Source organism: Hydra vulgaris, chromosome 13 (genome assembly GCF_038396675.1).
Source record: "Hydra vulgaris chromosome 13, alternate assembly HydraT2T_AEP".
Taxonomy (NCBI): domain Eukaryota; kingdom Metazoa; phylum Cnidaria; class Hydrozoa; order Anthoathecata; family Hydridae; genus Hydra; species Hydra vulgaris.
The window spans coordinates 33,904,513-33,976,601 of record NC_088932.1 but is presented as its reverse complement, the minus strand read 5'-3'; positions in this window follow the sequence as shown (position 1 = coordinate 33,976,601).

Below are 72,089 nucleotides of genomic sequence, written 5' to 3'. Positions count from 1 at the left end.
TCATGCAATAGTTCAATGACATCAGACGGTAGACTTTTCTTTTTTGGTATGCATCTTCTCTCTAAATGTGCAAGTTAAAAGAACCAAATGCACATAAAATACGGTAAAAAAGGTCTAAATTGTTTTTTTTCCGATCGCATTTTCTTGTAAAATTCTCAAGAAAGATCTTAAAAACCATATAAGAGCCCTCTTCAGAAAAAATAAATGGAAAAGTAAATAATTCAATAACTTCATAGCCATAAATCAAAATCTTATGTTAAAGTGATTGGGTCATAGAATACCGAGGGTACAGGTTTTTTTATGGCGAAGCAGTTTTCCAAAAGAATGTTTAAAATTCTGATGAGCTAATGTCATAATCACATAACATTGTGATTATCATTTTTTAAACTATTAAAAATACAAATTGTTCATTTCGGTCAGAAATGCAACGTTCATTGAACAGCATTGGTAAGAGTTGGTAAGTGTGGAAATATTAATTTCTCCATTTATCATTGCTATATTTTTAATATGTTTTACGACAACTTCCTTCATTGTACCGTCCTCAAATAAAACAGATACATTGGATAATGTTATATTTTTAATAGAAGCCATAGTTGACACATGTTCTGCAAGAACTACTTCTGTTGATTCTTTTCTATATTAAATCTGAGAGGCTTACAGTAACTAGTTGACGTTGGCTTCGGATTTATCCAAACAACCTTATCGTTCTTATCTTTGAAACAACATTGTTCCAGAGGAACAAAACAAGTTATGAAAAGCGATTCGTCCGTATTAAGTTTACTCGTATCATCTGACTGTTGTTTATAAACAGATTGCAATGTTGCACCATCAAAGCCAGTTTTCTATACTAGAAATAGTCTAGTACAATCTTAAGCACAGGCGAATTTGACACAACACTATAAGTTGAACATAATCTTGATGCAGTATGAAAAAGAAGATCCTAAAATGGTACCTCTGAAGAGCAGTCACTGACCTGAATGTTTTCAGGTTATTATTCATTTTCAGCCTCTTTTACTATATGATATGATGGGTATAGAGAGTTAAATTGAATAGCATTATTTCTTAAATTTCTTTGAATAAACTACCATCTAAGAATAACGCTAAGGGTTGTTCTGACTTAAATGATCTTGTCAATAATTCTTTATTGCATATTTTTTTAACAACTTTTGCTTTTATAAATCTTTTACTTTTTTTCAATCTTTTACTAGCTGCATATAAAAGTTTGTGCGAATTGTATTTATCCAAAACCTCGCAAACTATGCGATCTTTTGTTTGCACAAACGCATTTTCAAACAAAACTGAAGGGCGTCCATCTTAAATTCTAACAATAATTTAACATTAACTTAATTATCTTAATAACAATAGAAATAAATTATATAAATTATAATAAATTGTATTCATAGTTAAAGTAAACATACCACAGGTTTTCGTTTCAAGTTTTTGTTTTTTCCAGTCAAATATAATTTAGTCTGAGCAAAGTTTTTTTTTTTTTTAAGTACAGCACTCGCTCTATTTGATTTTTTCCACTTTTTTTTGGCTTGATAAATGAATTTTGAAATGATTGACAAACTATTATTAGATTCTTCAAAATTGTTTTCGAAAACAAAACTTGACATTTTCTCATTTTACAGCAAATTATTTTCCATTATATAAGACATCTTTTATTCATTTTCAAATGACCGTCTAGCAAATTAATAATTTTTAGTTATATCGTTATAAAGTAAATGAAAATATTTTGCAAGAAGCTAGTTAAAGCGTTTTATGTTTATTTTACAAGTCGTAACTAAGTAATTCAATGCCCTTCCTTTATTTCTCATTGGTTGTTGTCGCATTTTTTATCGAATACGTATAATTTTGTTGTATTCGGAAATTTGAAATGAATAATAAATAAATAATTTTGGTAATGTTTCAAACTTGTACAAGATACATGTTGATAATTTTGTATTTTATTTAGTTTTTAATAATTTAAAATGATAGCATAAAAACTTATAAATAATGTTTTCAATGCGATCTTAATGTTTATTGAGCAAATACTATAAATCTAGAAATCATGAGTCTAGAAATCAAAAAAATAAAAAGTATTTTTTTAAAACTTTAAGTCTATAAATACGATGAAGTCAAACCGCATTTTTTTTGTTTAATTCCTCTTGAATTTATTATTATCGATAAAAAAGGCATTAACGAAAAACGTGGACGGAGTCATTTTAATGTAAAAGTGTACTTGTATAGGCAGCTATAGGCAGGCAGTTTTTGAACCGCGAGATCAATACCAAAATGGTGTTAAATGATATATAACTCTAGGCGAGTGATACAGGTTGATCCATTGATTTTATGTAATATGTTTTGAAGTTTTTTTTTTTTTTCACTCAAAAGGAACAATATTTTTTTTGTTAAAATGATTTATATATAGTGTGAACAAATTTTTTATTTTATTTAAATATTAGCATAATAATATATAAGTTATTAAACGGCAAATAAATAAACTTAAAGTGCTTTAAAATAAGAAATCAAAGTTTTAAAAAAATGTGAAAAAATAAAATTTTCGCACTTTTGGTTTTTTTTGATAAAAAGTTTTTAAGGCGATATTTAAATAACAAATTTTACATATTATCGTAAAAATATTTTTTAATATAATACATTTTCTGGCTTAATAATATGTTGAACGTTTCTTGCCATTTTTAAATATCAAAGTTTCAAAATTTTTTTGTATGGTTTATTGTTTGATATCAAGCAAACTTCTGTTGCGCTTGGTATTTGCCATAACAAATTTTAAGACACAATAACAGATATTGACGATAGGCTTAAAAATTGTTTTAAAAGTGACATTTTTCAAATATATTAAAAAATCGACTTATATATAACTTATTTATATCTATATAATCTATATTTAGATGTAATTTACGATATATATATATATATATCTATATATATATGTATATATAAATATATATGTATATATAAATATATATGTATATATATATATATATATATATATATATATATATACATATATATATATATATATATATATATATATATATATATATATATATATATATATATATATATATATATATTTATATATCTTAATATACATACATACAGTGCTCAAAGTAAGGGGAATGCTATCCTGTCACCTTTTTATAAGTCTCTATATATATAAGCAACAAACAACTCTGTATATGTTATATACAGAGTTGTTTATTGCTTGGCCTTAGTTAAATCAGTCATATTGATTAACATCTTTAAGTTAACCATTGCACATTATGAGTGTTTTTTAAAATTATTTTTCTTTGTTAAATATATAAAACTTTTTCTTGCTCAAAAACTTATGCTTTTTATTTATTTTATATTTAGATATATAGTTGACTCGAAATCGAAAAGAAAGGAAAGACTGTATTTTTGTGTAGTTGGAAAGATTTATTTTTATTTTGCAAAACTAAAATATATGATTAAAAAAAGATTTTTTTAAGTTTGTCTATATTGTAAATGTATATTAAGGCGATAACCTACTTTAAATCTTGTATGACCATCGTGCCACACAATGAGTTTAAATTAAAAATAAAAAAAATCCTAATTTTACTTAAAAAGAATAAAAAACTTCCCCTAAAAACCAAAAAAAAGTTTTAAATCTTAAAATTTGTTTAAAAATTAGTACCAGTAAAACTTTTTTAATTTTATTACAACGAATTATTTTTTATTGATTTTTTTTTGAGTTTTTCCATAAGCCGTAATTTCTTGCACTGCTTTCACTGCGCGTTCTGCACAAATATTTGATCTTGCTACGTTTATAACAGTTTTTTGATTACACCAGTGTCTTAGAAAAATTTTTTTGCTTTAGCATTCTGGTTAACTACAGCTAATAAAACTTCATAGTTTGTTCTATATAGTGGTTGGAAAACCAGATATTCATCCATTCAACAGAAATAAAATTGTATGCTGGTTGCAGTTGCTGTCAATTCTCTGGCAGTAAAATAAATGTTAGTAATGTTATAATTCCTCTTGTATTCCATCTAGCATTACTAATATTTGGAAGAGCTTTAAAACTAATCTTCATTTTATCTCGCCTTACTGGTATGCTGATGGCTGACGTTGACTGTTTGAAATTTTCAACCAAGACATCATAATTTTGTATTAGCTCATCATTAAAAAAGTCATATATATTTGTTGAAAATGTTTTGCGCCAAAATATTTCATAAATGACATGCTTTAATAACAAATCTAACTCATAATACTGGCAACCAATATATTGCGGAACTTCCTAATTCCTGGCAACAAACTCTTTTTATAAATATGCCACAACGCCACCATTTGCTATAGTAATTGTGTTTTTTATGTCACAAATAATCACTTTTAGTACTTTCCGTGTATCAAATTAATACTGAAACAAATGTTTTGGTGTTGCCATCCTCTAAAAGCATGATTGCCAACTTTATTTCCTGATTATTGTTTTTTAAAACTACAACTTGCATTTCATTTTGTTTAATCTTCTTGCCATCAAATTGTAGTGCCCATAAAGATTTTTTTATAATTTTCTTTAGTTCTTCTTTGATTCTATCAACTTCTTTCATAACTGCTTTGTAAAAACGTGCCCGTGTTGAAGTTGCAATATTAATACCTTCTTCTGAAAGTTGTTAATATCCTTTTTCGCTATAATGTGTAGTTAGCTTAACATTATTTACTATAGAAACAGCTGAGGCAGTTGAAGCTTTTCTTTTTCTTTTAGGTCTACTGAAATTACCAGTAGTTTTTGCAAAATCGCCGTCAGTAATTTTACTGTCAACAGTTGGATGATTTTGAACAATTTTTAAAGTAACATACTAAAGTAACCTACTTATCCATTACTTTCAACTTGCACTTGCTAAAACTTTTTTTCTTCTGTATTCAGCCATACACCTTTTTATTTATAATATCAAATAATATTTCATTTTAATAGCTGATACTGAATATCTGTGCCTTCTGATATCTGTGGTATTTATTCACCAAATTTTTAACATTTCTTGAAACTGATTTTTCTGTTATCGCTGGAAAAATTAGTTTGATCCATAATGAAACTGTTTCACAGGCAATATCTATGCATCTTCTAAAAATAGATTTTTCAAGAGAGGCTAAATAAGTGAACCTCCCTAAAACAACTAGTGCATTTGGAATTCTAATTAACTTGCCAAATGGTTTATCAATTTTATTGATTTCTGTTCTTTGAACTAAACTGATTTGCCAAGTTTTTATGTTTTTGTTTTTGATATTACTGCATTTTATACATCCTTAACTTAAATGATTTCAATAATGAAGTATTCTTTATAATTTTAAACATTACATTATAAAAAAAGTAACTACACATTAAAAAATAACTTTAGCAAGCTTTTGAATAATGAAAGAAAAACTGAAAAATACTGAATTAAGTGACACGAAAAGTACACTAGCTAGTTCTAAAAAAGTGGTCTTTGGAGACATTTTTAAAACCAATCATCAATTTCACAATCCCTAAAAAAAGTTTCATCTCCAAATGTTAAGGTCATTAAAAAAATTGAAAAATATGTAATTAGCCTAATGTATATACGTTATATAATTATATTACTATGTGCTTGCTTATACTTTATGAAAATTATAAATAATTTTTTTTTTTTACTATTTATTTACAAATTTATTATTTATTCGTGTATTTGATTTGAAATAAAATGTAAATCAAGGAAAAGTTGATTTTTATAATGTAAATCAAAGGCAATTTGTCTTTAGGTAATATTTTTGATAATATATAAACTATTTTATATCTAAAATATTTGTGAAAAACAAAAATTTTAAATTTTCATATGAACGGAATATTATCTGGAACATTCCTTTTTTTTTTCGTTTACGGAAAATATCTGGCAGCTGCAATAAAAAAACCTCCCGTGGTTTAACGGAAAAAACCATTATTTTTTCCGTAACTTAACGGGAGGTTTGGTCATTTAGCTGCCGGAAATTTTCCGTAAAAAACGCGATACTTTTTTAACAGTGTAGGGGAGAAGGAGGTGAAACGGAACATAGAGTGAGATGGGACACGACAATTTCTCAGTAGAAAGTTTAACAACGAAAAGTTTTTTTTATACCTGCGATAAGTTTAGAATAAGTTTAGAAGTACATTTTTTTTTAACTATTTGTGAATATGTAAAAATCTAACAAGTTCCTGGAATTTAAAGATATCTTCAATATAAAATATTTACCTGGATATACTTTTATGTTTATAATTTCTAAATAACCATTATTGTTTAATTGTATTACTAAAAAAACATGATTAACATATGGCTAAAAAAGCTATAAAGTTATATATATTTTCTCAAACCTACTATTAATAGGGTGACTTGGGACAGTAAAATTGGGGTGAAATGGGACAATGTTAAATTTCACCACTTTTTAAGCTTACTATATCTTAACTTTTATTATAAATTTTTTTGTAAAAAAGCAAGGAAACAAAAAAATTCAGTTTATGTTTGTGAAAAAATTTCATAGTTTATTTTATGATACTGTGTTTTTCTCATTGAAAAAAATTAATTTAATTTATTAGGATGTCTTTGTCTTGAAATTATACTCTGATTATTAAAGAAAACATTTTCAGGAAGTATCGTTTTGTTAAAAAATACTTTTTTAACACGTTTTAAATTCAGTTTAAGTTAGATTTTTGAGGTCCTCACTATAACAATATTTAAATTTAATCGCAATATAAGTTTTTTTGTGGTACTATTTTATTATCATTAAAATGAACCAAAATTTACAGCGTAATTTGAATTTTAGTTAATGTATTTAAAAAATAAAAAATTTTTTAATAATGAGGTGAGAAATGTATTTAATATTTTATCACATGTCAAGAAAGTACAATCAAGTGACTAACTGGTTAAAGCCTGATGTTAATACGAAAAAATAAAAGCTGCTATAATGGCTGTCAAATCTAGGAGCTTATCATTACGAGCAGCTGCACGTAAGGGTAAAAAATTTCAAAATCAAGTTTAGACCCAAAAATAAAGGTTAGCAAAGAAACTTTTAATAAACTTTTTTACAATTACCTTATATTATAATATACATTATTAAATAATATGCTTATATTACAAATACCTCGTATTTTAATAAACAACATAAATATATTTTTATTATGGCGCAAGAAGATGAACTTTTAATATATCTTCGTCAAGCATGTAAAATGCATTATAGACTTAATGTTAGAAAAAAAAAGCAACTTGCATATTATTATATGCAAGTTCCTTTGTTTTTACTAACAGTAAGCAACCTGTAATATGGGTTATTAGTAATTAAATCATTAGTTTAAAAAAAAGCATCATTAACTTTATTATTATCTACAAATTAATTAAAAATTTATCTAAAATTAACATTTAAAGTTTTACTCCTTATCACCAATATCATTGCTAACGACATAAAGACTGCATTAACATCACTTAAGTTCTTTTAAAAATCTGTCACAACACAGCAGGTACCAGAAAAAGAAATTCAAGTAAAGCTTGACAATACCTAATAAAAGAAATTAAAAAATAATTACGATTTTAATTACAAAAGTATTATTTGCATTTTATTGTTAGTAGAATTAGGATAACAATATCAAAAAATATAAGGAATAAAAAATAGCTATGACAGCCGAGTTCTATCAACACAAAACACAGTAACAACAGCGCATAGTATAAGATTACTTATTCTGGAGACACATAGTTAGCACACATTACTATGTGTCTCCAGAATAATTAAAAAAGAAAAGATTATAAAAAGACTAGACAAAACAACGTAATAACACTGGCAAATAACACCACAGCATACGAAGATATTTTAACAACTAAAATACTTGAACTAAAAAGATTTTATTAATAACAATATTTTAACAATTGAGGGACAATTATAGTTAAACAATTTAAAATAACTTTCATAAAATACCAAGCAACTTGTAAAATAATTCTTATACATGGTCTTTATCAATAGCGGGATTAAAAAACATGCATGAGCTCAGTAATTACATAAGTTTTATTAATTCTCCATGCACTAATTCTCATTTAAGTCTCATCTATGAGAGATAGGAAGTGATTTTTTTTAAATTCATAAAAATTTAAATAATCTGTTCCTTTATATCACATAAATTCATCAAACATAAAATTATAATGATAAATCTGAATTGAAAAAATTTAACCAATTAGTAAATATAAAGGAAAACATCATATATAAATTGAAAATCAATGTAGCTGATAGAAATAAGCTGTTGTGATACGAGAGTTGTAGTTGTTAAATAATGTTATTTCATGATAGGTTTTTGGAAATTATTGATTTTGGTACATCATAGTTCTTAAAATTCAAATTGAGTTATATATATATATATATACATATAACTCAATTTGAATATATATATATATATATATATATATATATATATATATATATATATATATATATATATATATATATATATATATATATATATATGTATATATATATATGTATATATATATTTATATATATTTGTATATATATATATATTTATATATATATATATATATTATATATATATATATATATATATATATATATATATATATATATATATATATATATTTATATAAGGCGAAATAATATGTCTTGAATGGCTTTTAGTTAATAAATAAAAGCAGTGAGCTCCAATAATGAAACTACATATTCATCATTTTCAACAATAGACACCAACATAAAGTTTGCCAAGGTAACAACATTAGTAACATTACGCAAAATATTATTAAAAGATATTATTATGTGTTTCCAGAATATTTATAATGAAGGCTCGACTTAAAACAGAAACACCAGTTGAATGGCAAGGTTGACAAATCTTGCTCTACACGTTTGCCAAGTGACACCACTTTGAAAACATCGAAACAACGTTATATAAACATAAATGCTAACTATAAAACATGATAAATTTATTTAATTTTATCTTGCATATAAAAAGCACCTTATATAACAATTATATAGACATCAGATAAAATACATTTCAAACTATTAGAAAAACATATTTATAAAACAATTATATAACTTGTATCACCAGATACGCATGTTTTTAAAAAACTTTTTAACTTTGAACATAATATAAACATATATGCAAACTATAAACATATAACTTGAATTGCGCAAACAAAAAATTTGAAAAAGACATGACAAAATTTAAAAATATTTATATATATTCATATATAAAGATACATATCTCGCAATAAAATATCAAATTATAATCACATTTATTTTAAATCAAAAACTTATTGAATAATGAACAAATAAACAAATAAAAGTACTGCAATTGACTGACACACCAAAAAGAAATGGTCTAGTTAAATGTTTATCAGGTTGTAAAAGAAAAAAGATAAGAAAAATCAAAAAAGTTACTCCTTAAAACATTAACGTAAATTTGACTCTATAGAACCTTTTAAATTGGTATCTTACTTTGCTAAAACATAAAAATATTTTGTGTAGTGGTATGTAATATTATATATGTTTCAAATATTATTTTGATAATTTATTTAATAAATAAACGAATATTTTATAAACAAAATTTAAGAACATTGAAAACTTACTTTGCAAAAAACTTGTATTATTTAATCAGTAATTATCTGCAGCATGTGAGCAGCCGTGGTGCAGTGGTAGCACGCTTGCCTCAGAAAACCATCTCTCGGCAAGTATTGCGCCGTCCGTTAGGAAGAAATTTTATTAGAGGCAAGAAGTTTCTAATAACCCTGCTGTTGGGGTCCAAACGGACTCCACGAGTAGTTTGTTTTTGCATTATATATTTATGTAGTTAGTGTTTTTTTTATGCACCTTTTAAATACACAAGATGTATGTAGATGTTTAAATATCATGTAGATGTAAGGCCAAAAAAATATTATTTGAACATTGCTTCCTTTTTTTAGTTTTTTTTTTAAATATACATCAATGATGTTGGGGTCCATATGGAGCCCGTCATAGCTTTTCTTATTAACTTAATTGTTTTCATAACTTATGCTTTTAAAAACTGTTTTTTTATCAGCAACTCATTCTTTTTCTTTGATGTTTTTAGATAAATTAGATAAATTTAAATTTTATAACAAATATTAGAACTTATGGCTGAAAATAAAAAAAGAGTTTGTATTAGATACACTGCTAAACAGGCTCAGGAACTATTGTTTGCATCGCTTGATAGAGATCCATCAAGTAAAGAAAAATTAACATCTGATGATGATGAAGAGGAAGTAGTTGTTGAAATAACAACAGAACGTTTAGAATACAATGAGTCATCATATGATGCAGATTTTTAATTAGATACTCCTGCAATTTCAAAAGTAGAGAGTCAACACCAGTATCAGGAGCTAGAAGATGTAGAAATCGTAGTTGAGATAGAGGCACTAGCAGCATTTATGGTACAAATAGTCACGAGAGAATAAGTTATGCCAAATCAAGTATTAGAAAGAGGAAATATACATACTGATAGAGCTGAAAAAAAAGTCAACGTAAAACCTATGAAATAGTTGAAACTGAAGTGGAAGTTAGCAATATAAGAAATGTTTATAAGTGCCCAAAAAGTAATGAAATATGGCAAAAACATAGAACAGACATTTCTAAAAAATTTGAAACACAAAATGTCATTAAATTAAAACCAGGATTAACACCATATGCAATATGTATGACAGATTCGATAAATGTATGACAGATTCGATAAATGCTGCTTTTCAACTTTTTTTTACCCCAAAGATTTTCAGGTAGTTCTAACTAAATCAAACAAAGAAGGTGAAATTGTTTTTAAAGAAAAGTGGGACCGATATCTGAGGATGAACTAAATGGGTTTCTTGGACTTTTATTTTTAGCAGATTTTTACCGATCAGCAGGTGAAGCCAGAGAGGAGCTAGGGACATTAGTGATAGCCGGCAAATTTTTCGTTCGGTATTGAGTCGTGAGGGTTTTCATACCATTTCAAGAGTTTTAAGATTTGACGATAGAGCAACTCGATTATCAATACGCAGCAATGGCAAATTTGCACCTTTTCGTAAGGTTTTTGACGTTTAAGTACAAACACTTTCAAATAGTTTTAGACCATATAAAAATGTTACTGTTGATGAACAGCTTGTTCCTTTTCGTGGACGTTGTTCCTTTAGACAATATATAAAATCCAAACCAGCTAAATATGTATTAAAGCTATGGTTATTGTGTGATTCTTGTACCAGCTATACCTTTAATGCACATATTTATACTGGTTTTGTTCATGGGGAGGGCCCAGAAAGTAATTAAGGGCAACGAGTAGTACATGGTTTAGTTGATGTCATAAAAGAATCTGGAAGAAATGTTACAATGGGCAGCTCTTTCACATCAGTAACACTTGCACAAGAACTTTTGGAGAAAAGTCAAGTTGGAATGATGCGTAAAAATAAATTCTTACATAACTATTACCTGCTCGAACACGAGAAGTCTAGTCTTCATTGTTTGGAAACCAAGAACAAATAACTTTAGTCTCATATGTCCCAAAAAAAACAAAGTCAGTCATTCTGCTGAGTAGCAATCATCGTGATGCAGAATTAAAGATCCGCCCTGACAAAAAACCACAAATAATTCTGGACTATAGTTCAACGAAGGGGGGAGTAGATACTCTTGACCAAATGGTCTCTACTTATTCTACAAAGAGAATGACCCGCATATAATTATAAATATAGCAATACTCTATATTAGTTTATGAAGTCTATTATTTATTTATCTTTTTTAATTCAGGGGACCTATGGTCATCTTTTACAACATCCTAGGCAAATCTGTTGCTAATGTTTTTTTATTTTAAATTCATTTAAATCCTGCATCGAATAAAGAGAAGACAAATCGCAGAAGATTGTTTTTAAAAGAACTCGGTAGATCTCTGGTAGCAAACCAACTTTAAAAAGTCTTTAGAATTACACGATTCTATTGCGAGTCACTTGCAAATATTTCATCACAAAATATTAAAGTAATTTCTTCAATATCGTTCAACAATACAAAAAATAAAACAAAAAGTAGCAATGACGAACAGCAAAATTCCTTGTGAACAAATGCATTTATGGTTTATATCGTCGCAATCTGGAGCACCTGGAGAACTAAAGCTCACAGCCAATTTGTAATAAAAAGCAGATATTTGAAAGTCTTCTGAAATTTTTTTGACTAGTTTAGTGTCAAAATGTAGAACTAGTCTTTTACCTTTTAGTAAATTAGTTATTTGCTTACTTTGAAGGATCTTTTTCCCCTGTTGACTGAATTACCTGAAACCGTTTTCTATTAGCAGAAGACCTAGAGATGTTTATTTTTTTTAAATAATATTAGACTTGGAAAAAATGGCAGACGTAATTGCGGTCTGAGGTCGTATTCCAATATTATATTTTGCTGCCACAATTGATGCTGCTTCAATAAGCTCATTAGGAGTAAGCACTATGATTATTTTAGTCATTTTCTTAAATCTAAAATTGTTTAACAAATAAATTTTTTATTCAAATTTGTTAATAATATAATATTAAAATAATATATATATATATATATATATATATATATATATATATATATATATATATATATATATATATATATATATATATATTCAAATTGAGTTATATATATATATATATATATATAACTCAATTTGAATTTTAAGAACTATGATGTACCAAAATCAATAATTTCCAAAAACCTATCATGAAATAACATTATTTAACAACTACAACTCTCGTATCACAACAGCTTATTTCTATCAGCTACATTGATTTTCAATTTATATATGATGTTTTCCTTTATATTTACTAATTGGTTAAATTTTTTCAATTCAGATTTATCATTATAATTTTATGTTTGATGAATTTATGTGATATAAAGGAACAGATTATTTAAATTTTTATGAATTTAAAAAAAATCACTTCCTATCTCTCATAGATGAGACTTAAATGAGAATTAGTGCATGGAGAATTAATAAAACTTATGTAATTACTGAGCTCATGCATGTTTTTTAATCCCGCTATTGATAAAGACCATGTATAAGAATTATTTTACAAGTTGCTTGGTATTTTATGAAAGTTATTTTAAATTGTTTAACTATAATTGTCCCTCAATTGTTAAAATATTGTTATTAATAAAATCTTTTTAGTTCAAGTATTTTAGTTGTTAAAATATCTTCGTATGCTGTGGTGTTATTTGCCAGTGTTATTACGTTGTTTTGTCTAGTCTTTTTATAATCTTTTCTTTTTTAATTATTCTGGAGACACATAGTAATGTGTGCTAACTATGTGTCTCCAGAATAAGTAATCTTATACTATGCGCTGTTGTTACTGTGTTTTGTGTTGATAGAACTCGGCTGTCATAGCTATTTTTTATTCCTTATATTTTTTGATATTGTTATCCTAATTCTACTAACAATAAAATGCAAATAATACTTTTGTAATTAAAATCGTAATTATTTTTTAATTTCTTTTATTAGGTATTGTCAAGCTTTACTTGAATTTCTTTTTCTGGTACCTGCTGTGTTGTGACAGATTTTTAAAAGAACTTAAGTGATGTTAATGCAGTCTTTATGTCGTTAGCAATGATATTGGTGATAAGGAGTAAAACTTTAAATGTTAATTTTAGATAAATTTTTAATTAATTTGTAGATAATAATAAAGTTAATGATGCTTTTTTTTAAACTAATGATTTAATTACTAATAACCCATATTACAGGTTGCTTACTGTTAGTAAAAACAAAGGAACTTGCATATAATAATATGCAAGTTGCTTTTTTTTTCTAACATTAAGTCTATAATGCATTTTACATGCTTGACGAAGATATATTAAAAGTTCATCTTCTTGCGCCATAATAAAAATATATTTATGTTGTTTATTAAAATACGAGGTATTTGTAATATAAGCATATTATTTAATAATGTATATTATAATATAAGGTAATTGTAAAAAAGTTTATTAAAAGTTTCTTTGCTAACCTTTATTTTTGGGTCTAAACTTGATTTTGAAATTTTTTACCCTTACGTGCAGCTGCTCGTAATGATAAGCTCCTAGATTTGACAGCCATTATAGCAGCTTTTATTTTTTCGTATTAACATCAGGCTTTAACCAGTTAGTCACTTGATTGTACTTTCTTGACATGTGATAAAATATTAAATACATTTCTCACCTCATTATTAAAAAATTTTTTATTTTTTAAATACATTAACTAAAATTCAAATTACGCTGTAAATTTTGGTTCATTTTAATGATAATAAAATAGTACCACAAAAAAACTTATATTGCGATTAAATTTAAATATTGTTATAGTGAGGACCTCAAAAATCTAACTTAAACTGAATTTAAAACGTGTTAAAAAAGTATTTTTTAACAAAACGATACTTCCTGAAAATGTTTTCTTTAATAATCAGAGTATAATTTCAAGACAAAGACATCCTAATAAATTAAATTAATTTTTTTCAATGAGAAAAACGCAGTATCATAAAGTAAACAATGAAATCTTTTCGTTGTATTCCAATATTATTTTTTGCTGCCACAATTGATGCTTGATGCTGCTCAATAAGCTCATAAGAAGTAAGCTTTATGATTATTTTAGTCATTTTCTTTAATCTAAAAGTGTTTAACAAATAAATTTTTTATTCAAATTTTTCATTCAAATTTTTTATTCAAAATTGTTGTTGTTTGAGTTATTATGCCTCTATTAATAACAAAGTTGCTCTCCAAATAAAATAAATACTTGATTATTTATAAAAATTATTTTTAATATCGTTTTTTCTTCATAAGTTTTTCGTCAAATTCATCATCTGTTGGAGAGCCAAATTTGCAATCTTAATTTTCAGTATCTGTTGATACTCTACTATTCTTCCTTGAACTGTATGAATCTCTTTTTGTTTTTGTTTTTCTATGGTTATAATTCTGAGTCTCCTCTTTCAGTTCTAGCTCTGTAAGCTGCGTCATCTTTTTCTTAAATAGACATTTTTCTTTCCTTTATTTGGTCTTTAAAGAATTCTAGATCATTTTCAACTACTTCTTGATCATTATAAGATGCATTTATATTCTTCTCAAAATCCATTTTTGAAATATTAAAAAGACCACCTAACTCGAATTTAAGTTCTTCTACTAGAACGTTATGTTTCGCTTTATCTTTAAACTCAAGTGATTTCATTTTTAGCATTTTAGCGTATTTTTTAATGAACTTCTTCAATTTGTCCCTAAGTAAATAATAAAAAAAATTATTTTTTAATAACAATTACAGTTAAGCTAACAAAAAACGAATACTAATTTAAAAAGTATTCATTATTTAAAAGGGTACAAGTTACTTTACTTGAGCACCTTTTCTGAATATATCTCAAAAACCTGCTTTGATTAACAAACTCCTTTAAAACACGCGAGTTTAAATTCAAGATGTTTCTGTGGACAAGCAATGTGAAACTTTAACGGCTTGAATCAGGTCGAAAAAACATTGCAATCAAAAATGTGTTGAGATTACCTAAATAGGTAATATCTCAACACATTTTCCACAGAGGGCTCGTGGTTTGATAGAAATTTGTTTATAGGATAATTAAGAAGGTAAACAGTTCTTCTTGGACTAATAGAGCAGTTGTATTTTCTCTTTGTACCTTGCTTTATTTTTGTTTTTGAACATTCCATGTTAAAAACAAATAAAAATTGATATTGTGAACACTTCTGCACTAATTAAAATTATTTAACAGTAAATCTATTAGAAAAATTTATAAACATTCTTAAGCTTATCTATTAAATCTTTCTGTACGATTTTAACAACGCTTTTTTCATGACAATTACAAAATGACAATGACAAAAGATTGCATAAATCAGGTAAAACCAGATAAAGTAAACGAGAACTGTCAGCATTAACAACCTCAGTTTAAAAAAAAGAAGGCATTTTCCTTTATATATCGGAAAAAAGTTTTGAAAAACAGACAAGTTTTGGTAATGAGTATATAGAAAAAACAAATTTGTTTGATAACGTGATGGTATTGTTAACTAACATAATTGCAGAATCTATAGCAGCATCTTAAAAAAATACAACTGAAATGCTTGCTCCAACTGACTGGTAAATAAATAACGTTTCTGAAAGATTGCATGTTACAAACTACAGCTATGAGCATGAAAATAGCAGTATTAAAAAATTATTCGTATCTTTACAATTACTCTCCTTCTGTGTAATAAAGAAAGACCGGTTTTTGAATCATTTTTTTGAAAAATTTTAACTAGTGCAGAAGTGTTCACAATATCAATTTTTATTTGTTTTTAACATGGAATGTGTGAATATACAAGAATGAGATAAGTAAATTGAGCGTATTAGAACTCAATACATATAAAAACATTGTTATTTTTGATAAAATTATTGGAATTGAGGGAATGCATTAGAATAGCAGAGTTTGTAATGGTTTTAAAGTTAGTTTATAAAATCTAATGAGATTTGCGAAATTTTTACAGGGAATGTAAGTATTATTTCAATTATAATATATATTCTTTATTTATTTGTGTATGCTCAATGGTGAAAGTATATTCTTAAGCTTTCAAATTGGGCAAAGGACGTCATGGTACACCAACAGAACGCAACATTAATTTAAAACATCATAGAGAGTGAAAAATTAAAAAATACAAAATATTCTCAGATGTTCAGCAAAGATGATTTCAAATGCCATAAATTTTAAAGCAAACGTAAAAAAATAAAGAAAAACGAGGTGAAAAGCATAAAACTACCGCATAAAAAGACCGAGAAATTGTAAGATATGTTAAAAGAAAACCATTTTCATTGACAAAGCAAGTCAAAGATGATCTTGAATTGCAAGTGAGTGACACAACTATTTGTAGACCTTTAAGAGCGAACAGTTTATATCATATAGTCCACGAAAGCTTTTTTGACCAAAATAACATACTGCTTATGGGGTAGCTTCTTATATAATGGTGTCGGCCCTATTTATAAGATTAATGGTATCATAGATCAACATATGTATGTCAACATCCCCAATAATGTCATGCTGTCCTATGCTGTAGAAGATATGCCTCTAAAATTGGTCTTCCAAAAGACAATGACCCAAAACACACTAGTCGCAAGGCAAAGGAGTAGTTTGAAGTTATAAAAGCAGTTTCTGCTGCTAATCCAACTAATGCTCCGCAGTTATGGATAGTTATTCAAAAAGCATGGTACGCAAAAATAAAATAATATCAACGCCTTGTTGACTCAATGCATTGGCATTGCGAAGCCGTTATCCAAAACAAAGGTTTTGTAACAAAATACTAAGGGTAAAAATAATTGTTATTTAATACTTATTTTTACCTTTTTAATGTTAAAAAATTAATATTTTTAATGTTTAACTCCAGAAAAATTATCAGTTTTCTCCATTTTCAGAGAACTCTGCTATTTTATTGACTGCAACCTTTTTTTAATATTGTTTTTTTGTTTCTGAAATGTAAACTAAAATTAATGTAATTTTTTTTTATTCTGTTAGATTTAAATGTCAAAATAAATATAATAAAATTAATAAGGAATTAGTGAAAAAATTTTGGTAAATAGTATTCAAAAAGTTCCAGGTACTGCTATTATTATGCTCAGAGCTGTATGTAGCTCAAACGGCACGTAAGTTAACCTCAGAAAAGGTATTTTAGCTATGCCTAATCCTTAGTTAGAAAACGCTCTTCTTGATATAACAGTTCAACAGGTCAAGTTTTTTTACGAAGATGATGAACATAGCCGTATAATGCCTGGTAAAAAGGTCTATGTAATCATAAAGCAAAATGTTCACATGCAAAAACGTTTGGTCTTATGTAACTTAAAAGAATTGTTTGCCTTCAAAACCGCAAACCCAGAAACAAAAATAGAGTTTTCAAGGTTTTGCACATTGTTACCAAAACTTTGTTTTGGTAGCAATGTGCAAAACCTTGAAAATATATTTATATTTCAATATATGCATATATGAATAAAACTATTAATTTGTTTAATAGTTTTATTCATATATGCATATATTGAAAATATCAATATTTAGTGTTACATTACTCTTATTTAATTATTGTCTTTAGTTATGTATAATATAGTATGTTTTATTATTGTTATTATTATTTTATCTATTATCATTTTATTATCATTAATTAATGTCTTGATTAAAAATGGCGTCTACTTATTTTGGAGTTTTATAATTTGTAGTTGTTCGGATTACCTTTATCTAACGGCTATAGCAGATATTATTATAAAATCGGAATTTAATGAAATAAGGCTACAGGGTGCTTCACATTATTTGAACGGGCGTTACATTGAATCTAACATAAACATACAAAGGGATTCAATCTTCTGATTCAACTGGTCTATGTTCACATTTGCAAGATTGTTAAATTCTTACAAGACTATCAATTTTTTTAATTTTTTTAAATTTTAATTATTATTGCCATTACTAACAAAAGAGTAAGTGCATTGATTATTGTATTACATAAAACAATATCCTGGTACACCTGATCTATTCAAAACAGCAAGCTTTCTTATATAAGTCTTATATAAGAAAACTTGCTGTTTTGACTAACCCTTGTTAACAATATAAAAGTTAAACAAAAGATAAATTTGTTGCTGATCTTTACTATTCACACAATTTCTATTGCATATTGTTAATAAGCATATATATATATATATATATATATATATATATATATATATATATATATATATATATATATATATATATATATATATATATATATATATATATATATATATAGGATTGAAGAAACGGAAATTTTTATTATGGCGGCCCACATAACCTTATGTTTCATAAAATTATTATATATATATATATATATATATATATATATATATATATATATATATATATATATATATATATATATATATATATATATATATATATATATATATATATATATATATATATATATATATATAGCAGGGGCGCGGATAGATTTAACGCCGCCCGGGACAGCAACTATGATTGGGGCCCTTATTTTTCTTACTCTACCTATATTATTAGCCAAGGGAGTTTTGAGTTTAGGTCCCTACTTTAATATTTATTGTTATTTTATGCACAAGTACGAATTTTTAAACTTCTTAACCTAAATAATAATGGAAAATAATCTCTAAAGCACTGCTGCAAGTTGGAGGCTAGAAATAGTAGACACAATCGTTATTTGTTATTGACTAGTATAGCAACTTTTTCATCGTTTGATTATTCGATGCAAAAACATCATTAATTGCATTGTTATTAATTTTTGAAAGAAGATCCTTTTCACAAGACATCAGCATGAATGGGTATAACTTATCTGGCTCATCAAATATCTTAATGTTTTTAAAATTAATTTCAATTTCGATAATGACATTTCAAAACAACTTGTGATGAGGATAATGTTAACACAAATTTGTAAAGCAAAAACAAATTTAAATACGCAACGCTATGCAAATTTAGCTTTAGAGAACAAATAACAAAAAAAAAGCTTTTTGCAAGATTTTCATTAATTTCTGTGGCTGCCGTTATTTTCTACTGCTAGGATTGTAAAGAGAGTTTATTAGGTGATTGTCTTTTGGCTAAAGATTAGAATAATTACCCATCCAAGCTAAAAATCTAATAAGCGAAAAATAAAAAATATTTGATTTACTGATTTTAGAGACTGTTGATGTCCACAGGTGTGATGATGAAGTGCATTAGTATGTTCCGTTTGGTCGTCATGTTTGATCTTGTTATGTTTTCGCTCACTTTAAAATTGAGTGAATAGAAAGCTAAACACACTCACATATTGCGCTTATGGGCTAGCACATCAGACTCAGAACTAATATCTACAAATTGGATTTCAATCGATCGAATGTACACATTAGTGAACGTAGGCCACAAGCCATCACTCTTAGTTAAAAGAGGTACGTCCCCGTAGTGGTGTAAAATGATGAGCTATGAAGTGGGATTTTAGATCCGATCACATAGTCAACGTACGTTGATGCTACGTGCATAGTGGAGCTTCCAAATAAACGTGTGCGTAATTGTCAGTGCTACCATTAAGTTATTGAGTTCCGCAACCACATCAAGCGAGACAGCCAAAAGTCTGTTTTGTTGTTTTGGTGTACCTCGGAATAAGTGGGAGCTCATCAGCCACAAAAAGTATATTTATAATTGTTTAAGCGACACAAAAATCGCACATAGGTGGCCGAAGGAGCCGTCCAATTACGTAGACCAGGGAGATGTGATAATAAAACAGAATAAAGATGGCACTGTTGAATTACAATGAAAATCATAAGAAAATATGAAATAAGTGGTAACTCTGTTGTGAAGTAGATAAACGAAGTATAGAAACTCTGGCGGCAGTGAGAGAAACAACTAACGGTCTAGTGACTTCGTGTTTAAATCATAGGCAACTAAGGACAAACATTTTATTTTCTAATCTTAGAGACTGTTGATGCCTACAAGTGAGATAGTATAGTAGATGAGTATATTTCGTTGGGTCGTCTGGTATTAGATAACCACATTCGTAATCGAATGGAATTCCATTAGGTTGCGCCTGCACACTAAAAAGCTAGTGCTGTATATATATATATATATATATATATATATATATATATATATATATATATATATATATATATATATATATATATATATATATAATATATATACATATATATATATATATATATATATATATATATATATATATAAAATATATATATATATATATATATATATATATATATATATATGCATATATATATATATGTATATATATATATATATATATATATATATATATATATATATATATATATATATATATATATATATATTAGGTATATGACAATTTTCAAAGACTCTATCCCCATGTTATTTTTTGTGGAGTTTTAATGCAAAGATCAAGAAAATCCAATGGCAAGTGTCAACATTAAAAAAATATCACCCTCCGTATTCAAATTTATAAAAACATATACAATTATACATTGTACAAAATGGTTTTTTTTAATCAGAAATACAAATATACAGGTTTTAGTGTTCATTTGTCAAAAGAAATTTAATGTTAATTTCTTCAATGCTTTTGCACAATGGAAGTAAATCCTGCAGAACTTTAATTGCACGTTCAGCACAAATGTTTGATCTTTGAGTTGGGATTGGAGTCGGCTCAACCGACCAAAAAGTCCTTAAAGTCTTTATTGCCTTTGAGTGATCTTTGCAAACGGCTGCCAAATTATTGTAGTTATCCTGATTATAAACCTGACCAGAAAACCAGATGTCACTCCACGTGCCACTAATAAAGTCACATGATGACTGACTTTCGGCTGACTGTCAAAATTCTGGAAGTAAAATATAAGCTAGCAAAGCATAGATTGCTCGGCTATTCCATCTTGCATTGCTTATATTTGGCAAAGTTCTGAAATTTACTTTAGGGAAGCATCCTGTTTTCTTAAACTGTCTGTAACAAGTGATCAGGTGATGAAAGAAAGCCTTATCATCTCTCCAAACAATTCTGCTAATGAACCAATAATTGAGATTAGTCGAGGTTGTTGCTGTTTCAAAATAATCATTCATCACATGTTTTAGTAATGTATCAAGAACATGATGCTGGCATCCAATATAGAGAGGTTTGTCTAATCCAAGCTAAACAAAATGCTTCTGTAGTAGTGTGACTGCCCCAACAGATTTTCCTGTATTTGCAGAGGTTGTATCAGAAATTATTAACTTAATTGCAGGCCATAGCTTATATTCATCAAGCACAGTTTTTATTCCATTGAATATTGTTTCACCTTTTCCATTGATCAGTGCAAGAACTGCTAGTTTAACTTCTCTATTTTTATTTTTTAGAACTACAACCTGGTATTCTGTATTCTTTACGTGCTTCCCATCAAAGTGCAAGCTTCAGTTTTCGTTTCTTAGAGTTTCAATAACATGTTCTTTTAATTTTTCTCCTGCTTTCATTGTAGCTTTGTAAACACCACTTTGACTTGGAATTGGAATAAAAATTCCATCTTTTGCAAGAGTTTTGCAGACTGTGTGTGCCTTTCTTGAACTCAGTTTTGCTTTTGTCACCAAATTTATTGCATAATCAGTTTTTTGTCTTTTAAATGTTGTTGGAGCCTCTGAATCTTGAGAACCACTGTCAGAATCTTGTTTTTCTTCTTCAGTGCTAAAATGTTCTTCCTCTTTACTGCTTAAATCATCCTTAGTATCTTGACAGACTTTTTGCTTAATCAACTTTAGTTTTCTAGGATGAACTCCTTGTCTATCTTCAATAGTGGTGCAGTAGCCAGCTCTACCATTTGTTGACATCTGAAGATTATAGAAGGCTTTATTTTCCTGGCACAACCATTCTCCATTTTTATCAGTTACGTAAAGTCCAACCATTCTCCATTTTCATCAGTTACAAGTTGGTAAAGTCTTGCGTTCCTGGTTTTCTGCTGTCTTTTTCATACTTGTTTAGTACATTCTCGATTTTTCTTTCCACTGTAGATTTGCCTTTTTGAATTAGAAGATTCAGTTTTTTCCATAAGATTTTTACTTCTTTGACCACTATCACAACTCTCTCCTGTCTACTTTTCACATTTGCAGCCAAACACTTAAATCTGTCCAGGATATGCTGTTCTGTTGGCATTTTGTTCATTTGATCAAGACTGTCAACAATCTTTGCATACTTTCTTGAATTCTTGGCTGTTTCAAACCTCACCAAATTTGATTCCCATAGTTTCTTATTCAAATCTGAAGGAAGACTATTTTTAGACATCTTGACTATAGTCTTGTCAAATTATAATTTGAGTGTAAATTTAATCATCTACAAATAAACAAATCTTATGAGTTTAGGTTATCAAAAGAAGTTTATAAAATATCATAAGTCAGGTGATGATAACAAATATAATATATAATATGAAAGATTATGTAATAAGAATGCATACATTTAGCAAAATCACACTAGCAATAAACTGAAGCTGTGATACCTTAAACTGTACTGTATCTAACAATAGATACACTATGAGTTATAAAAAAACGTGCCACTGAACTTTTGCAAGAAATTTTCTCATTATGAACCAATTTTAAAAATGGTGTCTTCTTCAAGTAGAGAACAAGAACAATACTTGACTAATATAAAATATTACTTTTTAAATTCTTTTTTATTGTCTCAACCTAGAATTTTTAAACTAATTTTAACTTCTATGTAAGAAATCAGACAACTTTTCTGTTGTTGAAGTTTAGAGTGTTCGTGTACAGTCAGTTTTTAGAATTGGATCGCCATCAGACGAATGTTTTTCTGCAATTCAATTCTTAACAAAACCTGAAATTTTTTTAGGCATCAGACCAAATTTGACAAAGTTATGGTAGAAAGTTCAGTGGCATCTTTTTTTTATGACTCATAGTGTAAATGGGAGAAACAGTTTTCAGCTTAGAGGGGTAAACTTTATTAAGATTTAACACTTTTAAATGGTATTTCCAGTTTTAAAATGTAATTTCTCCACTCATAGTGGCATGGGAAACCAAAAAATGCCAAATAATTTTTTTAGTCAAACCTCTGATATTATATATATATATATATATATATATATATATATATATATATATATATATATATATATATATATATATATATATATATATATATATATATATATATATATATATGTATATATATATATATATATATATATGTATATATATATATATATATATATATATATATATATATATAAGGGTGTCCCAGAAGTGCACGGAAATTTTTTTTTAAAATAGTTGATGTCTCACCCTCTGAAAAGTGTCTCTTGGGTACAATAATTAAATTGGTGAAGTTACAGCTCATTTGAACATGTTTGAGAGGTCCACCAAGGGCTTTTAAAATTATACTATCGAGTTAATTCAAAATCCATATCAATAATCTTAAACAATATGCACAAAATGAGTGAAATAAAGCTAGAAATGCAAACTAGTTTAATTATCTCACTGCTGACATTAATTAGAGTTTAAAATAATATTAACAATTACCTATAGAGTGATAATCTTTATTAGTGAATGCAAAAAATATATATTTTTGACGAGTCAACTCACTATTTTAAACAAAAGTTTAGAAACAATTTTTACTTTTACTTATTATTATTTGCTGCAGTGCTGTTGTCACATCACCAATGGTCATTTTGTTTTCTTTTATTTTTAGTAAACACAATTTGCTCATGTTGTATTGTATATAAATTGGTGAAAAAAACAAAAAATACAGCAACAATTTGTAGGTTTGTTTATTATTGTACTAATAATATAACAATTATGTAATAATTTTTTAATTGTTTTCTCTAAATATTTCTAAAAATTATTAAAATATTTAAATACAATATTAAACTACTTATACTTAATAACACTTATACTGTCATTGGTACTTGTATTATTTTTTTAAGGTATGGCTAAATCTAGGGTAACCAGAAGCAATAAAAACATATGGCTTATCGGCTTTCCAAAAGAAACCATCTCAGGTGCTCGCCTTCCTTCAGGCCAAGATGTCATGAAAAATTTTGTATTCTATCACCGTGTACAGAAGCTTAACATTAATAAAGCTGCACAACAAGTGCACGAGCAACTGCTCCCATTTTGGGTAAAATCATGTTTTGCCTGTACGACAAAAACATCACATAATACAGAAAATTAAAGATCTGTATGCTGACCATGTTCGTTTGACGAAGCATCGTAAGAGAAAGAACTCTACTGATCAAATGAACCAAAAAGAATACACAAATAAGTTGAGTCAACTTTTTGACATCAGCCATGCCAACTATGAACAGTTGATAAAAACTGATGAAGACAGACAGTTTTTGAAATTACAACAACAATCAAGAACGGGATCGATTGGGTCTGTGGACAAAAAACTTATGGTTAAAGAAAAACGAGTTGCTAAACGTCAAAAATAATTTATCAGGGTCGTCGATAGCAAAAGATGCTGTATCAAATATTGTTTACCGTGGACGGAGTGGGTTATTATCAAGAGCAGAGTCAGCTGCAGACCAACAACTGGACAGTGCAACACATTCAACAACATCATCCGTTTGCCATGATTCTAATGAAGATGATAAATCTGATGAAGAATTTCATTCAATGTTTGTCTTGGACCACTCCACTGGACCAGAAATTTTATTTTTGAAAAGATTTCGTGAAAAATGGACAGAAATGAATCAAACACCAGAAGCCAGATCAACCCCTTTGATAATTGTTTCAGATGCAATTAAAGTATTCATCAAATGTCAACTTGAGGTCAGACATTCACGAGATGACTATTTAGAGTTTCTACTTCTTGCTGCACAAATGGTTGGGCTGCAGGTTGATGTAGCCATTCGCAAACCTGGTGCACTGCACAAGCACGATGGATGGCAAAAGCCATCTAGGCATTAAAAATTAAACTATTATTCACCGTAAATAAAACCATTTTTAACTTAACAGTTCGAGAATTACAAGGTATTCAACGTTTACATCGGTTTACTCTTCTTGTGTATCTTCAGTCATGGTTTTCATGCAGGCTCACTGCTGATGCACCTGTGAATGATATTTTGTTGATACTCTTGCACTTTTTTTATCTCTCCTGTCTGACAAAGAAAAGACTGATCTTGTCCGCAAAATACAAGCAGATCGAGGCCCTCATCTGATGAAAACACTACCACAAAGTTTTGATAATTTGCGTGCGTCTAAAACATTTTTTGAAACATCCAATATTGATACCAGTTTTTTTGATATACCTGTTGAAAACTGGTCAAATACTCCTTCTTTCCAAGTTGCAGCAGTGTTTGTAAGGAATCTGGTTTGCATCAATGACTCTGCAAAACGGGGATAGCGTTGATACAACATTTCAATGAAACCATCACCAAAGACGAAGAGCAGAAACAATTTTTGCTTCAAGTAGTTGAACAGCATAGGAAAAACTTTGCAGAATATAATCGTGAACTGCTAGCTAAAACCTGAATTATTTGCATAATCTACATAAATGCTTATTAATTAAGATTCAAGCGAACTGAAATTCAACAAAATCTTGTTTTTCAATCATTTTTGACCGAATTTTCGGAATTAAAAAATAAAAAGGCATTGCAGATTTATATATTTTTTTAGAATTACATATTTTGTTTCATTTGTATAAACAAATCATAAAACATTTATAATCATATCATATAACACTGTATCAAAAGTTGGTAGCAAACGATCGAACACCAAAATCGGAAACTTTAGACCCCTTGGGGGACCTCAAAACATAGTCCAAATGGGCTAAAATTTGGCAGGTAAACTACTGTTACCATACAGACATATTTAATGGGGTGAGACATCAATATTTTAAAACTTCATATTTTTGGGACACCCTAATATATATATACATATATATATATATATATATATATATATATATATATATATATATATATATATATATATGCATATGTATACATATATGTATAAATATATATGTATATGTACAAATATATATAAAATATATATATATATATATATACATATATATACATATTTGTACATACATATACATATATATAAACATAAATATATATATATATATATATAAATATATGTATTTATATATGCATACATATAAATACTTATACATTTTTATATATATATGTATATACCTATATATATATATATATATATATATATATATATATATATATATATATATATATATATATATATATATATATATATATATATATATATATATATATATATATATATATATATGTATATATATATATTTTTTCTTCTTTAAAATATTCACCTCCCTAAGGCCCGAAGGGGGCCACTACAGTCGAGGGGGCTACTCTTTTTTTTGTGTTTTTTATTTTTTTTTTATTAATCGTGGTGCAACCCTCTCTCAACTCATTAACTCCGAAACACGAACCTTGCCGAGGCCACTGCGCGGGGAAACTAAGTTGTATATATATATATATATATATATATATATATATATATATATATATATATATATATATATATATATATATATATATATATAAATATATAATTGTATATATATATATGGTCATATATTATATTATATTATATAGTTGCATATATATATACAGTTGTATATATATATATATATATATATATATATATATATATACATATATATATATATATATATATATATATATATACATATATATATATAGTATATTTATATAGTTGTATATATATATATATATATATATATATAAATAAGTTGTATGTATATATATATATATATATAAATTGTATGTATATATATATATATATATATATATAAATTGTATGTATATATATATATATACAAATTGTATGTGTATATATATATATATATATATATATATATATATATATATATAAATGTTTAAAATTTAAAGCAAAACAAGCCGATGTCGCAAGAAATTTTGCTGCTAGGAAATTTTGCGGCTGCGGCATAGTTTCCTAGGAAAATCTGCTGCTGAGCTGCATTATTTCCTAGGAAATATTGCCGCTCGCAGGAAAATTTGCTGCTGAAAAAAACCATTTAATTAATGTCAATCTTTCCTAACATTATTTCTTCGAAATTCCAACTTTTTTGCCTAAACGAACAAGCCAAATTGAAGGAGCACACTATAAAGTTCAAAATAAAACTAACTTAAAATTTGTAAAGGATTAATCATAGTTCTTTTCCATCTTTTTAAATCAATTTACTTTTTATGTACGCTACATAGTAAAAACTTTTGCTTTTATAAAAGTAAACTTTAAAAGTAATCCTTAACCAATTAAAGTAATTATAAAAAAAAAAAAAATTTTATTTGATAATTTTACTTTTATTAACATTAAATATAAAATAGATGGTTTTGCTAATATTTTTATAAATTTAATTTATGTTAATATTTTTAGCTTTTAATGAACTTTTTCAAAGTATTTGATTCATTGCCATAATATATTATTAAGCTGAATTGAATAATTATAACAAAATAAAACTCTGATAATATTTTAAAAAAAATATCGAGTTGATAATATATTTAAAAAAATACGGAAATATTTTATAGAAAAAATATTTATGGCATATTTCGTATGCATATTTTGCAATTCCGCTCTTGCACTGAATTTTCTACTTTATATTGGGCACATGTAATATGGAACCATTTTGCTGCAAGCAACCTTAAAATAATAAGTGCAAGGCATTAAGCAAGTGCAATGCAGTTGAACGTTTATAGTTGAGAGATTGTTGCGTGTAATACTCAATTTACTTTGCTTATTGAGTAATGGGAAAAGTTTAAACTGTCCAGCATTAAACATTTTTTCAAAATGTTGTCTCATAAACTTTTGATTATATGATATAGTTTCGGGTTGTTTACCTAAAGCCAAATACACAGCATTAACTATAGCAAATAATCCACAATCCAAACTTCCGTTCCGTTGTTGGACACTTTTAATATTTACAACAACACTCGGCGGAAATTCATAATTTTAATCGGCAAAATTCTTGTAACATCTGGCTAACTGATTAATTAGATGTGAATGTAGTTTGTTTTACATACTGTCATAAAGTGAAATTCATCCATTTTTTGAACGGGACGTGACAAAATGAAAATTAATAAAATGGATCGAAACAAAAATTTTATCTGCACTTACTGCCTTAAATGTATCAGTATGTGACAACAAGGTATCCTCCAAATCAATAATATCTGGAAACTGTTTCTTTATTATCAGCTGAGCTAAATTTATACGTTCGTCAGTCAATTCTTTGCCGTCTAATATAACTTTTTTCATTTTCAGTGTAAAAATAGAAAGTTCTTCAGATATACGTTTAGACTTTTCTTCAGAATTATTTAGAACTTTTTCAACAATATTATTTAGACCCATATTTTCAGAAATAAGATAATAAATCTTCAAACGAGTCATATTATATACTTGTTTTAATTTCTTATTGCAATCATTTGCATAACAGAAACGAAAAGCATTCTTTTTCAAAATTTGATAACATTTATATCATAACCAAATAAATAAAAATTAGTTTATAAAAGTAAAAAAAAAGTTTTTTCAAGTTTTTGCATAAAACATTTTAGTTTTGCAAAATATTAACAAAGAAAAAAATATTTTAATATATGCATTGCAGATGAGGATGTTTAGCCAATGTTTTTTTAACTTTCATTTTGTTTATCAACTTTAAATGAACAAGTCCTAGGGTTTTAAAATTCCAACTAAGCCTTTATTCACTCTTTACATCCAACTTTGATATATCAACTTTTCAAAATTTAGAATTATGAAAGTTATAAAAAAATTAGAGTTTTAAAAAAAAGTAATAAAAATAAACAATTAAACAAAAACAATTAAACAAAGAAAATCTAACACAGTACCTCATTTACAAACATTCTTCCTTGGTCACTTATCTGAACTTCACAACAACCATGTCTTGTAAAGCATGTATAGAAGAACTCTGCTGCACTTGTAGCTGTTTTATCAGATAAGGAAGCAGCTTCAGGCCACTTGGAGAATAAACAGATGGTTGTTATGATATATTTATTTCCCCTTTCTGTTAAAGAAAGAGGTCCAATTAAATCAGCTCCAACAATACTCCATACTTCATCTTTAGCTTTAATAGGATGTAGTTCAGCGGAGTATTTTTCAAATCCTCTATAAATTATATTATGAAGGAAATAATATAAATTATGCATATTTAAAGACTTTATACTGCTTGAAAATAACACAATTATGTTTAATTTTTGTTATAAAACCACCAGTATTATAAATTAAAATTATCTTAACTTAAAAAAATAAACTTTAGTTAGAATCGTTAGATTCGGAACTTCTGCACAAATTGTAAAAATTCTTATCTTATTTTGAGAACTGATTGTTACCGACTCGTCACCAAAAGTCTTGTCTTCCACTCATGGTCATTAAGGTTAAAAGTTCCTGCATTATAAGCAATATAAAAAGTTAGTTAAAAAATCTATTGAAAAACGGCTGACTACTTCTAGTTTGGTTGAATTAGCCTGTTGTTTTGATCCAGCAGTGTGCGATGTTGTATTGACAAAAGAAGAACGTGAAACTTTGTTAAAAAACAGCTACAATGAAATAAAAACTTTAAAATTTGGTTCAAACATTTTACAGAAAGACCATTTAGCAGAATCCATGAATAGAGTACTTTATCTCCATCAGCTGTTTACATGAATCAGAACAGTGAAAGTGCAAAAGCATCACTAGATTTAAAAAAAACTTTGACTTTCTTTGAAAGATGAGACAGCAAAATCATCACCAAGTTCGGAAGGATTGCCAGGTAATAGTAATGGCTTGCAAACGGAAATCAATCTTTATGTTAGCATTGTTGACAAATTACCAGCTTTGCAGTTTTAGGAGCAGAATGCTAAAAAATTTCCTATTTTAAAATCCATAGCAGGTGTAAACTATTTTTTACTTCATCGTTATTTTAAGACTTGTTTTAAAAGAAAAGAGCAAAATAAGTTATGATGGTCAAGTTAAAAGTAATGAGGATTCTATTTATGGATAATAAATAAATATTTTTTTTTTGTAAAAAATTTTTAGTATCATAACCATTAATCAATATTATATGAGGATCTGGTCATTATAATTCATATTTTTCTTAAAATTCAAGTCTATTATTATAAATAACTTATATTACTCTAGATTTATCTTGCATCGAGCACTGGAAGTTTACACGTACGATGCCTTTTTTCGTCCAATTTTCCATTCAGTATAATATACTGAATGAAAAGAGATCATCCTCGTCTCCTTATCGAATGAATTCAGTTTTTTTAACCATGATAATTACCCTATCATTGATTTATGAGCTGTGTCTTGTATTTTTTAAATTGAGAGGTTTTTTATGGACATCTTAATACGAGTTTACTTTTTAAAAGACGATGCTTGCTTTTTGCATTACTACACATTATATTAAGTTTTGATTACGTTAATAAATTATAAAAAGGAGTTTTTTTTTAATGTTTGTTAAAGAATTATCAGTTATTTTAAAATTGTATTAACAGAAGATAAAAAATAACTAACGTTTCTTATTATGATATGATATGAAGTGAGCTAACCAGCCATGAAAATTTGTCACAAAAATATCGGCTAACTAGCTTTAACTGGTTAGCCAGCAATAAAACAATTTTAGCCAGCATTGAATGTAAAATTTCATGGCTCAAAGTTCTATATGAAATGTTGAAAAAAATTAGAAAACATTTCTTAAACTCTTAGATAAGTTACTTATTGAAAAGTAACTTAGTAGTAAAATTTTTAAAAATTTAGGGGCATATAGTACTAATTTCTTATAAACTAATTTCTAATATAAAAAAAAATCTATATAGTATATATGTAAAAAAAAAATCTTATAAAATGAAAACATAAAATTAAAACGAACTTCAAATAACAAACATTTGCAAAATTATAAAACAAGTTTGTTTGTATTAAACTGTGAAGTCAGAAGAAGCTAAAACTTATGACGACTTTTTTTTTCTTCCATTTTTTTATTTTTTTTTTGTGGCGTTCCATGGCATTCCACGTATTGCCCATAGGCTGCAGGCTATGTTAGCTTTTGCCTAAATCCTCCATTAAACTCATATACTTAATAGTAATTGACAAAATTTCGATGTGCAATCAACAAAATACATAGTGCAACAAAAATAAAAAGGAACATGATTTATAACAACAAGATATTATCAATAATACCAACCTTTAACTTTTAATACAAACAAACTTGTTTTATGATTTTGCAAATGTTTAGTATTTGAAGTTCGAACTTTATTTATCATTATTCGGGAAGTAACTACCCTTTATAAATACTTCATAATTTTGCTGGAATAACTTTATTATTGTTTTGCTTAAAATAGCGTTTTAATTTATGTTTTCATGTAACTGGTAAATATATGGGAAGCCCATCAAATACCCGCCAGATCTTGACCGTGGTTTTGCTTCGGGGCCTATATGGGTAAGCCCGCCGGGTATCCCATATGGATCCCGCTATAATAATAGTTTAAATAATGTCGATTATAAATTTAAGTGTTTATAAACAAGTAAATTTATAATCGACATTATTTAAACAATTATTAATTGTACTTGTAATAAATAGGCACATGTGATTCATAAAATAAATTAATAACATTCTTTTAGTTACTGATAAATAAATTGAAAAAAACCATTACATAAATAAGATTATATATTTATATTGTATATATATATATATATATATATATATATATATATATATATATATATATATATATATATATATATATATATATATATATATATATATATATATATATATATGTGAAGGGAGCCTATCTATGGCTCTGCTTATATATATATATATATATATATATATATATATATACATATATATATATATATATATATGTATATATATATATGTATATATATATATATATATATATATATATATATATATACATATATATATATAAATATATATGCATTTACATATATACGCATTTATGTATATATACGTGGCTATACTAGACCGTTTTCGACAAAGCCAACTGAATTCAAAAATTAAGGACATTTTTTGTTTTTAACGGCAAATACTGTTTTTTTCGCGAAATAATGCATACATATTTTTGTCCAAGAATAGCCACTGATATATATATATATATATATATATATATATATATATATATATATATATATATATATATATATATATATATATATATGTATACTAATAAATTTAAATGTATTCTATAGATAAAATGCTCAATGTCTTAAAAAAATAGAGCAATAATAAATTAGCAGATAATCACTAATCAAACTTTTTTCATATTACACTGTGTTTCATCAATTACGACTCATCGGATACCTTATATAAAGTGCCGTGACTACTAGATCTGAGCCCCTCTCCCTCTTCCAAAAAAAAACTCTATTAAAAGGGCCTTAAAACTCTTAAATTTTTTTGCCAATAGGTTTTTCTTAACAAAAAAGTTCCTAACATTCACACAACGGCCCGTAAATTTGCAATATAGGCATTCCAATTAGCGGGTGTAAAGGGAGCCTCTCCATGGCTCTGCTTATATTTATACAAATAGAGTGCAAATATAATGCATTTGTATTTTACAAATAGAGTGCTTAATGTTCTTAAAGAACAGAGCAATAATAAATTAGTATACTTATACATATATATATATATATATATATATATATATATATATATATATATATATATATATATATAATATATATATATATATATATATATGTATGTATATATATATATATATATATATATATATATATATATATATATATATATATATATATATATATGTATGTATATATATATATATATATATATATATATATATATATATATATATACAAACTTATATATATGTATATATATATAAGTATATATATATAAGTATATATACATATATATATATATATATATATATATATATATATATAGATATATATATATATATATATACATATATATATATATATATATATATATATATATATATATATATATATATATTATATATATATATATATATATATATATATATATATATATATATAAAACGAGAACTTGCAAATTTGCAAATTCGTCAAACATAACCTATGTATCAGAAGTTTTATCTGCTTTTCTTTTAAATATAGTTTTAACTAATATTGTTTTTAAAACATCAAAATAATTATTCCCTTGATTACTTAAAACAAAAAAATCTAGACCTTGATAATTTTTAAATTGTAAACAGTGTCCCAATGAAATGGTTACTGACCCAAATGAGGAATACTAAACTTTTGTTAATTTTCTTGGATATGTTTATTTTAACAACCCTGCGGTTTTTGACCAAGCTTTTATAATTGACCTAAAGAATTTTTGTGTTTAAATGAGGAACATCTATCAAGTACTCCAAATTTAACTGCATGATTTCCTATATGAATGGACATCGTAAGTTTATTGATCCATAACAAAAAGTTCATCAAATGACTGCATAAAATAAGTAACTGATAAGCAAAATCAACATATATTTCAACAGCATTAGACATAACAAAATGAAATGTACAACTAAAAGATCTAAAAAGTTTGAATAGATTTTAAACTCGATCAACCCCTTCAAAACAACTAGCCTAGTTTATAGTGTAAAAAAGTCTAAGTTCAGTGTCTTTCCACTTTTTAATGTCTAATAAATACCTTGGTTTTCTGGAAAATTCTCTTGGAATGTAACGACATAACTGGAACAATCAGTCAGATAAAGTTACTGTAACAATCTTAAACGTAAAAATAAAAAAATAACTGGAACAATCAGTCAGTTAAATTTACTGTAATCTGAGACAACTTACATTATTTGGGCTATTTAACCATGAGTTGATGAGTCATTGCATTACCCCTAAGCATATTAGATGCATAAAGTCTAAAGCAAACTTTGTCACCATTCAAATTTTAATTTAATTAAACACACAAATAAATACTTATTTAATTCAATTTAACACACTACTAAGATGTTATGAACACTTTTGATGAAAAAAATCCAAATCAGTTCTTAAAATTGATAAAATATATGGGAGCATTATTTTGCCACACCACTCTTCTTTCTGAACACAATGCTCACATCAGTTATAACTATTGAATCCTTTGATATATAATATAATATCGCATATAATAACAACAAGATTGATTTCGTACTCAATATTTTTATAGATAATACCGTCTTTTGCAAGAACTTTGAACTTTACCAAAAAGTTATTTAGATAATCGAAAATGGAACTAGGCTTTTGGGCATTACTTTTAAAACAAATCTCTAAAAACTCATTTTGAATCCCCCAAAGTTGTGAGCCCTTAGCCTTGGCTCTCACAGCAAAATTTATAAACATTTTTATCAGATATAAACATCCAGCATTTATTTGCAAACGCTTGATATTTATATCTGACAGTGGGTAAACTTTGTTTACAACAGTCATTTTGAAAGCATAAAATATAGAAAAAACAATGGAAAAGAGTGGATCTTTAATAACGATATAAAAGTTTTAAATTCCTCAAATATAACCTATTCATCACCAGATTCGCCTGTTTGCTCTTTTTGAATGTTTCTGACTAAACTAATTTTTTGAGCAACTTTTTATGAAGTTGCTCAATAATTTATTACCATCATTAGCAGAAACAAAATTCTAAATTTTGATCATTTTAAAAATCCGAACAGCGTCTTAATGTAACAGTTAATATATACTTAATAGTTACTAAAACATATGTTAAACATATATGTTAGACTTTTTAAATTTACCAAAAAAAAATTTTAAATTTTTTTATAATGGTAATAAATAAATGAAATTCTAAAACAATATTTTTTTAATAAAACTTTACAGGAAAAAATACATCGTAAAAACAATTTCTTATTAATTATAATGTTAATATAATGCATTCAAAAACTATATCAATAAAAGTTAAATTTTTAAATTCATTACACGCACAATAAAAATTACAAATGGCAACCATTGAATAAGTTTTGTAATGATTTTTTTAATTATCACTTTTTAAAAACTTTATAGGAAACCCTTTTAGTCCCCTGACACTTCGGCCCTGATATTTACCAGATGAAACCCTATCAAGCAAATTTGCATAATTTTTTTACTATATGGGACTTGTGCGTATCAATGAAATGAGTCCTTTATTTCAACAAAATTCTTTTTTAATGATTTTTCAAGTTAAGAATTAAATGAACTTGAATTTGTCTTTCTAGGTTAAGACATTCGATGGTTACTCAGTAGTATTAAACAAACTTTTTATTTTGGAATTGTTTTTGTAATAACTAATTATATCTTAACTTTTATAAATAAAAATATTTTTATTTACATACACATTACAAATATACATATTAATTACAAAAATTTTTATTTACATAAATTAAACATGATTATTATTATTTAGATTGTAAAGTGTTGCTTTGTGATTTTTATTGAGAGTAATCTTGGAAACAATGGCTAATAAAATGGTTAATATGCTGTAGCATGGTAAATAATAATGTTAACTTTGTGGCATTTCACATGCTAAAACAATAGAGGATTGCAAAAAAGCTTTTGAGACACTAAGGGAATTACAAGAGAGGCACAATGACCCGAAAAAAGTAGAACAATAAAAAATTACTTCGTGATGTTTCAAAAGGTTTTTCATAAATAACAATAACAAAAACTTTATGCCATATAAATGTAAAAAATGCTGATATTGAAACAATACATTTGGACCTCGGAGGTAAACTACACTATGTTGACATAAGGTTGTTTTACAAAAGTTACCTTAATACGATCAACTTTTTGAGAACTTTCAAAAAGTATACTACACTATGTATTATTGCCGTCAGAATCAAAGTTAGATCTAAGAATACAACACTACGTTTGAATAATTTAAGAATTCAAAAGTACCATGTTTTCATAACGCTTTAGCTCAAATATTCTTGTATCAGCCTTTAAGGTGCATACAATGCTATATTGACTTAGTACACTTCACCCTAACGGCCAACTCAAAAACTATACTGCATAGTGTCATTTTCAAAAGAAAACAATCATTTTATTACACCTTAAAACGCCTAATAGTTTAATGATATATAACTCAGTAATTTTAAAACATTGCCTATTTTATTGGTGAGATCTTATAAGAAATATTCAACATTTGCTAATATCTTGCGTTTTATTGATCTCAAAATAAAATATAGGAAAGACAATAAAAAGTAATGCTTGTTTGACTGAATCTATGATGCGTAAATCATAATACAGACGCATATAACAAATTTTATAAAAATAAATATTAACTATAAATACATTTAATGAAATAAGTTTAAATATTAAATGAGCAATATAAACACAATACCTCATAGTTTAAAAAGATTCATAAAAAATTTGAGAAAACATCCAAAAATAAAAATGTTTTACTTTTCATTAAATCTTTTTTTTTATTATATAAATATATATATATATATATATATATATATATATATATATATATATATATATATATATATATATATATATATAAATATATATATATATATATATATCATACTTAAAAAAAACATGAATATCATACTAGAAAAAACAGGCATATATATATATATATATTTATATATATATATATATATATATATATATATATACATATACTTAAAAAACACTACTTACAAAATTTACAATAGTCATAGACTTTAAACAAGTAGCTTTTGGCTTTGACACCTTTATTTGTAATAAGTATTTAGTTTATATCGCAATAAATATATATTTATAACTTAATATAAATATACAAGGTTGGTGTGATAAATATATAATAATAATCATTTATTTACCAATAACCTAACTTTAACTTATAAATAAGATAAACATTAACGCTTTTACAACTAAGTGTTATGCCACTCCAAAGCCGGCCAACAAAAATAGTTTTGTAATAACGGCAAGCCAGTTTAGAAATATTGTATATCGACCTATAATTCTAGACCCATGACACTTATATCGATCGAAGTCATATACAGTGTTCCTTTTTATTAAAAACTTATAGCTTTATCTCAAAAATAACTGACCGGACCCATAAAAATACGGGTCTTTGTCAGTCTAATCTAGACCGACATTTTCTATATTTTTCTTCATACATTCTAGCTTTCTGGACCCGTAGAATACGGGTCTTTACCAAACCGACTATTTTTATACTTATCTGGTCTACACTGATCATTTTTATGACCATTCCTTATTTATTTCAATAATTCTTAGTAAAGTAATTTATTTTGAAAAATTGTTTTTAGAGACAAACAACTAACATTCACACCTTTTCCCGCATTAGTAGAGCTTTTAAGAAATTTAAACGTAGTTTAAGTCTTATATATATATATATATATATATATATATATATATATATATATATATATATATATATATATATATATATATATATATATATATATATATATATATATATATATATATATATATATATATATATATATATATAAATATATATATTATATATATATATATATATATATATATATATATATATATATATATATATATATATATATATATATATATATATATATATATATATATATATATATATATATATATATATGTATATATATATAGCAAAAAAGACTTCGGTTGTTAAGATAAAGTTTTTAATTTTTTTCATAATATACATAATATGTATAACATAATATATTATACATATGTTCCATATACCGTCCGCAAACTCAACATAACCTATAGTAGTTTAACAACATGGTAGGTTTTGTTTTATAACCTTTTTCTTGTTGTTTTTATTAAACTTTTATTGTTTCTTTACTGTTTTCTGTTGTGTAATATTCAGCAGTGCTTGTTTTTTACTTGTTGTTTGGATCGAGGTTGGATCCAAAACAGCCTGACATTAACGCATTGAATTTTCGAAAAGTATCGATGAATGGGATAGCTGCATAGCATGAGTGTTTCTCAAATATTTACTTGTTGAATTCTCGTTACGGTTTACTTACATGTATATGGCACTTACACATTCGCATTCGCTTTTTTTGATGTTGTTGTTGTTGTTGTTGTTGTTGTTGTGTAAATAAATTCAATACGTACAAGACTCCACATAAAATAAATCGACTTGAAAACAAAATAAATCAACTAGAAAACAAAACAGCGTAAAGGAATCAAAAGAAATGATAACAGTGAAAATTAAAAATTTAAAATAGCTGTATTTTAAAAACCGTGCATTTACAAGCATTTACATTTAAGCATTAACAACCGTGCATTTACAAGAAATTCGAACAATCATTTTATTACACCTTAAAACGCCTAATAGTTTAATGTTATATAACTCAGTAATTTTAAAACATTGCCTATTTTATTGGTGAGATCTTATAAGAAATATTCAACATTTGCTAATATCTTGCGTTTTATTGATCTCAAAATAAAATATAGGAAAGACAATAAAAAGTAATGCTTGTTTGACTGAATCTATGATGCGTAAATCATAATACAGACGCATATAACAAATTTTATAAAAATAAATATTAACTATAAATACATTTAATGAAATAAGTTTAAATATTAAATGAGCAATATAAACACAATACCTCATAGTTTAAAAAGATTCATAAAAAATTTGAGAAAACATCCAAAAATAAAATTGTTTTATTTTTGTTTAAAACTTTTTTTTTTTTATATAAATATATATATATATATATATATATATATGTATATATATATATATATATATACATATATATATATATACATATATATATATATACATATATATATATACATATACATATATAAATATACATATATATATATATATATATATATGTATATATATATATATATATATATATATATATATATATATAATATATATATATAAATATATATATATATATATATCATACTTAAAAAAAACATGAATATCATACTAGAAAAGACAGGCATATATATATATATATATATATATATATATATATATATATATATATATATATATATATATATATATATACATATACTTAAAAAACACTACTTACAAAATTTACAATAGTCATAGACTTTAAACAAGTAGCTTTTGGCTTTGACACCTTTATTTGTAATAAGTATTTAGTTTATATCGCAATAAATATATATTTATAACTTAATATAAATATACAAGGTTGTTGTGATAAATATATAATAATAATCATTTATTTACCAATAACCTAACTTTAACTTATAAATAAGATAAACATTAACGCTTTTACAACTAAGTGTTATGCCACTCCAAAGCCGGCCAACAAAAATAGTTTTGTAATAACGGCAAGCCAGTTTAGAAATATTGTATATCGACCTATTGTTCTAGACCCATGACACTTATATCGATCGAAGTCATATACAGTGTTCCTTTTTATTAAAAACTTATAGCTTTATCTCAAAAATAACTGACCGGACCCATAAAAATACGGGTCTTTGTCAGTCTAATCTAGACCGACATTTTCTATATTTTTCTTCATACATTCTAGCTTTCTGGACCCGTAGAATACGGGTCTTTACCAAACCGACTATTTTTATACTTATCTGGTCTACACTGATCATTTTTATGACCATTCCTTATTTATTTTAATAATTCTTAGTAAAGTAATTTATTTTGAAAAATTGTTTTTAGAGACAAACAACTAACATTCACACCTTTTCCCGCATTAGTAGAGCTTTTAAGAAATTTAAACGTAGTTTAAGTCTTATATATATATATATATATATATATATATATATATATATATATATATATATATATATATATATATATATATATATATATATATATATATATATTTATATATATATATATATATATATATATATATATATATATATATATATATATATATATATATATATATATATATATACATATATATATATATATATATATATATATATATATATATGTATATTTATATATGTATATGTATATATATATATGTATATATATATAGCAAAAAAGACTTCGGTTGTTAAGATAAAGTTTTTAATTTTTTTCATAATATACATAATATGTATAACATAATATATTATACATATGTTCCATATACCGTCCGCAAACTCAACATAACCTATAGTAGTTTAAGTCTTATAAACGTTTGTACGTAAAGTCGTACCAGTGGAGGAATAAGAAAAGGACGTCAATTTAGCAATCAGAAGTTATCAAGAAAGGGGCAAATCTAAAAAATTTTTTAAAAAAATTTAAAAGAAGTTTTAAATTTTCAAAATGAGAAAAAATGTTTTGTATAATTTTAATATAGTAAATTCTTTTAAATACAATAACATAAATACAACTATTCAAAACAAAACAGTTTAGGCAAAAAAAAATTAAAAATTGAATAATTATTGATTAAGTTTTCTTTTATTAAACACGATCCCTATAAAACGTCAACTAAGCGGATTTTTTACATTTGCATATAACATATTTGTTTATGTTATATTAGATGCTATGCAATAAAGCTGCGCTTATTTGAGAACCTGCTTGAAGAGTGTTGATAAATTGCAATCGGTATAACAGTTACTTAAATGTTTTGTTTTTCACTAACATGCGTAAATTCGATAGATCAGTGGTTTAAAGCGCTCATTGGTGTCGTTTTGCAAGGGTTTAAATCCGCCCCTTAACACAATGTATTTTCAACTTTTTAAATCTGGTTGCATATTTATAGCAAAATATTTATAGCTTAACACAATATATCTTCAACTTTATTAATCTGGCTGCATATTTATAGCAAAAAAGTGAATATATTCATCGCAAAAAAGACTTTTAACTGTTAAAATAAAAATTAAGTTTTTTTTAGTTACGGACTTTCTTTTTTGCCTCTACAGCAGCACTTTCTCGAGTAGCAGGACTGTGTTATTAATTTTTTTTTATTACGTTTTAGACCATAACTTTTTTGCAGACCAACTGCAGCTTATTAGGAAAAATTACCAGGGCACATAAATAATCTAAGTATCTCAACAATCCTAATTATCATTAAATATGCGCAATAAATTCTTTCCATCAATAGCTGATGTGGAGTATGCATTAAAAAATCATAGCAATAAATCAGAAACGGTTTTACAATTACAGAATGAAGTTACATCCACCTATTTACCATGTGTAACAGAATGTTGCATTTTTACCCACCCTGTCATGCCGCTAGTCTCCGAAAATTCTAATGTTGATTTTGAAAAAAACATTGAACAATATTAATCAATTTTTGATTCAAAATATCGCTTATTTAAATCATTAGATTTTAAAACTAGTAGGGATAGCGAATAAAGTGACTTGCAAAATAGTTTGATGCAATCGGCAGTTAAATTTGCCTTTACAAACGGAGCTTGATCGACTTTGTTTAAAATTTTAAGTAAATTGCTTCCTGAATTGCCGAAGAATGCACGCACTTTACAAAATATATTGTACAAGTTAAAACAATAGTTAGAGGACAGTATTGCTATTTTGGTATTAAACAAGGAATTTCTATTTTTTCGGAGCAAAAGCATTTTATTTCAATTAACTAGTAAACATTAATGATTTACTTTTATTTAAAAACTTAAAGAGATTATTTTGGCCCATACTAGTATTAGTTGAAATTTTTGAAAATAATATTCAATGTAAAATAACCTTTTATAATTGGTCTTTTATGTGGAAAATGTAAACTAAAAATTTCCAATAAATTTCTTCAGGTTGGTTGATGAAAGTGGGTTGGTGAAAGCATTGTTTTATTTGGTTGAGGCATTAACATATAAGGTAAAGTCTAACCAGTAAAACCAAAGTCTTTAAACCAAAGTCTTTAAACCAAAGTTGGTTGATAAAAGCATTTAATTGGTTCAGGCATTAAAATATATGGTAAAGTCTTAAATTTACTAAATCAGCTTTAATTGTTAAACACCAGCAAGATCGTTTATAAAATGATGTAAAGAATACAAAGCCTATTTTGCTTATTTTGGCTCCAATAAGTGCTACTGTTAAAAAGGTCTATTAGTAGGAAGACTAATTTTTGACATCAATAAGCATAAGGCATTAGGGTCTTTTTTTAATATGATATAAAAAGAACATTATATAAAGGAATCTATTCTTGTTGTTGGTATTAAAACGCAGCTTCCTTCTGATTATATGCATTTTGTTTGCTTTGAAGTTGTTAGAAGGTTACTGTTTTTATGGTTAGAAGGTCCATTAAGTATTAGATTTTGACACGGAGATTTGAAAAAACTTTCTGATAAATTAATTAAGGCTACGATGTTGGTTCCGAGAAAATTTCACGTTTGTTAAGATCTAATACTGTTTTTGAAAGATATAAAGCAACAGAGCTTATTCCATATACTGGTGTTGTTTATTTTAGCTAAAATTTTACCTGAAGCTTAGCATAAAACTTTTTTACTATTTGTTGCCATGAGGATATTGTGTGATCTAACATACACGGACTTTTCCATTTATATGCTGTTGCAAAACAATATGGAGCATTAGATAACATATTTTACTTTCCTCATGAAAGATGGCAACAGTTTATCTGAACAAGCTTTGGTGCAAATAACAAATTGAAAAATTACACTTTATTGAAACAGTAACATACAATGAAACTGTTGACAGGGTTACCGGATATTTATCACAATATAAAAAACTGTTCCTTTCAAAACTTTTCAAAAATCTTAGCAGACGATAATTGTTTTGGTTTAAAAACTGGTGAAATAGTATTAGTACAAAATATTGTAAAGGCGAAAAGAAAACTTCATGAAATCTTTATTGTATTCAACACATTTAAAAAAAGAGATTTATCCATGGGATTCTACATTGAAAGACATTTAATCTGTTAATGATTTGGGAGGAAAGTAACTGTTTTGTTGTGTTGATGACATTGAGCAAAATATGTACTTTTGCCACAGAAGAAATCGTATGCTGCTTTATACATTTACATACTTAAATCTTAAATTTTTTGATTTATATATACCAGTATCGTGTTTTTTACATTGCTTTACAAATTTTTATTTTTTTTTTCGGTCAAATTTTCACTGAAGAAACAAAATCAATACCATGCGCAAGCCAACACGGCTCCAAAAGTTATCAGCCAAAAAAAAGTTTCGAGATAAAAATAAAAAACCGTATTAATTTTATTATAGATGTTTCGTGAGACTATTTTAGCAATTGTTTAACCTCAATTTTATATAATAATAAAAAAAAAGGTTAATAAACCTTGGGATTTACATGTACCTCCAAACTTTTTTCAGAAGTTTAATGTCGAATGAAAAAATTTTATTAAATTGTAAGTTTTATTTTAAAAGCCTATATTATGATAAATATTTAACTTTTGAGTTTTTTTTTAGGCTATAAGAAAGGGTTGTCACTTTTTTGATACAGAAGAGCATCTTCACAATGGACCAGAGTGACCGCCAGGTTTAATTATTCCACAGGTAAGCTTTTCTTTTTCATTAGTTGAATATACATTAGTAAACACCATTTATGACACCCAGGATTTATGGGGTTTTTGAAATTTTTGAAATTTAAAAAAATAAAATTTGCAAATAACAGCTACAACTTATCAAACAGAAAAAAAAGCACAAAAATAATATATATATATATATATATATATATATATATATATATATATATATATATATATATATATATATATATATATATATATATATATATAATATAATATAATTTAATATAATATATAGATAATATAGACATAGAGTGAAATAATGTATACCCAATAAGCACTTGACTAAGTTTATTAAACGTTGTATTCACGTATTTTTTTAGTGTTTCCGTCCACAGATATTATAAATGTTTTTTAAACGGTTTAAAAACGTTCATAAACCACGTTGTATTTGACACGTTTTTTAAGCGTATTTAAAACGTTACATAATATTGATATTCAAACGTTTAAACGCAGTTAAAAGATTCGGCGCACGGTTCAAATAATATAGATTTATCTATAATATTTTAAGCGCATGTATAATATTGCGCCTATTCTTTGGAAACTAGTTATAACTCCTGATTGAGCAATTACAGAAGATGTCAGAAGTTTCCCCAATTGCCACACGAAAGCCAAGTACAAGGTAACTGAATAATTAGTTTCATTAAATAATTTCTTTCATTGAAAGTGTCAAACTCTAGGAATTTCCAACTTAAAATAGAAAAGACTATTTGTAGCTCTGAAATAAGGGTTACCATTTAAGGTTACCAAATGTTAAATCAAGGATTCTTTGGTATCGCGATATAAAAGAATCCTTAATTTAATATATTCATGTATTTTTTACGTCAGTGTTAACTTTGGTCCTGGAAAGTTCTGAATTTAATTTAGTTACTCAGACAAATCCTGGAAAAGTCATCAAAGTTTTCATTCTAGTTTTATTTGTTACTGTCTGTTTCAAAAATCTTCCTCCTTTTTTTATTATCAATTATTTTATTCATGAAAATATGGTAGTTATATATATTGTTTTCAATAAAATAATATTGTTTTCAATTAAAATTCTGACTTCTAATAAATTCTGAGTTCTAAAACTTGCAAATAATCTACAAGGTCTAATCAACATGCTTTTTAAAACATTACCTAAGTAATGTTTTAAAAACAAGTTACACCTTATAGTTTATGGCTTATGAATTAAATCTTTAGGACAAAATTGTCAGTTTATTAACTATATGTCAACCATATTAACCATATGTCAACCATATTATTTTAGCACCTTTGATGAGTTTTATAAAAATTAATAAAACCTTACAATAACCTAATAACCAAAAAAGAGTTATTAGTGTTAAATAGTGTTTTTTTGTTGTTTATTTATAATTATGATAACAATGTTTTCTTGTTTTAATTATTACAAATTAAGTAAAAAAATTGAGAATACTGGAATTGGTCAAATATGAATATAATAAATTAGGACAAATTTATTATATTCATATTTGACTTGATTCAGCAGTAGGTTTCAGTAGAAGTTATATTATTTTAGTTCATCTTCAGCATGGAGAGCACGTAGATCAGCTATTTTAAGTATGTCTAAAGTACCTCAACAGCCTAAATTTGTTTTGATTGATTTGGATCTCAGTTCTATTAAGAATGATAATATTCAAAATGCAGAATATAATTCATCGGATGACTTGATTTGTGATTTTTTTTTTTTGGATTAAAAAAAAAAATCACAAATCAAGTTATTTTACATTCCATTACAGAAACTACGTTAAACTTATCATTTAATATAGATGGCCTCTCCTTGTTTAAATCCAGTTCCACTCAACTGTGGCGAATTGCAGTATCTGTTTTGGAATTTTACCCTTTTCTTGTTGGACTTTATTGTGGGGAGAGTGAACCACCCTGCGATGTTTACTTAAGAGAATTTGTTAACGAGTTAATAGAAATACAAGGCAGTTTTATTGTAGCGAACGATGTTAATTACAAAGTTAATATTATTCATTTATTTATGATGCTTCTGCTCGAGCTTTACTAAAAGGTATTGTTAGTCACTCAGGATTCCATTCTTGTGAGCGATGTACCATAGTGGGAAAAGAATATGCAGTCGAACAGTTTTTTCAGTGAGAGAAGGTGTTGCTTTAAGGACAACTAATTTGAAAAAGACTTGAATGGGAGATCATATCAACACAATAAGTCAGTTTTAAGAAAGGTTACATCTGTAAATTTTATTAATATGTTCCCACATGACTACATGCACTTAGTATGTCTTGGATGCATGCATATGCTGCTGTATTTCCTTAAAGGAACTATCAAAGGAACTAGTAAAGGGAAGTTGTCCGCTAACATGATTAACCAAATTTCTAAAAAGCTTGCTGCTTTAAATGGTAAATTACCAAGCGAGTTTGTCAGACAGCCAAGATCACTGAATGAACTTGATCGGTGGGAAGCTACCAAACTCAGATCTTTTTTGCTCTATACTGGTATAGTTGCATTGAAAGGGAGACTTGTAAAAATGCTTGTAAACTCTGTTTACAAGTATTTTTTAAGTCTTTGTCTTGCAATAAGGTTATTATGTGAAAGTGATAATGTTATGAGAAACTCGAACCTAGAAAGTGCTCAACAACTTATTGAATATTTTGTTATTAACTCTCGTGAGATTTATGGAGATTTGTAATATGGAGATATATAATGTACATGGACTTTTACATATTTGTGATGATGTAAATTTTTATGGAGTCTTATTTGATAAAATCTCTGTCTTTAAGTTTGAAAACTATCTTCAGAAATTGAAAAGATTAGTGCGCAGCAAACGTAATCCTTTGGCTCAAGTATGCAAAAGATTAGATGAAATGACTGACTACAACCAAGTTAAAAAAGTAACTAGCAGAATGACCACAACCAAAAAGATTTTTGTTTTGTAACTGAGGATAGCATTGTGTTGCTTCAAAAGCTTATCGATAAAGACCATTATCAGTGTTTTTCTTATAGTTTACAATTCTTAGTTGACTTTTTTGCTGTTTTTCTTCCATCAAGAGATATTGGAATCTACATTATCAGGAATACAATAAAACCTGTTGTTTGCATTAAGCAGAAAAAAAGCATTTTGCGGAAATGTGTTTTTATGAAAGTTAAAGATGGATTTGTGTTTCTGCTTTGGTGCATTCTGTTTTTGGCAGCTGAGTGGAGAATGTTGATATGAGCACAAGAACAACATTTTGTACATTTATTTTTATTTATAATTTTTGTTAATAGACTATGATTTCTATAAAAAGATTTAGCTCGGTTAGATAAATATATGAAAATGGGTTAACATATATGCATATATTAAATTTTAACACTATGTTAAATATAACATTTATAAATAAATATTATATATGAAATTTCAGTCATTTAAATGCAAAAAAGAAATTTTGTATAAGGGATTTTTGGTATATTTCCTTTTGGGTTTTAAAAATATGTTAGAGTTATAGGAGTTAAATATCCCAAATATTAAATTGAATTTAAATGATGTTTCATACTTTATTGTTATAAAAAATATTAAGTAATTTATTTTTATTATTTTTAATTGACTAGACTTTGTATTTAGCCCAATTAAATTTACATATTTATATATATATATATATATATATATATATATATATATATATATATATATATATATATATATATATATATATATATATATATATATATATATTCTTTCGTTCTTTACTACAGGCCTATTCATCGCGCAACCGGATTTTTTGTGTGGAGGCCTACTTTTTTTAAGCAAAAACGATAACAACTTCGTAATTTTAAAACTAAAAAGTATTTTTAATTCTCTGTATAGCCTAATAATGTTTTCTTGTTGAAAAAAAACAGAAAAAAAAAACAATCTTAAGTAATAAGCAACGTATATAAATGGCAAAGAAATTTTTTTCTAATTTAAAATTTAACACATTTACATCATTCCACCTTTACATCATTCCACCTTTAGTTTTGGCTTTAACATCTAAATACAAAATTGATATTTGCTTATATTGAGTAGAAATGTTATTAAGCCAAACAAAGAATAATATATAAATTTTGATTAAAATTGTTAACAAAATCTGAAAAAAATAAACAAAAACTACTATATGAAACTTTTACAAATCTTGTATAAAATAGTATACTATATATATTATAAATAGTAGACAACTAAGTAGACTTTGTAATACTTTTAGTGCAGGTTTTTGCTAGATCTTGAAGTAAAAGTGGTTTGTAATTTTTTTTAAATGTTGCTCAATATTAAATAATAATGTTCTTCCATAACCAAAAAATAATAGTCTGATATAATCATAAATATACTACTTAATGATTTTATGGAAACATTATCTTTAACGATTTGAAAAATTACAAAAGAAAAAAATGCACTTCGGCACGAATTACCAATAGAAATTTTTAATCCACCACAATTCAAAAACTTCGAAAACTGACCATATTTCTGATAATAGAACGTTGTTTGATCTAAAAATTCATAATCAGTTCGTTCTTCATCATTTCGTGGAACATAACCAGCAATGTGAATAAGTGACATTTTGACATTAGTATTAGAAGATTCTAGATCTTGCAAGTTATCAAGAATTTTGCAGCAGTTTTCAGACAATTTGTAATGGCATAACGCACATTTATGACCAGACTTCACATTAAAATTGTCAATATCTACATTTAATTTAAAAAGTAAAGATGCATGTTTGATACGTAATTTTTCAATAACTTGTTGAACACAAAGAAAATATGTACCACCAGAACCTCGACAAAGTTTACTATACCTTTTTCCAGGTGATCTGAAGTAAATTGACCAAGAAGTACATAGTTTTGCGTAGTGTTAAGTAAATATCTTCATAAACTAACTAATCAATAACAAGTTTGATGTATACAAGTTCCAGTATCTTTAGAAAGTTGTTTAATACGTTTACATTTAGAACCTGCCGTTTTAAGTGCCATATCACCAAATTGTAGTTTTAAAATTAAATGGTTGTCATCAGGATTATTGATAACAGCCTGCAATGGATCATTATGGCTTTTATCAGCTCCAATGGCTTTGATATTTAAAATTTTCTACCAAATAATAACTTTATTGATAAATATAGCAATGTCGTTAACATCACTATGAATCAGGATTTTGCAAAAGAGAAAAACCGTCTTAAAACCGTCAATACACATTGTCCTTCAACAGGTTTAGGAGAAATATAAATTTCATTCAGGTCAGATAATTTTAGAAAGCTTTCGGATTCTGCATTGTAAAGCTGCTTTAAGTGAGTCTATTTGGCAATCCTGGTTACTCCGTTATAGTCAAATATTAATTCCTGGGTTTTTTCAGTTAACCAAAGATTACGAATATTTTTTATGAGGTGTACAAAATCATAAAGTAAATACTTTCCATCTACGTTTGATCATGGTTTTCCCGGAACTAATGTGTACATTTAAAAAAAGCCTAATTGACAAGATTCCCATTACATATAATAGCTTTTACATTAGCACTGACTGAGTCACTTATTTAATTGCTTAAACTAATCTGTTCAAACAAAAAATCAGCTCGTAATTTTGATATTGGTATAATTTAATTAACACCTTTGGACCCCCGCCTAAATAAACAGCCACAATCTCTAACAATGTTTTGGACATTCCACTGGGTTATTTTCCGATCTACCAAAAACAGTTCCACCATGGTAGAGCAAACTTTTTTTAAACATCATGTAGTATTATACATAATTTCTGCTTATCCGGAAGAGTGTTAAAAATTGAATAAATAAATTTGATTTCAATAATATTAGAAATATTTGAAGTAATTCGAGTAAGTGTTGAAATAGACGGAAGTTAATTATCATTTCTTAAGTTTCTATATAATGCTCTTAATTTTGAATAATATACAAAAGAGCTTATAAGTATTTCAATTGTATTAAGTTTTCTAACTGTTTTGGTCCCATAACTGAAATATGTTGCATTATTACTTTTTTTTTGTGTCCATTTTTAAGGAGCTTAAAAAACAAAGTATCTCACCAAACTTAGACTAGGTGTCAACAGTTGTGATTTGATTTACTTTTAAGCTAAAAATGTGACACTTAATCCCACAATGAAATGTTTGAAATGCTTCATAAATTTTAATTACAAAAAAGCTATTCCATTAAAAAATTGTAAAGGTTGTATAACAGCATAGCCATTAACCATAAACTATATAACTGAATATTAGTGATCATTATCCCGTTTAAGAAATGTGTCTAGCTCATCAACTAATGTTCTTCTAATGCGACCTAAAGATCTTTTAATAGTTCTTTCAGTTGGATAAGCAGTTGGAATTTGATATAAAGGTATTGCCAACCAAACACAAGGAGTAAATTTTGGTGGACGTTTTACTCCACCCACTATAACTGTATCAAAATTTGGAGGCCAGTGTAACTCACAGATAACAGTATACTTGGTAACAACCAAATTAGAGTTTGGAATAGCTTTTATCCATTTTTCACGCTTAACGTTAATACTTTTTTTTTTTTTTTACTTTGATAGTTGGTGTGACAAGCATATACACACAACATTTATTTGGCATGATAATTTAATCTAAATTTATAAATATATTATTCGCTTTAAATTAAATCTGAACTCAACGTTTAAGTTTTATAAGTTTATTAACATTGTATTATATTCCATTATTTAAAAATATATCATAAACGAAATGACATTTATCAGGTCTCAACATAGAGAAATAATTTTTTTTTTGCCGTAAAAAAGTAGGTCTCTACAAAAAAACAGGTTGTGCGATGAGTAGACATGTAGTAAAGAACGCTATGATATACACGCAATTATACTTCAATATATACAAGATATACAAGATACTTCATTGTCGCACGTAAGTAAAGCAAAAGTTTTACCTAGAAACTATTAATTAAAAACAGAAAAATAACAAAACAAAAATGAACCAAAATGTAGAATTTCACCATCCTATTCCTCTGTATTCAGCTCCCCAGCTACTCCACCTTGTTCTTATTGATGTCGAATATTTTCCTGTGGCAATTGTTGGAAATAACCTTGGGGTAGTTGGTTATTTCTAAACTATGCTGGTTCCAGACAAAAGTTTTATTCTTGGTTTGGTTTCTAATTGCAGCAGTAATCTTTTGAATTTTAGGTGACTTTTTACCATACTGGGTATGACAAACAGCAAAAGTTTTATGTAAACAGTCCGCTATTTACATGAAACTTAATAATTTTGCAGATTTTCAACTGAGTTTTAATCGAATTTTTTTTACAATTTTATTGTTTAAATTAATCATATTTAAGCAACTGTTTTTATTTTACTTTTTCTTACTCTTAAGAAGTTCTAAGTGCCAATGGTGTCTACAAATGTATATACAACTAATGAAAAAGAAAATCAAAGCTGGGGAATAGCTTAAACTGGTCCACTATGGCTTACGCCTGAGACCATTTTGTCTAATAATTGAAAACTTTTGCTATAACCTCAATTTCATAATATTTTAAAGACTTTTTTTATATTTTATGGTTTGCTAAAACTAGAGTGTTAATGTACATTTTAATGTGCAATATTTAACATATCAATGCTTGCACCAACTTTGGCATCCATTTGATACTAACCCTTTGGAACATAAAGAAGTAAACATTAGACTCCACGATAGATAATTGTGGTATAATTTTGGATCAAACTAAAAAATTATTTTGAAGTTAAAAGTTTGGAACATCTAAATTATAATATTCATATGAATTTAAAGTTTTAACAGTTGCCAATGATTTATTATAAGCGTTTGTTTAGATTTATCTAATATAAATTTTTAAGGTAATATTTCTAAAAATTTACATTATTATTTATATCTAGATACAATATATAACAAAATTAATTACAAGCATTGGAGAAACATTGTTTAATATTTAACAGTGCAGTCTGTATCTCATTCAGTAAACGTAAATGATAAGTTTTTTGCGTCAGTGTTCATATTGTCAATAAATTTTTTTTCTTATTTAAAAGTTTGATATTTAAATCAATTTTTCGATGGTCACACTTTTCCAGAAACTTCTTCCATCTGCTTAAGGCAGTTCTTAATGGCGAGAATTTTTTTAACTTTAATTTAATAGTCTATTTTCGTAGCTTTTTAAATCTCACTTAGTATTAACAAAAAAAAACTTTTACTTATTATAAATATTAGTTTGTTGGCACTGACGCTTTGACAGGTGTGGATACGTCATAAACTTAATTGAATTAGATTTAAATCTAGATTTAGTCAAAGATTTTCACTTTAAAGTTTGGTTTTGACTTACAGATTAATACTGTAGCCTCTATTGCTTTGAATAGCAAGGACTGTCTAATCAGGTATCCTAGTCTGGTATAAGCTTTGATCGATCTATATTACTAAAATGATTACTGTAGTCAGAGCCGTAGCAATGGGTGTGCGAGAAGTGCGTCACACAGGGTGGGAATTATTACATACAGGTGAAAGGACCTCAGAATGCATGGGTATGTCAAAATGTCAGGTTGTAAATAAACCAACATAGAACTCGTTTTTTTAACATTTTAATTTCTTTTTTTAACATTTTAATATCTTTATTTAACGTTTTAATATCTGAAAGCGTTGAATAATCTGAATATAGAATATAATGTTAAGTCATAAATAAAAAAATAGGTCATGTTCTCCTAAAAAATTATTCTACATTACGAAGACGTTGAAAAAACCCTATAAGCTATAGGCATGTTTTTTCAAAATAATTTTGAATATTTAAAGCCATTCTTAATAGGTTTTTAGAACCTTATCAGAATTGTTATATTTAGACTCCAAAAACAGTGCTAAAAAGATGCGTGCGCATAATAAATCCAATGTTTTAATAACCTATTAAAATACCTAGCGTTTTGAGGTGTTACACCTAACGGCTTGAGGAACCAAATCAAAAATTATATATGAATATATATATATATATATATATATATATACATATATATATATATATATATATATATATATATATATATATATATATATATATATATATACATATATATATACACATAGAGAAAACGCTTAATAAAAACGCTCAATAAAAGCTTTAGAGAAAACGCTTAATAAAAACTATTTTAAATGCAAAAAAAAAGTTTTATATCAAAGTAAAAAGAATATATCGTACGAAAAATAAAATTAATTAACTAAATAAAAATATTTCTTTGTAAAACTGAAAAAGTTTAATTTTTGAATTTATAATATGTCATAAAAGTACACTAATAAAACTAATATTTAATAATATGCAATTCCTTAGTAGTTGGTTAAAACTTGTCTAAATTTGTTTGTTCCTAGATTTTTATTAAGATAATAATAATTTTTTCAACAAAAATGTAGTTATAAACATGAGTTTACATATGAAACATCACGCATGTCTAATGACATGCGTGTTTTAATAATAAAATTCCATAAAGAAAAAAAATCTCATCGTCAAATTGCCAAAATTGTTGGTAAAAACACATTCCACTGTTCAAAGCATTGTTGAAAAATTTTAAATGACTGGTTCTGTTAATACGTTACAACGAAGTGGCCGATCAAAAATTTTAAATTCACGAGACAGAAGGAGTATAATTAAAAAAGTCAATTCAAATCCAAGTATTAGTGCATCAAAATTAGCAGTAGATGTTGAACTTGAAATTGGAAAGAGAGCTCATCCAGAAAATATTAGACGAATACCTAGAAAATCCTGATTATATGGCAGAGTACCTTGAACGAAACCGATTATAAGTGTAGAAATAGACGAAAAAGATTCACCAAAAAGTATGAAAAGGTAGAAGAACAATTATGGAACAAAATTTTATTCACTGACGAAAATAAATTTAACATTTTTGGTACTGATAGTCGTGGGAAAATATGGAGAAAAAAGAATACAGAACAAGAAGAAAAAAAATTTAATTTTGACAGTGAAACATGGAGGTGTGATGGTTTGGGGATCGATGGCTGCAGCGGAGTGGGGAGTTTAGTATTTATTCAGCCTAAAATGGATCGCTGGGTATATTTCGACATTATAAAAAATAAGTTTAAATCAAATGCTACTAAATTAAAGTTAGGAAATAATTGGATATTTCAACAGGATCGAGATCCAAAACACACTGCTTATGTTTTAAAATTATAGTTGCTCTACAATGTTCTAAAACAACTGCATTCTCCTCCCCAATCACCAGACTTTAACCCAATAGAGAATGTGCGGGATTATTTAGACAGACAAGTCAGATAACATAGAATAACAACTGTTAATATGCTAAAAAAAATCTTACTAGAAGAATGGAATAAAATTCCGTCTTCTTATACTAAAAAATTAGTGTCATCGATGAACAGAAGATTAAAAGCTTGTGTAAATGCCAAAGGATGCTCAACAAAATACTAAAGATTTTTTAATTTTTCATATTCTTGTTTTTTTTGCAAATTTTGTTTAGTTTACGAAAACTTTTGTGAACTATTATAAATTCAAAAATTAAACTTTTTTCAGTTTTAAAAATAAATATTTTTATTTAGTTAATTTTTTTTTTTTTCTTGTACGATATATTCTTGTTACTTTGATATAAAATTATTTTTTTGCATTTAAAATGGTTTTTATTAAGTCTTATCTTTAAATTGTAAGGTGTACAAAAACTTTTGTGACTGACGGTATATATATGTACATATATATATATATATATATATATATATATATATATATATATATATATATATATATATATATATATATATATATATATATATATATATATATATATACGGTATATATATATACTTGCAAATCAGTTTATTATTTGTTTTGCTATGTTTGATGCAATGAAAAATTTATATATATCTATATCTATATATATGTTTATACATATATATATATATATATATATATATATATATATATATATATATATATATATATATACATATATACAAACCTTAGAATTTAATTAAAATGCAAGACCGGAATTATTTTTTTTTATTATTTGATAGACTTCCTGCCCCAACTAAACCCTCAGTCGATGTAGCAACACTCCCTTGCGGGTCAGGCTAAAAGTAAGTAGATGTAGCAGCACTCCCTTGCGAGTCAGGCTATTTGTCAGTCGATGTAGCAGCACTCCCTTGCGAGTCAGGCTATAAGAGAATCGATGTAGCAACACTCTGCGCGTAATTTACAGTAAAAAAAAAAAAAAAAAAATTATCTTATTAAAAAAATTAAAATTAAAAACATTTTATTAAAAAAAATAAAAATAAAAACATTGTTTATATTGCTAGAAACATTCAGAATGTTTTTAAAACATCCTGGTCAATTAAACTTGCGTTTTTGTGTTTTTTTTAAAAAAAGATTTGTTTGTAATTAAATTAATGGTTTTTACTTTCGTCCAACACGCAAATGTTGGACGAAAGTCAAAAGTAATTAAAAGTGACGTATGTGTTGGCGTAAGAATCATTTTTTTCCTTCCGCTCTTCCCAAAGACAACAAACTAAATATATATATATATATATATATATATATATATATATATATATATATATATATATATATATATATATATATATATATATATATATATATATTATTTTCAACTAATTTAAAAACGAACATCGACGAATAAGGCCGCTGCGTTGCCTTATTCGTTGATGAACATCAAACAAGTTGAGCGCAGTAATACCAGGGACGTGGTGGGATCGAATTCGGAACTTCTCGCTTATGAGGTGAGCGCTCTATCGCTACACCACTACTGCGTATGATATATAACAGACTCAGGTGATTACTTTTTGTATTTCTTTTTAAATATCATTAACAAACTTAAAAAAAAAAAAAATGAGCAAAAAATATAAAAATAAGATCAAGGTAAACATTAATCCAAAATCAGTGAATAGAGAATACTAGGTCATATTCTGGATAAAATCAATTATAGAAATGAAGTCTTCAACGTTATCTTCATCAGATTCAAACTGAAAGCATTTTTTGAACCCTATTTCATTAAATGGTTTGATCATATTCGGTGTTGAGCCTGTTTTACCTCGACATGCAGATTTCAAAACATTATGGCAACACGAGCATTCTGGTAGCTTAGTTGCTGCACAAACATTCGACATTTCATTCTTTCTATATCTACATTCTTCCTTAAATTTACAGAATGCCTCACTTTGTATTTGTTGCTTGTAGGGTTGAAAATATCTCGGAAATTTTAAACTCGGGAAATTATATAGAAAATGTCCGGATAATTTAGAGATTTTCAAAAAAAGATAAGTAATTTTATAATTAATGGGTAAAAATTATTACTTCATTTAGACAGTTGTTATGGAAAATTTTATGGTAAAATATTGTGAAGCAGATCATACAAATTTTTAAAACCCCCTTTAAAAAACCCTTTTTTGGGTATTTTGTTGAGTTTTTTTTTCATTGATAACTAAGTAGCAACTACGATCATTTGTTTTGAAAATTTTCTAAAACTCTTGCTATTTGCTAAGCATATTGATGTTTATTGCCGTATTCGCCAGTATTTATTAAATTGGCCTACAAATTAATGAAAACTGTAAAATTAGATATAAAAAGATTTAATATAAATATTTGCAGAGTTTAAAAATTTTTTCTTGATTTATAGACGTTATTGATTAATGAAAAATAAAAGGTAAGGAGAACTGTTTTGATAAATTAGAACTGTTTAAAAATAAAGTTAGCAATAAAAATAAAGAACTTTTGCTTTTGAGGTCATAAATTCCACCGCTATGTTAAAATAAGTGCGTTTGAACCGAAGCCCAGCGGTTTAAGCGCTCAACATTTTAACACATTAGTAAGAAAAGAGGAATAAACTTCAATGCCCTTCTGCGGTGTTCTGTTATAGATTTTGGGGTACCTAAAACAAAAATTAAAAAAAAAAAATTTCACTCGCCACGACCTTGCAAGGACACCTTTAACCTTTTAAATCAATAATGTAAAAAACCAAGGGGAGGGTTATCCGTAAAAAGTTTCGCCTTTTAAAAATATATATACATATATATATATATATATATATATATATATATATATATATATATATATATATATATATATACATATATATATATATACATATATATATATATATATATATATATATATATATGTATATATATATACATATATATATATATATATATACATATATATATATATATATATATATTTATATAAATGTATATATATATATATATATGTATATGTATATGTATATGTATATATATATATATATATATATATATATATATATATATATATATATATATATATATATATATATATATATATATACAACATACATACATACACTATATAAGACCCAATACCAAAAATGCACATCTTATAGTCTTATAACTTTTACATGTTGCTTTTACTTATATAACTTTTGTAAAACAAGAAAAGTAATGTTTTCCGCGTTAGTTTGTTTTTTTTAGCTTGTGTATGACATATTTCTGGCTTTTACTTCTCTTAACGACGATTTAAAATATAAAAAATACAAATAATAAAGTCTTTTTTATTTTAATAAATTTTATGGTGTATGATTTTAGTAGAGACATATATATATATATATATATATATATATATATATATATATATATATATATATATATATATATATATATATATATATATATATATACATATATACATATATACATACATATGTATATATATATATGTATATATATATATATATATATATATATATATATATATATATAACACATATATATATAAACACACCTTAACAAATATACATATATATATATATATGTATATAAATATATATATATATATATATATATATATATATATATATATATATATATATATATATATATATATATATATATAAAACATGAAAAATATATATATATAAATATATATAAATATATATATATATATATAAATATGTACAAATATATATATATATATATATATTTATATATATATATACACCACAACGTTCTTTACTACAGGCCTATTCATCGCGCAACTTTTTTTATAACAAAAAAGATAACAACTTAGTTATTTTAAAATTAAAAATTATTTTTAATTCTCTGTATAGCCTAATAATTTTTTCTTGTTGACAAAAAAGGTAAAAAAAAAACATCTTAAGTAATAAACAATGTAAATAAATAGCAAAGAAATTTTTTTCTAAATCAAAATTTAACACATTTACACTATTATATAATTTTACCTTTAGTTTTGGCTTTAACATCTAAATACAAAATTGATATTTGCTTATATTGAGTAGAAATGTTAATAAACCAAACAAAGAATAATACAAATAATAAAAACTACCATATGAAACTTTTACAAATCTTGTATAAAATAGCATGCTATATATATTATAAAAAGTAGACTTATGAGAAATTTTTAATACTTTAAGTGCAGGTTCTTTGCCAGATTTTGGAGTGACAGTAGTACATAAATTTAAAAAAAAAAATATTGCTTAATATTAATTAATAATGTTCTTCCATATCTAATAAAAAAGAGATGTCGTAAAACATTGCTTTTACGTATGTAGAAATGAACATGCTAAAAAAAGGAATTTTCTCAAAAGTATGTAGATTAATAGAAAAAGCATTCAATTTAATTAAAGTTTCAAGACTCAAGAAGAAAGGTTAAATTTTATGCCAAATTGAAAGCTATTGAAAATATCTTTGACATATGGTCGTGCAGATGTACTTTTAAAGGGCCAATAAAAGAATGGGATATATTTGTTACACAAAAGCAATGCAATAAATCAACTTGGACCACTTGATCATACTTACACATCTACTTTTTAAAAAATTGGAACAAATTGTAACAAGGTAACAGCAGTCAAATACACATAAAAATGAAGAGAAAGAGATGGATCGCATTACTGATAATAATTTGTATGAATCTGAGGAAAGTATCGAATTAGATGAAATATGGCACTGACTGTGGTTTCATACTTGTCAAGGAAAATAAAAACTATGAAGTCAGTACATAAAACTTGTCAGTTTTTAACAAACTTAAAGTAAATAAACTTTGTCACAATTTGATAAATTTTTAACACTTTGATTTCTAGAGGACTCACAGTTCTTTATTAATCAAAATGTGTTAGATTATAAGAATGAATCTGAATTAATAAGATATTTTAGTTGAAAAAATTTATGAAATTGCATCTGACATGTTCAAACTTTATCAAATGGTAATGAAATCAATAACATTAGGAAAGGTTTATTTCTATAGTTGTCATTTCTTCTCTTACTGTCCATACTGAGAATATTTCACCCATCACTTTCCAAAGATTCAAGAATTCTACTGAAGAATTGTCATAGCAGTTGAAAGTGGTTCCTATTTTTACTTTGGCATTGTAAATTCATTGCAGTCCTTAAGCCATTTAACATTTTTCTTCAAAAATGTTTCGTCAAAGGTTACTGTGATTTCTCTGCAGGGTAAGTTTGATGGATTTGCGCAAGATAAATACAAATCAATATAAATTTGTCCTGTTTTATTTGTGACACACCTGCAAGAGCTTATGTGAAACTAATCCATGTCCATAAGAGATATTATGGTTGTGATAAGTGTACACAAAAAGGGGTTTGACACAACAAGGATATATATCCAAGCAATATTGCTCTATTTAGGACTTTTAATTAGATGGCAGATTTTGTACATAATACAGGAGTTTCTATAAAAACTTTATCTATTGGCACAGTTTCCGCTTGATTACATGCACTTTATGTGCCTTGGAGAAATGAGGATTTTATTATTTTTACTGAAAAGCTATCAAATAAATGTATGTTATCAGACTCAGATGTTTGACATAAAAAAAAGCAGAAGATACGGTATATATACCATACATGTTTCAGCTTTTATGTCAAGCATCTGAGTCTGATAACAACTAGTATACTAGTCTAGTTAACGGAGACATTAAAATTGGTCAAATGGAAACTATATAGTGCAGAAGTAGTTTTTAGCCTGAAAGTCTTTACTACAAATGTTAAAATCCAAAACCCCACCTGCATACCACTTGAACGTTTTTCACAAACTGATGTCAATAAATAACAAAAACATAGTTTTCTTAGGACGTTTTTAAGTTAGTTAGGAAGTTTTTAAGTTTTATAAACTTGTCAGTACTTAATTTTATCTCATTTAAGTTTATCCTTATTCAAACCATGGAAGTATTAGAGATGAAAGTGCAACGAGATAAAACATCAAAGGTTCCGAATGCCGTCACAAAAACTATGCGTGAAATTTAAAAACATGACTTTTAAACAACTTTTTAAAAAAATGGCCAAGTATTTACGCCAAAGCACATATTGAATTCTTAAGATATTGATAATTCAATCAAACTCCTAATGCTTATTTTAATAAAAAATTGCTTGGAAAATAGCTATAATGTTGCTAAAAAGTTAGTTCGATAAATTAGGTAATGAGGCTGGTTTGTCCAAGTAAAAAGATGATTTTGCTGTTAGCTGTTAGAATAAAAGTACATACCGTCACACACCTAAAAAACTTATATTTATGTGTTACCATCTCATAAAAAAAACTTTATTTATTTTTTGTCAATGTTAAAAATACCTTTTAACATAGATAGTAGCTTCATTTACCCCCATTCATCTTCATTCATCAAGCTCAAAGTTTCTCTCAAAACCCAACTTTTATGAACTTTGACGGCACCATTTTACTTTATTTGTCTTGATAAATACGCATTCATTATTTTGCAATATTGCATGATAAGTAACATTTTTATTGTTATTATTAACTAATAATATAATAATATAATATAAGTAATATTAATTTACTTTATTTTATTAATAACTATACACGCTCAACGTGTATAGTTATTAATAAATACTTCTTAAATTTATGTATTTTTACAACGTCACGTTGTAAGCATACATAAATTTAAGAAATATTTAATATATATATATATATATATATATATATATATATATATATATATATATATATATATATATATATATATATATGTATATACACATATATACTTTGAATGTATTTCAAATACATTAAAAATACTATTTAAAATCTATTAATAATTTGCTAATTTTTAAAATATACTTCATATTCAAAATTAAAATTATTGTTATTATTATTATTAGTGTTATTATTATTTTTGTTATTGTTGTTATTATTACATACCTATTATTAATAATATAATAATTTTTTATATACAATAAATGGAATCACACACAAAAAAAATTGTTTAAAATGTGTAGAACTAGTGATCAAATAATCAAAAAATGTGTTGAATATGTTGAACCAAAGTCAGTTCATTTTTTAAAAAGAAGAACTTATAATATTTAACTTAACTTAAAATTGTATAATATTTTAGTGGATAATGACCAAACTGATATTCATCCAAAATATTTGTGTCACAGTTATCATATGAGATGCTTTCATATTAAAAATAAATGCAACAGCCACTGTGATACTAAAAATCTTTTCAAATTTTCTCCACATACAGATAATTGCATTTTATGTTTTAGTGACAAAAAATCAGCGAAAAAAGATTTGGAAAATGCCAAAAAGTTATTAAAAACAACTTTGATTGATATTGGATTTAGTTTTGGTTTTCAATATTATTGTGACGAACCTTCTTCCCTTCAAATATTTTCTCATCTTTCAGTAAATGCTGATAATTCAGTTCTTAAACAAATAAATGTAGCTCATGATAAAAAATGGGATCTGAAAATAAATGGAAAATGTGTTTTAAACTCTGATTGCAGTCTTCTAAACAATCTTCCCAAGCTTTTGCTAGTAGAAAGTTCTAATCTAATCTTCAGTCTTATAACTCAATCCAATGTCTGCAACGCAAACTGTGAATACAAAGAGTTAATAAAAAATTACATATCTTCTTTCGGTTCTGAAAAAACTTTAATATAGAGACTCCCTATATGGAATCAGTTGCTGATTGTACAATTTTTAGACACAAGTTGTGTCCTATTCTAATTTCATCAACTATATCAAAATGTGAGTATTGTTTGGAATTAAGAAAATACCTGAATTTAAAACAATTTTGTCTAAAAGAAAAGAAGAACAAAAATGCATTGGATAGTGGAAATATTTCTAGGTTTTCAAGTAAGAAAAATGACCGATATATGTCCAAAGAAGAACTGTTGCTCAAAATAAAGATTTTAGAAAATGATAAAAAACAAATAGCAACCAAATCTTTGCACCTCCAGTGTCGAATTAATCAGCTGATTAAAAAAGAAGGACTAATGATGGCGAGACACACAAAATTATGATGATGGCGAGACACACAAAATTATGATGATGATGATGATGGCGAGACGCACAAAATTATGGAAGAATGCTTGATAGAGAAAAATAACAATCCTTTCAGTGAAAATTCCCCCAAATATTTATAGTGGGAACAACAGAAGATTCAGGTCTCACGTAAAGACAAGAGGTCTATGAAATGGCACCCAGTTCTTATTAGATGGTGTTTGAGCATATATCTAAAAAGTCCTGAGACATACAAACATTAAATTCAGTCAGACTTTATGTACCTTCCATGTAAAAATACTCTTTTAGAAAAAATAAATTTTACAGATCCAGGATGCGGCTTTAATGCAGATGTTATCTCTCGATTAATTATGAATACTGATATTAAAAATTTAAAAGAACATGAAAAAATGTGTCTTTAGTATTTGACAAGATGAAAATCAAGAGTGGTCTTGTATTCATTACAACAACTGGTAAAATAGTTGGCCTGACTGAAATGGCTTCATTGAACGATGCTCCTGATGAGTTTAAAAACAAAACCGAAGGGAATAAAAGTGTTAATTGTACAACTTTGGCAAAGTATGTTATTATCCATTTGGACATTTTGCATCTAATGGATTTAATAGTAATCAAATTTTTAATTGCGCTTGGGAAGCAACACGCAATCTTGAATGTATTGGGTTTAAAGTTCGCTCTATGGTAGCATAAGGTGCTTTCCCAAATCGTAAGTTCTTTCAAATTCATCTTGCTGATAATTACAAAAGCGTTAAGGATACTACTGTGCATTGGACATGGAATATTTGGTGTTCAAGTATAGTTTTAGATACTACTTTTTAATGTATAAATATTGTTTTTAGTTTGAAAAAAATATGTTATTAATTAAAAAACTGAAATATTTTTTAAATATCACAATAAATTTGAATATCTTTAAGCTCGCAAACTTTACTTTTTTTGTGATGTTCCTAATTTGATAAAAACTACTAGAAACAATTCGGAAAACTCTCAATTGGAACCAACATTCTAGAAATCTAATGGTAAGTTTAATTTGTAGAGCTAACCAGGAGCGGCAGAAGCAGGGGGGGGGGGTAAAGATGCTCAAGATCATTATGGTAATTGTGAAAAATTGGTATAGTGGCACGAAAATATGATTTATAAATATAAAATTTATATATAAAATATTGTTTCAGATTAAAGATCAGTTTATAACGTGGTCTCAAATTATGAATGTCTATAAATGGGATCTGGGCATGTTTCATGATGCCGTTGGTCTACGATTCGGACACAAACTCAGAGATGAGCATATTCATTTAACTCTACAATCTAGAATGCATGTTAATTTAGCTGCCCAGGTTAGACTGCATATAGCAGATACATTTTTTAGTACAATATTTTTTAATAGTTAAATTATATATTTATACCTAAGGTGTTGAGTCAAACTGTTGTTCACATGTTTGAGGAGCAGGGTAAAGCTGAAACAAGATGTCTACAAAAGTTTAAAAATTTAATTGATACCTTCTTTGATTGCCTTAATGTTTCAAGGCAATTTAATAAAACTAGAAAACCGGCTTTAGATGTATACAAAACTTATTTGGATAACAGATTTGAGGTACAACGTTTCTACATTAAAGATATCTTTATTTAAATTGTTTACTGTTCCATTCGTACTATTTTATTCTTCAGGTTTCATTATTTTGCGACTATTTTCTGGCAGTAATAAAAATAGTTTATATTAATGTTATGTTAATAATAATAATTAATTATTCAGGGTTGCCACTAATACCGAAAATACCCAGGAAAACCTAAAAAGCTCAGGAATTTTCATATTTTTTTTTATAAAATTCAGGAAAACTCAGGGAAAATATGTTGTTTTTTTTTAAACTTGAATAATATATATTTTTAAAAAAAAAGCTTGTTAATACATATAGTTAATACGTATACTTTTTAAAGAATAGCTTGTTAATACATTTAATAAGAAATTTGCAAGATGTAGCTTGTAAAATAAATAAATTGTGTTTAAATAAGGAAAACGACTATATTGTGGATAAACTGGAAATAATATGGAAAAGTCACCGAAAAATCAGGGAATTTAAAAAGCTTAACTCAAGAGAAAAGGTTCTTTGCTCGGAAAACTAGGGGAAACTTTTTTTAAATTATAGTGGAATGCCTGTTATTATTACTGTTATTGTTAATGTTATTAACAAATAATCAATGTGAATATATTGTTTCTTAAACAGTGGTTAAATAAAACGTTTATTAAATTTTTGAATGAATATGAACAAGCCAGTCAAAACGTTAAAAAATTTATCGATAAAGAAAAAGCCGAACTTTGCTTAAGTGAACAAACCCAAGAAGGGTTCAGAATTACAGGTACACATTGATTAATATGAACAAACATAAATTTATACTTCTATTACTTGATTAATAAAATCAATTTCATTAAATTTTTTAAATTGTGCAGTCATATACTGAACTTGGTTCAGCTCTTATACAAGAAGAAGGTGTAGAGTACTTACTATCAGAAAAGTTCAGTCAAGATCGTATAGAGGAATATTTTTCCAAACAGCGAAGAAGAGGGGGAGGAAACGAAAATCCTTGTTTAGAAGAATTTAATCGTAACTTTCTAGGTTTAAATATTGCCGGTGACAATCTTATTTGAGCCTTAAATGGAAATTATAGAGGAAGATTTCAGGAAGATCTAAAGATTGATGTTACTGACACAATACATCTGCCGAAAAAAAACCCGAGAAAATATTACTTTTATTTATTTTAAAATTTGTATATATATTCAATGATTTGTAATTCTTCCTTTTTTAGAATTTGAGTTTCAAATATCATTTGCTTCTTGTTTCAACGCTCTGTCTACCTGTGTGTTTGTTTCTATATATGTATATATATTTATATATATATATATACATATATATATATATATATATATATATATATATATATATATATATATATATATATATATATATATATATATATATATATATACATATATATATATATATATATATATATATATATATATATATATACATATATATATATACATATATATATATATACATATAAATATATATATATATACATATATATATATATATATATATATACATATATATATATACATATATAGATATATATATATATATATATATATATATATATATATATATATATATATATATATACATATATATATACATTGCTAACCTCGTGCCCCCACATTTGGGCTAGAGGTGGTAATTTTAGGAGGGCTTTTTACCTATACTCCTCTTTAAAAAAAAACGTATTAAAAAATGAGACCCCCTTCTTTTTTTTCCAAAAAAATTTAATTAAATATTCTATGACAATCGGCTTTTTCCTTATTGATGAGCGTTATAAGGAGCCATCCATAAAGTACGTACGCAGGTATGGGGAGGGGTAACCTAAAAACGTACGAATGTGTATAATGGGGAAAGGGGTGTTAAAGACATCGAGTGCGTACGCGGTTTGACTATCTCTGTTTCTCTATCTCTCCTAAACTTGATTTTTTTTTCTTATAAAAACATTTGAATTTCGCGAGTGTAAAAGATCAATATGTTATTTTTATTTGACTTCGGTCACAACTGTTTTTTATATTTCTTTATAAATAATTTTAAAAGAAAAAGTATTTTTTTGTAAATCTATTGAAATATTAATGCGTTAGTAAAGGAAGGGAGGGTCTTGATTTTGTAATAAATAATGCGTACGTACGCAAAAGGAGGGGGAGTCGTTAAAAGCATTCAGGTGCGTACAAGGGGGCAGGGGGTCCTAAATAAGTGGTTTTACTGCATACGTACTTTATGGATGGCCCCAAACTCATAAGACTTTATTAGAGAATTTATAAGACTATTTTTATCCATATTATGACATGAACATTAAAGGTGCAAATGAAAATTATAGCAGACAACATTGATGTTTGACACTATTACTACACTTTGGAAAAAAAGTTCTCTAACGATAACTTCATAAAAACACAAGTTTACATAGTTTGTAATGTTATTAAAATTAAAAAATCTATAAAATAACGTCATATTTTAATAAAACCTCGCCTCCTTTTATTCCAAACACCTTCTCCCTACGCAACCTTTATGGATTGCCCAGTATAGTCTTTTTCATGAACTTTTCAAAAAATTTGAATCTCCGTAATAAATGGCAAGGCGATCTTTTAGTAAAAACAGAAAAATGGGAGGTTTATTGATTTTGGTAAAACGTCAGTATATAAGGGTAGGGGGTCCGAAATCAGTGGCTTTTACTGTGTGCATAATTTATAGATGCCCCCTTAACTTTGGCCAAAAAAATTGATAATGTATCCTCGTGTAATGCAAAATTGATGGGTTCTTAACATCAGGGGCGCCGAGAGCCGTCACGACACCTGAGACAGCAACCCTGATTGGCGCCCCTATTTATCCAAATATTTCTTTATTAATTAGTGTAGGATTTTTTTTTTAAGGTACCTCATTTTCCTTTGGCACCCCTTGTACATTTGCCATACGGGTCAAACTGTACTCTTTGCCCCCCCCCCCCTTCTCTCGGCGGCCTTGCTTAAAAGCATCGAAAAAATGAGGCTGTTCAAAATAATAATAAATAAATAAATTTTGATCTTTACTTCATTGGTAATAACTCTAAACAAACTATAATTTATAAAAAATATTTAAAATGTTGACTGGTTCAGAGGCGGATACATGATTTGTTGGTTTTTGAGTTAAAATCAGCATAACATTTTGAAAAATATTCTAACAAGACATACATATAAACATACAAAAGTTTTTAGCGTTGAAGGTTCCTGGAAATTACCTAACTCAAATACTAAAAAATCTTGAATTCGCATTTTGACTTTTGCAAGATTTTAATAATTTTAATTATTTTTTTTTTTAACAAAAAGAGTTTTTATTAGTCCCGGTTCGCCTTGACTTGAAATGACACCTTTATTTATATGCTTTACCACGTTAATCCAAGCTGTTAAAAAGGAATGACAACGCATTGATATCCACTTTTTTATGTTTGTTAACTTTAATAGTTGAGATTAATCTAAATTCTCAAGATTTTGAGTCAGTGATGACCAAGAAACATCTAACTTAGCATTTTTTTGGAAGTTTAACATTAAAACATCTCTATGATCCTGCCCTTTATAATTCACTAGTAAGTTCCTATTTAGTATGGATCTTGCGAAATTTTCAACATGCCATATAAATAAATAAAACTCATCATTCACATGCATTAATGCTCGTGAATGATAAGTTTAATCCTCGATCTACTCGGTCAAACCACGATCTTGTGCTATTTAATAAAGCGTCATTAGAAATGTTGCTTTACGACTGCCAAGAATTTATAACAGAAAAGATAATAAAAGATGATGTTGATTTGTTTCTTTTGTATTTTCCAGCAAAAAAAAAACCAATATATCCAGAAACATACATTACTACCTTTTCCTCTCTTAAAGATAATTTTAATTCTAACATTTTCTCATCAGTTAAAAAGAGTTCTTTATTTCTCCATAATAAACATTTTTCATACATTTTGTTTAACATAAATACTCTTAACATGTCAATATGGATCTCACTAACTTCAATATTTATTAACTTTAAAATATTATTCCATTCAGTTTTCAAATTAGCTGACAATCCCATTTTATAAACCATTTAACATATATTATTACGAGAACAAGAAGTATTACTTGATGCGTTTAAAATTGCAAACATATCAACAGATAGAAGTCTATTAAAATGTTCAACTGATTTTTCTATTTCGTTTTTGTGAAATAGCAGTTTAGAAGCAACCATGACAGAAATATTGCCAGGAGTAATAAAACTTTTTTCTTACATGTTGAAAAATTAATCTTTAAAAGCTTCATTTATCGATTCCCAAAATTCTACCCGGAATTTCTCTAAAAGCTTTATTTGCACATCATCATTGAGAATATCTAAATTTCAAAAATTTTTAAACAGGAACTACAATTTTATTTTTTCATAACTAAGTAAAAACAAAACACACTTTGGGTATACTACCTTTAGAGCTTGCTTTACCTTTTGAAAATGATTTTTGAATGGATTTCACCACATTTAAGGATGTGATTATCATAATACTTTTTGGTATTGTAATGTTTTTTACATTTTTTACATCTCATTAATTCAGAACTAATTTTTTTCATGTCAAGCTCTTCGAACTCTGGAAGCAGAAAAAAATTTCTCGTCGAAGAATAAGATATCAAAATTTTCTTCGTTAATAATTAATTCGGTTTCAAAATCGTCAAGCAAAATACTTATTTGATCACTTTAAAAACATTCAATATCTAAAAAAAAAAAGAACATCATTTGTTTCACAAGACATTTAATTAATCTATAATTATATACAAAAATGAAATTATTTTAAAACTAACTTAAATGTTTATATAGCTGTAAGCAATATAGGTTTTTATATATATATATATATATATATATATATATATATATATATATATATATATATATATATATATATATATATATATATATAACTTGTGTATAACTTGTATAGCTTACAGCTACACACAACATCACTATAACTATGACAGAACTCGTTCCAGTACATTTGGAACTTTTAAAGGATTTGTTTATATACATATATATATATATATATATATATATATATATATATATATATATATATATATATATATATATATATATATATATATATATGTAATAAAAAACTAAATAATTATAACACTTGATTTATTTAAAACATTACTCAGAGTTTCACGCAAATAGCAATCATTAGATGTTACAAATATCAAAAAAAACAACGACAAAAAAAAAATATTAAAAAAACAATGGAGTGTCTTCTTTGATGACATAAAGTTATTCATCATATATTTGTTTTCATGGCGACACTTAGATGCAAGTTTGTTTCGCTTATTTAATAAAGGCAATGGGAATGAAATTATATGATACTTTTCCATCAAGCATAAATTGCATGATTTACCACCTTATATATATATATATATATATATATATATATATATATATATATATATATATATATTATATATATATATATATATATATATATATATATATATATATATATATATATATAACAATTATTAATTTAATATTCCTTACCACTTTATATATATATATTCCTTATATTTATTCCTATTATATTTCCTTATATATATTCTTTATATCCAATATATTTCTTATATATATTCTACTTATCTACCATACCATATATATTCTTTATATATATTACCAATTTATATCTATATATATATCTATATATCTATATATATATATATATATATATATATATATATATATATATATATATATATATATATATATATTACTAATTTATATATATATGTATATATATATATATATATATATATATATATATATATATATATTAGCAATTAATAATTTAATATTCCTTAACATTAAAACATTAGCAAACTCAAACATTAGCGATATAAATCTGATAGTTTTATTGAAATAATTAAAGTTGAATTAGCGAGTTTAGTATTTACATCGAAGCGAATACATCAAAAGCGCCGTTAGACGACGACGTAATTCTTTCCGACTTTCTGTTGTATTAAGAACAAAAGATTTCACGCATAGTTTTAGACATTTCAAAAGCGTTGCACTTCCATCTCTAATACTTCCATGATCAAACACAAAACTAAGTTAACAAAAACGTAATTTTTTGAGAAAAAACAATATCAGGGGATCAAAAAAGTTTAAAATGGCGGATTTTTACCCAATTTTGCCTAAACTAGGCCTTTTATAGGTTATAAAATGTTATTAATGACTTCTATCTATCTTTCGTTGATTTGTCATAATTAAAAGAAAATTATGATAGAGACAAAGCTAATTTAAAATAGAGTTTTTTTAGCCAATTTTGCCCAAATTAGGCTTTTTACATACTGCAAAATGTCATTAATTACTGTTATTAGTCCATCTTATTCTGATTTGTGATGAATACAAGAGAAGTGAACTAAAACAATCAAATTTAGAACTGTTTTGTATTTTTAGTTGGTAAAAGTATTGAAAAATGATGGTTTTTTGGCCAAATTGGCCAAAATAATGCAATGTTTTTGCTTTCTCCTTCTCTTAAGAAAATATGGAATATTTTGGCTTTTTATTTTCTTTTAAGAAGCCAATGCATTGTATTTTATGATAGATTTAATATGTTATGGCACTTTCGCGCTAAGTTTATTTGCTTTCGTATGAGAAATTAAAACAAACTGTGAGTTATTATTTTCACAATTTACTATATTTTGTTTTTATTTTTGCTTATATAAAACAAATTATGGAGTGTGTTATTTGTAAAAACCAACTAAAGAGAACTTGACTCAAGTGACAGAATAAGGACTTAGTGGATTGATACAATTCAGCAAAGTTTGAAACGAAGACTCTTTACACAGAGAGTTATCGTAAGCGAAATCGAGTAAAACAACAGCGTTGGTATATAAAAGCTGTTGAAATTTTTTTAACAACAAATAGCGTATTGCTGTTCGAGAACCTTCAAGAAAACAAACTTGATAATAAATTGACATATTTAATTGGTAGAAACTGTTTACATTGTGCTAAACAATGTATCCAGCATTTATAAAACTCAAATCGAAAAGATTGGCTTATGGTATCAGCATTAGATACTAAACAAAGGCTTCTTTGCATTTGCACATTAAAGCAGGAGAAAAACGAAAATGACTCATAGGCTCTTCAGATTCAAGATATCATCAGAGCTGTAGTTTAAATTTCAAAAAAAAAAAAAAAAATTAGCAAAATCCACTAAAATAGGCAGGCCGCAAAATGAGAATATGATGAACGCATTTAACCATTCATGTGAATGGCTCAAAGCAACTGCAGAGATCATAATGCGCAGCCAGTTTCGTAATAAATTAAAAAAAGTTAATAGGAAGTGTATGATAAGTGTTACTTATGGTAACACTTATCATGCACTTCCTGTATGGAGGTTGTTAAAAGATAAATTTGGATCTCATATATTAATTGTGGACAACTCAAAAGGTGTTGACAACATAATGTTTTAAAGATATGGCAAATTTTATTATAAACAAAAAATTCAAAGAAAAAGAAGAATATGTCGAATGTCGAAAAACCCGAATTATAAAAGCAGCAGCTAATTTAATAAAAGCCGATATCTGAGAAAAGGTATACCGCACTATTTACTACCTAACAAGTTATAAGATAAAAAGTGATTTGATTCCAGAAAGTTTAAGATTATTTCTTGGAGAGTTAACAAACTCAAGAATTTAAAAAGAAAGTATTAGGCAACGTATTGTTAAAGCTTTTGCCGTTATGAAAATACTGTCAACATAATTTGCACTTGCAGTTGAAGTAGATAATCTATATTACAGTAACAACAATTTGGTTCTGTGGATGCGTTCACCCATTTTTTAGCGGACAATGTTGATCATAATGTTTGCACATTAGACGGGCTTGGGACATAATTGGGGTATATTCGCATCTACCATATCTATTAGAGATTACCTAGTTAAAGAAATAAAATTATATAGACCAAGTAGACTTCTTTTAAAAGACGAAGTGACGAGAAAAGGATGTAAAGTACCAATCTCCAATTACACACATTTAAAACTTATTGTATAAAAAAATTTATCTTTAAACCAAGAGTTGGCTATTGTTTTCAAACTTCTTACCTTTAAATTTGTCAGCGGATAGCATCTGGAAAGCTGCAGGATTTTTTTAAAAAAGGAAACACCAAGATCAAGTTGGTCGGGATAAATGCAAGACACTAAAGGTGTTTATCCGCCAAAGTCCACAATTACAATATTACCAATTATTGATCTCAATATTTCAAATTTGACATTTATTTATTCTAATTTGGTATTCGTCATCAATCAGTCAATAAGGCTACATGTGGAAACACCTTTAATTACTTTCGACCAACCATTTTAGGAAAAGGCAATTGAAGTTCTTGTTAAATAGTCTTTAAATGTAGTAGTAAATCTAGGTAGTTTCCATACACTGACGTCTTCGGCCGGTAGAAATAAATCTTCTAT